The sequence below is a fragment of the Cynocephalus volans genome, chromosome 11, assembly GCF_027409185.1.
Source record: "Cynocephalus volans isolate mCynVol1 chromosome 11, mCynVol1.pri, whole genome shotgun sequence".
Taxonomy (NCBI): domain Eukaryota; kingdom Metazoa; phylum Chordata; class Mammalia; order Dermoptera; family Cynocephalidae; genus Cynocephalus; species Cynocephalus volans.
This window is the reverse complement of record NC_084470.1, coordinates 44,483,086-44,555,174: the sequence shown is the minus strand read 5'-3', so window position 1 is coordinate 44,555,174 and position 72,089 is coordinate 44,483,086. Positions and strand designations below refer to the sequence as shown.

The 72,089-nt window shown below is 37.9% G+C and overlaps 1 protein-coding gene across 1 annotated transcript; it reads left to right on the top strand.

The window, feature by feature from the left end:
- The first annotated feature begins 36,387 nt into the window (after positions 1–36,387).
- DYNC1LI1 (dynein cytoplasmic 1 light intermediate chain 1) lies at positions 36,388–71,660 on the top strand. Its single transcript, XM_063114032.1, has 13 exons — positions 36,388–36,636; positions 36,852–36,925; positions 55,893–56,009; positions 56,696–56,926; positions 59,058–59,227; positions 61,201–61,294; positions 64,326–64,461; positions 65,181–65,292; positions 67,311–67,370; positions 67,492–67,536; positions 68,158–68,278; positions 69,306–69,461; positions 70,754–71,660. Exons 1-13 carry the CDS (start codon positions 36,491–36,493, stop codon positions 70,864–70,866), a joined length of 1,575 nt encoding a protein of 524 aa, XP_062970102.1. The 5' UTR covers positions 36,388–36,490; the 3' UTR covers positions 70,867–71,660.
- The last annotated feature ends 429 nt before the right edge of the window (positions 71,661–72,089 follow it).

Genomic DNA, 72,089 nt, shown 5'->3' with positions numbered 1-72,089 from the left:
ACACCGCCGGCCCCAACCAGCCCGGTTCAAAGGACACTCAGACGCGGCGGGGGTTCTGTCAAGCAGTTCCGTTTATTATCACACAAGCACTTGCTTTTAAAGGCAAATGGGGAAGGGAGGTTTTTTACATAATCCTATCAGCTTAAAAGTCAAGGGCATGCATCCTGTCTCAATGCCTAGCTATCGCAACCACACAGTGTTCATGAGCGCAGAAGCACGTATTTGGCCAATAAGGGCTAAGGCAAGGTTCCCGCAGACACTCCCACCCTACTTCCTCCCGGCGCCGTCTTAGGCTGCCACGTTAATCCACTTGTAATGTCACTTAAGGTGGCGTTAGTTTTTAAAGCCCGACAGGGAACAACACACCAAAGTATTTAGGGGTAAACCTGCATGATATCTGTAACTGAATCTCAAATAGTTTATCAAAACTACGACTATTACTACTAATAATAATCAACATATATTTCATACATATGGGGGAAAAGAGAGAGAAAGCAAATGAACAAAATGTTAATAATTGGTAAACACAGATAAAAGGTGTATAGTAGTTCTCTGTACTATTCTTTCAATTTTTCTGTAAGTGAAATAATTTCAAAATAAAAGTTCTAAATGAAAAATTAAATGACTGTCTTCTAAGAGGGATATTATTGGGGTAATATAAATGTGCTAAAACTGGATTGTGGTTATGATTGAACAACTCAGTAAATTTACTAAAAACCATTGAACTGTGCACTTAAAATTGGGTGAAATTTATGGTGTGTAAATTATACCATAATAAAGTTATTTTTTAAAAAAAGATTGCCTTCCTCTCTCTTTTCCTTCCACTACTCCCTAATTCTGGGACTTCTCCCTAGGATTAGTCTCAGTGAGTAGTCATCCTGTCACATGTCCCACCAGAGAGTAAAATGATCTCTGGTCACTGCGGGCATACCCATAGCTGAACCTTCTCAGGGCAGTGTGCAACCTCAGCCCTTCTCAGGCACATCCGTAGAAGCCTAGGTCCAGGCTGCAGGACACCAACTCAATCCTTGACCAAGACTTCCAAATTTACTTGACCAACTCAGTAAATTTACTACCACTTAAATAGGTTCAGGGTTGATTCTAGACACATTCACTCTGATGCCCTCCAATTCATTTGCAGTCATCTGGTCTTAGCATTCCCCTGCCTCGACACTTTTAATGGCTTTGCATTTTTACCTGTGAGGGCTCATTTGCAGAAAACTTACCATTAAGCAAAAATGGATTTGATACAGAGAATTAGGTGCTTACAAAACTGTTGGGAAGGCTGGGAGACTGGGTTCTAGGTTGGGCCCCCAAGAATGACTCTCAGAACATGATAGAACTAGCCTACCAAGGGAACTGTTATCTACATCACAAAGTGGAGGAAACAGAGAGCTGTCACTGGAATTGTTGGATCCATAGGACAATACCTTAGAAGCAATCCAGGGATAAGGGCATTGCTACTGCTATACTTGTTAGCCCCAGAGTAATTCTGCACCTCCTAGATCTGCAGTGACCAAAAAAACAAAGATAAAATTAAAAGCCCTCACACTGTCTGAGAACATTGGACCTCTGGACATCAGAGCACTTCCTAACCATGCTCATCAATAGAAAATGAGGAACAGTTGTGTGGCTTTGCTTCATCTCCACCTTCCAGATCTCCTGTGAGTGAATCTGATTGGCTGAGCCTAGATTGCATCCAGTACCATAGTTGCAAGGGTGTCTGGGAAATGTAGTTTTTAGCTTTCCAGCTTCTGGAGTCACACTAAAGGGTGGGATGGATATTGAGCACCAGTCTGTCACACTATTGCTCTTAGGATAGACACACTACTCTTGATGTGGTTTTTAAGGCTTTTTATGGTCTAGCCTTTATCTACCTGGCCTTATCTCTCCCCATGCTCCCTTTGCTCTCCTGAATCTCTGCCTTTCAATATTTCATATGTGCCATCCTCCCACCACAGGGCCTTTGCACATGTTGTTTTTCTTCCTGAATTACTCGTCACCCTCACCTGCTCCTCTTGACCTAGTTCATTCTTATCTTTCCTTTGGCTTTCAACTCTTCTGTCACTTCATTATGAAAATCTTTTCAGCTTCCCCACCTCCTTGTCAGGTACCCTGGCTATAAGATCTCGTAGCACTTTATAGCTCTCCTTTGTAGGTGCTTGCCACAATTGCAATGTTATAACTGTTTGATCATTTCATTAATAATTGGCTTTCCACTTAGAGTTTAGGCTCCATGAGGTCAGGGACCTTGTCTGATTCTGCTCCTCATACTCAAGTATAGAGAAGAAACTCAACTCCCCTTGGGTAGAAAGACTGGAGGTTAGCAGGGAGGAAGGCTCTTATGTTTCATTTTATACATTTCTGAACTGTTTTACTTTCTTTTTTTTTTTTTACCATGTACATGTATTTTTATTTTAACCTTAAAATGTATAATAGAATTTTGAGGGGTTGGTTATTTTCCTGGAGTGGTTTGGTTTCAAGGCCTGAATTAGAAGATTTTGAAATCTTAAGAAGTTGAATTTCAACTATTAATTTAGTCTATTAATTTCTAGTTATTTACTGGAATTGCCTAAGAGGAGACTAGGACAGGTATAATTTTCATGGGAATCCTTCTTAATAGAATAGAAACTTTTCTGAGGGTAAGATACTTTAAAAGGGAGGAATCCCAGCTAGAAAAAAATGTTGAAGGATGCTGCCCCCAGCCCCACTCAAGAAAATCAAATTTCAACTTGTGTAACAACAAGAATAACCTTCCACTTTAAATGCTAATGTTATTTTTCTATTTACTATATTTCCTAATTACTCTGTAATTAACCCACTAAAAATAAATGTTAAAGTAAAAAAGAGTTAATCACACCTATTCTAACATTTTTCTCTATTGAATCTTTTGTAAAGCAATCCATATAGATACTAGTAAATGAAGGATGGCTCAGGAAGACAATAATGAAACTGCATAATTTACTTAATAACCTTGCAAGTACAAGCATGTGCTTTACTGTGTTCTGGAGCTACTAGTCATTAAATTACAATTCCAGGGAACAGCAGGGAAGAACTTAGAACCTCCACTCAATAGTAGGATAGAAATTTGGGCACTGCTTTTCAGGAAAAGGAATTATTAATGTCAAATCACCCCTCTAGTCTAAGACCAGTAGATCTGGTGAGAGGCGGCAAAATAAAAGGACCCAAGATCATCCCAGTATACCCAGGGCTGTACTCTGAACTGGAATGCCAAGGGCTGCGGGATTAAAAAAAAAAAAAATCTAAGGCCATTCTAGAACCAAGCCTTTTGTTGAATCTTGAAGTTGGGAGAAAACTTGGGGGTCATCATTTTAGTCCACAGTCTGTCCTAGTTCAGAAATTTCTCCCATAACATCTCAGCCAGACACTCATCTAGTGCCAGAGTAAAAGCTTAAAGCTTAAGGAAAACAAGTTAAATAATTAGGCATTAATAATTAACACTTAAACCCTTTAGCAAGTTAATACTGAAGGATCATAAAAAATTCGAAGTTGGGGGACCACCTGGGAGCATTCAGTTGAGAATAAGGGCCTCCAAGAATCCAGTGAAATTATGTCTTCATTCTCCCTGTTGTGCTGAAACACTGCTTGAGTATGTGATCTCAGGAGGAAAAAGAGATTTTCACTCCTCTTGTTTTTGTTTATATTTTTTCTTCATCAAAGCTCCCCCTCCCTAATTAATTAGCCTATCTCATGATCTATCTTTGTTTCCTAAACGGGAAACAGTTAATATACTAATTAGTGTTAAAAAGCGTTAAGGTTAAAAAAAAGCTAACTTGAATTTAGGAGGTCTCTGAAATACATACCGGGTTGGTGAATACGCACTCATAGCTAGGCAAGTAAACCATTTGAGCGCCGTCTTTGATTTCCCCAATCTCTATTCAGCCTCACTTCATTCGTTCTTTCTTTCTTAACAACTCTATACTCTGCACTTCCCACTTTGGTCTCTTAAGTTAGCAATTGTAGCAATTGCAGTTTAGGAATTATGCTAAATTTTGCTTAATAAAGAGAAAATGGCTGTGTTCAAGATACAGTCTTTTTGTTTTGTTTTTGGCGCCTACCCAGTACAGGGATCCAAATGCTTGACCTTGGTGTTACAAGGCAGTGCTCTAACCAACTGAGCTAACCAGCCAGTCCTATGGTGTTTTTTATAATGTTAAAGTGAACTAGTCCTATAAGAAAGGAGAAATAAATCTGGGGATCTAAGTTAATGAACTAATCATAGATGCTGTTGATACCAATCTTCCTAAGCATCTTGAGAGAGAAAGCTGAGTTTTACCTTCAGAAATCAGGTTGTTGCCATCATCACAGAAAATTGGGCCAGCAGAAGGGTGTCCTCAGGCACAAAACAACTGGTTTTGCTGGTGGCAGTTTCTGTTGAATCATCAGTAAAATTTAAACAGCATATGGGTGTATACCACAAGAGTCAAAACAAGTAGAAACCCAGAGAAAAAAATTGGGTAGTCCTATCTCCTGCTTGTCAGCAGAGCAGTCTGTAGTTATTTCAAAATAATTTGAGAGTTTTAGCAAACAGAATACGTCCTTTAAAGGATTTGCAGGTACTGTAGCTTAAGTCTGAGCAAGCCAGAAGCTTAGGAATAGAGCACATGAGCCTAAAGAAAATGCTTGTTTTGTGTGTGTGGAAGAAGAAAATGGACTTTCACAGTTCACCATAAGAAATGTGAAATGTTTTCATTTTCTACCATTTGAGAAGGATCTGTGTGACAAGAGTGTCATATGAACTTAATAACAGAAAACAAAGTCTATGAAAAACACCTAAATATCTGAGGGTGTGACAGCTAATGGGAAAGAGGACTTCTCTTCATGCCTCCAAAGCATTATCTCATTTTTTCCTAGAGTGGCTCAAGTGTACCCATCAAAGCAGAGAGCCACTGAACATGCAGAGCACACCCACTGACACTGCTGTTTATTAACTCACTCTGAGTGTGGAAGAGCTGAGGACAGCAGGTAATTGCTTCAGTCTCTGGATTCCATGCCTGCAATAGGAGATGATGCGTCATTTACGGAGGCCACTGTGTGTCAGGCACTCTACAAGGCTGTTATCCTCAATGTGGCACAAAACCCCCTGGACAATTCATTGAGGCAGGTAATATCCCTATGTCCTTTTTTTACATAAGGAAACTGAGTCTCAGAGAGGTTAAATGACTTGCCCAAGACCACACAGTGAGTGGAAACCAGATTAGGACACAGCTTCATCTGACCCCAAAGCCCAGGCTTTTCATGACTAGGAGATGCCTGGAAAAATTGAGAACTGTTTGCTGCCTCTCAGAACTGCAGGAAGACGTCCATAGCCTGTCCTTTCCCTTCCCTACTACTTAGTAACATTTCCTAGTCAAGTGTGATGGTTAATTTTATGTGTCAACTTGACTGGGCTAAGGGATGCCCAGATAGCTGGTAAAACATTATTTCTGGGTGTGTCTGTGAGGGTATGTCTGGAAGAGATTAGCATTTGAATCAATAGACTGAGTAAAGAAGATCCACCCTCACCAGTTTGGGCAGGCATCATTCAATCCATTGAGAGCCTGCATAGAACCAATAGGCAGAGGAAGATCGAGTTCTCCCTCTTCTTGAGCTGGGTCATCCATCCTCTCCTGCCCGCAGACATCACAGCGCCTGGTTCTCAGACCTTCAGACTCAGACTGGATTACACCACCAGCTTTCCTGGGCTGCCAGTTTGCAGATGACAGATTGTGGGACTTCTTGGCATCCATAGTTGTGTGAGCTAATTCATATATATATATATATATATATATATATATATATATACACAAGTATGTATATTCATATATATATATATACAAGTATGTATATTCATATATATATATATATATATATATATATATATATAAATGTGTGTATCCTATTGGTTCTGTTTCCCAGGAGAATCCTGACTAATTACTAAATGTGGTTCCCAGATCATCAGCAGCAGCAGCATTTCCTGGAAGCTTCTTAGACATGCAGCAACTCAGGCCCCACCTTAGGCCTACAGAACCAGAATCTGCTCTTTCAAGCTTGAGAAATACTGATCCCCTTCCCTACTGGTACATTTATTATAGGCCTTTAATAATTTGCTAATTATCCTATGGCAGATAGCAACTCTGAGAAATAAATAGTTCCTGTGCCCTTCATCCAACTTTTGACTATCGAAGAAACTCATTTCTATCCACCCCTTGACAGACCAGAAATCCCCATCAAAAAAGCAAGGGCAAGAAGCAAGGAACAGTTTTAAAAGTTTTGCTGATAAGTCTTTGGACAGCTGCCCTTACTGGAACCTGCGAAGTACAAGGTAAATGCTAAATATTAACACCTAAGAAGATTAGCACAGATTGCAGGAGGATTCCCATTGGGTTAAAGGTCACTTACTCACAAATCTCTTCAGTTCAAGGGAGCCTCAAACAGTCCTTGGGGAGGTTCCTCAATAGTGGAAGTGACAGGGCAGGAGGCAGGAGGAAGGGCACTTATTCTAGTGCCCTCCTGTGGGGTGTGGGTTCTGTTTTCCTCCTGCTTTGGGGGTGACTGATTCTGGGGAGTAGGCTTAGGGAGATTTTTCTTCTAGAGGCAAAGAGGGTGAACATGAGAAGAGCTTCTTGAGGCTCCGAGTTTTGGAATAGAAAAAGACATTACTAGGCAGAAGAAATTGTTCTGTTTTCAGAATAACCAAACTAGTTAGTTCTCTTACTCTGTACCCACCTTACACTTGCAGAACATAGGCAATCCAGATGAAAAAACAAAATTAAAAATCTTGGTATCAGTTATCCATTACTGCATAACAAGCCACTTCAAACTATAGTGGCTTAAAACAACTATCATTTAATTATTTTTCACAATGCTATGGGTCGGGAATTTGAACAGAGCTCAGCTCCACCATCTCTACTCCACTCATTATCTGCTGGAGCATAAAGTCCAACATGTCTGATGCCTCAGCTGGGATCACTGGAAAGGCTGGAGACTGATGGGAGCTGTTAAATTGAGATCATGTGTTGTTTCCCTCCTTATCTGTAAAATAATTAGGATGCAATTCCTCCTAGGCAGGATCATCCTGTGTTATTCTTAGGTATGTACGGTTAAGAAAAGACTACTTGGTATTTGTCAGCATCACACTCTCTGAAGTGAGCGAACCAGCCATCCCTATATAGAGATCTGATCCTGTGGCCTTGATGTTAACAGCACCACACTCTCCCAAGTGAGCCACGGGCTGGCCCCTATGTTTGTTTGTTTTTTAAGTATGTTTTCTTCTGTTTCCTGATTTATTTTCATTTCCTCTGGGATCAGTTCTTTCTTTGACATGGTCTTTCTTTTTCATGCTTCAAATTTTCTTAATATTTTTGGTAGTCTTTTGTTAACGGTACATACCTAAGAATAAGAGACTGGATAGATTTTTCAAGGTAGTTGAAATTCATTTCCTCTGCTGCTGTATGTATTGGTCTCATTCTCCTTGGCCTCCCTCTTAATTGGGAGTTCTGTTTGGGTGGGCAGGACTTATTTATTACCAGACTTTGGTTTAGAATGAACAAGAAGGGAGTAGGCCTTGAGGTTATAATATCCAAAGATTCCAGAATGGGGAAGGCTTCATTCCAGGAGCCCTAGTTATCTCCAGGCAGTTTATTCAGTATCCTTAGAAAGGGTCTATGGCAGATTGTTAACATATGGTTCCCAATGAATCACACCTCACTGTGTCCGTGCCCCTTTTACAATGTGGCTTTGCAGCTCTTCCATCCAAAGATAAAGTCTATTTTCCACCTCTTATACGTCTTAAATCTTATCTGGCCTTGTGACTTTTGCTTTGGCTAATTGAATGCAGCAGAAGTGATACTGTGGAAGCTCTGGAGCCTTGTTCTCAAGAGGCCTGTAGCTTCCACCTTCTCTCTCTTGGAATGTTCTCACCACAAGTCAAAGAAGCCTGGGCTAGACTACTGATTTATGAGATACCATGCGGAGAGGGGCCAAACATAAGGCCAAACATAAGGGAAGGCCTGTGGCTCACTCAGGAGGGTGCGGTGCTGATAACACCAAGGCCACAGGTTCGGATCCTATATAGGTATGGCCGGTTGGCTCACTGGCTGAGCGTGGTGCTGACAGCACCAAGCCAAGGGTTGAGATCCCCTTACCAGTCATCTTTAAAAAAAAAAAAAAAAGTAAGGCCCCAGGCCATCTTAGATGCTCCAAACCCAATGGAGCTCCCACCTGACCACAGCTGCTTAAGTGACTCCAGGCAAAACCAGTAGGACCACCCAGATGAGTCCAACCAACTCACAAAATCATGAAAAATCATTTTAAGCCACTATAGTTTGAAGTGGCTTGTTATGCAGTAATAGATAACTGATACCAAGCTTTTTAAATTTTTTTTTTTCGTCTGGATTGCCTACGTTCTGCAAGTGTAAGGTGGGTACAGAGTAAGAGAACTAACTAGTTCAGTTATTCTGAAAACAGAAATTCAACTAACCCATTTTCTGTTCTTCTCATTCCAGCGCTCTGCACCAGATATATGTAAGCCTTGAATCTTTCTTGGTAAGGCAGAGACTACTGGTTACCTGACCCAACAGCCATTCTCTTTTCCCCACATGGCAACACAACTCTGATTTTAAAAACATACCTAACAAAGACAGTATATTTCTTTTTTTTTTTTTTGTGACCGGCCACACCGCACTCAGCCAGTGAGCACACTGGCCATCCCTATATAGGATCCGAAACCGCGGCGAGAACGCTGCTGTGCTCCCAGCGCCTCACTCTCCCGAGTGCGCCACGGGTTCGGCCCAAAGACAGTATATTTCTAAGACTCCTTTGTAGCTAAGGCTGCCACATGAAAAATTTCTAGACCATGGGATCTAACTGGAGGAATTTTGTTAGATTTCTAGAAAGACTGCTTAAATGGAGTTGACCTAATAAGAGGGGTCCCTTTCTGTTCTTCTGCTTTTCCTTCTTCTTGCCTGCAATGTGGATGTAATGGCTGGAGTTCTAGTTGCCACTTTGGACCATAGGATGACTTTGGGGATGAAAGCTATGTACCAAGGATAATAGAACCAAAAGAAGTGACTGAATCCCTGATGGCACAGTGGAGCTGCCCTTTCAACTTTGCATTGCCTATCTCCAAAGATTTCTTTTACATGAGAGAGGAATGAGCTCTTATTTAATGTACTACAAAATTTCCCCCATTTTATGTACCTACACCTAATCATATCTATTATGATTTGACTTCTGTCTGTCAACCTGGGATCTTTCTCCACTGCAGCCATCATCTGTGTTTATCCTGGGTTGCTTTTTTTTCTCTCTTTCATCTGAAGAAGTTCCACTGGGCTTTTAAAATATCTTCCATATCTCTCCTTAACACATTCAATCTTTCTGCTAGTTTTGTGAACATACAAAATACAGGTATAATAATGGTTTTAATGTGCTTGTTTGCTAGTTCTAACATCTGTTTTGATTTGTGTCTACTATCCTAATTGGTTTCTCATATTGGGGTTTCCTGCAATTCATTACTCCTCAAAGAGCTACATCATCATAGGTTGGGTTCCCCCAGAAGTAGACCCTGACACAAGCATTTGAGTTGTGGATGATGCCAGGAAGAACTGGTAGAGGAGTAGGAAAGTGAGACAGGGAAGGAAAATGGACAAATGCAGGGTGTGTTAATGAGCAGGGTACTGCTGTGGGCATCTGGGGCTCACTCCCATGAAGATCTTTGTGAGATGGTGTTGCAGGGAACCCCAAGCATTTTCTAATTGTTAAGCTTTCCCTTTTCCACTTGAGAAACTGTTTTAGAAACTCTATGCTCCACTGTAGACTCTGGCCCCTGCCATTTACCCTTCTTGCTTCCTGGGCCCGCCCTCTAGGAGATAACAGCAGTCTCCCCCCCCCCCCCCCCCCCCCCGCCCCCAGGGGCTAGAGACAAATTAGGCTCCTAAAGTGACCAATGGACTGTGTCCCACAATCAGCCAATCCAAATTAGCAGGACAGCATCCCTCATTTACATAAGAGGGCCTGAATGGGAACCTGTGAGGGAAAAGGGCAGGAATTTAGGCTATATAAGGGGGTCTTTTCCTTTGTTCTGGGAGACGCTGGTTTAGGAGTTCTTGCTCCCAAGTGCTCTCCTTGCTTGCAAGCAAAAAGAGGCTCTGTAACACTGAACAAAGAGCTGCAACACTAAAATAAAGAGCTGTAAAACTATAACACTGATGCCGGTCTTGGATTCCTCTGTGCGTTTGCCTCACAACAATGGTAAAGAACAACAAATCAAAGATGCCCTACCTGAGGGGCAAGGAGCAGGGACATTTAAACACCAAATTTAGTTGGTCATTGGTTGAGGGCTGCTCCAGGGGAATGATGTCTTCCTGTACTTCTGGCCTGCCTACACAGATGGGCCTGAGCAAGACTCCTGCAGCCGGAGTATATTTGGGAATGGTGCATACTGGAGGAATTAAGCAAGGCTCTGACAATGACTGCAAAATATATCTCATACCTGGGAGCTTCAGTCTCCACTCAACAAATAAGGAAAGTGGCCACTCTCACAAAAAGCATGTTGCCTTTCTCAGTGTGGGTTTATCAACTCAGCCTGACCCAATGGACTGTGTTCTTCCTGAATGTTTATTTTTGCTCCTAGGCACTTCACCAAACCTCGTGGTCTTTCCAAATGTAGGAAGAGGTAGTTTATCTTATTATGTATAGTCAGATGATTGGAGGACGCACTCTTTTAGGCTCCTGAGAACCAGAAGAACATAACCTCCCTTCTGCCTGGGTGGCCAGCTGTCTGGTCATTCTATCTTTTGTGTCATGATGTAATTTAATTTCTAAAAACAACACAAGTCTGGAGTCTGATGACCTGGCCAAGTCTGGTCCATCTGTGCTACTCTCTGAGTGGCTTGTCAAGAGCTTACATGTGTGCCCAGGAGAAGTGGTAGATAATTGCCAAAAACTGCAAGTGACTTCACTTCTTTGAGATTCAGTTTCCTTATCTGAAAAACAACAAGAAGGGTGTGGGAAGAGATAATCTCTGGGTTTCTGCAAGGCTGAGGACTCTGATCCTGTATGTTGGCAGGCTGGCCCGCAACTCCACAGCTAAGGAGAGTCATCTCTGTATGTCACAGATTTCCACTGCGGACCACTGGTAGGAGGTGACCCCTTATACCTCAATTTTCAGACTTCTGGCCTCAGTACCTTTTGATTCTGTAATCCTACACCTAAGAGTACATCCTGACAGATGTTTGCCAGTTATTGTAAATGGAAATTCATAGAAGAATGTGCCAAATGGTTTATGGCACATTCAGGTGATAGAATATGATTCAGATGATAAAAATATTTCAAAGAATTTTTAATAACATACAAAATCATAAAGCTGATGATATACTACATGAAAAACAGGATACAAAATCTTTTATGTAGAAGAATTCCAACTGGTTCCAATATATGATAATATTATAAAAGATCTGAAATTTATTTATATATTTTTTAAAAAGCAAAAGCATGCTGCCTTTCCCAGTGTGGGTTTATAGACTCAGTCTGACCAAGTGGACTGTGTTTAAAAAATAAATTTAAATAAATTTAAATTTAATATAACAAATTTATGTATAAATTCATTTATATATTTGCAAAAGGTCATAAAATGAAATTATAGTTTTTCTCCTTTTTTCTTGTATTTTTAAGTTTTCTATAATTACAAGAAATACATATTATTTTTATAAATAAAAAGGAAACAAAAGTGTTTTTTCAGAAGAAGGATTAAAACAGTACATATTTGGGCCCTATTCTCTGTAAGAGCTCTAAGTGGGCACCAGGCACTATACTGGCCTTCTTTTATTCATTGGATTTAATTGTCATGGCTGTCATAGGTAATTAACATTACTACCTGCATTGTCTAGATATAATGATGGAGTCTGAACCCCTGTTCTTTCCTGTGCCTTGCAAATTCTGCTGTCTTAGTTTTCAGCTGAGTGTCAATGATGTCATCTTCTGCCCAGATTTGCGCTGACTCCACAGAGAGAAGGTGACCTCATTTACTCTGAGTACAGTTGGAGTTGGGGGTGGGACTTGCAAAATGGTGAGGGTTTCAATTCCAAAATGCTTTTGCTCTGCAACCAGTGGCTACAGCTGGATTCTGTTACTTTACTTAAAGGCAAACAGACCTTGCAAAGGAAAAATAGTCTTTGAAAAGACTATACCATATATTTTGAATGAGGAATACATGGTTCATGACTACCTTTTACCCTTGTAGCAGGTGCTGCCAGTGCCTCACCCACATGTCCTTTGCCTACCTGGACTTCCTGGGTCTGTTCATCATAGGACATTCTCTGACCTTGGGGTGGGTGTAGTTTAGTCCACTCCAGAGCAGGCCAGAAGTGTCAGGTAGTTAATGGCCCAGGAGCAACCCTCAATCACTGAGGGATGAGAGCTGGGATATTTTTACCTTTCAGTGGAACAGTTTCGAGGCATGTTCCAGCAAACTCAGAGTCCTCAATAGGATTAAGCCGCAGTTGCCCACAAGAGAAGTCTGCTTATTAACATATATTTTATTGGCTTTCCTCCCTTCCATGTCTCCCTTACCCATTCTCTCACAGTGGTCCTAAACTACCTGCACCAAAATTCTTGCCTCAGGGTCTGCTTTTGGGAAAATACAAACTAAGAGAAACTCACTCCTTATGTATATGAGGATGCTGTGGGCCAATATGGAACAAATGGCATCATCTTTTCTCCAAAAAACCAAGGTGAAATTAGGAATAATAAGTTTATCTTAATAAACAAAGGCCATGAAGCAGGAAGGTGCCTTAAATTGCAATGGTTTGGCATCAGTTAAAACTCCTGGTGCAAGTAAGCAGTGAATCATTTCCTGTTACTACAAAGAGAATTCATTCTGGATGCTGGCTGGAAAGAAAGGACAGAACCCACTTCATTTCCCTAAAGGGTTGAAGACATTTTCCTCCAGGCCAGCAAGAGCTTTTAAACTATTGTGCCCTAAAAATAACATTTTCACTCCTGAATGGGTTATAAAAACTGACATGATGTGTTATTTTCACCCTCCTCCAGAGCAGCTGCTCAGGAACTCTGAATGTGAGAGGGGATTATGCAATGACTCAATGTTGTCTGCACCTTGGCAAAACAAATCACTGTTTTCCTGTGAGGGGCGTTCAAGGTAATGCAACAGGACATTTGAGGATCTATGCAAGAAGGGGAGGAAAAGGGTGAAGAGTGCGGAAGATAAGGAGAGGATTAGGAAGCCCGGAAGCCCGGAAGGACGTAGGAGGAACAAGTCTAGAGATCTGATGTACAACGTAAGGACTAGAGTTAACAAAATTGTATTGTACTAGAGATTTTTGTTGAATAAGTAGATTTTAGCTGCTTTTTGTCACAGAAAAGTCACTATGTGAGGTGACAAATATATTAATTTGCTTCACTATACTAAGCATTTTACTTTCTGTATGTATCCCATGACATCATGTTGTAAATCTCAAATATACACAACAAAAATTTTTTTAAAAAGGAGTTCTAATAAAATTGTAAGGAATTTTTTTTAAAAAAAGGAAGTCTGGAACGAAGTAGGACTTTGTGGGGCTCTAAGAATAGGAAAACTCTGGATTGTCCTGGTTTATACCTGTCATCCTGCTGTAACAATAACAGCATCGCCTTTCACTCTCAAAAGTACCTTGGTTTGGAATAAATTATATGGTCACCCAAACTAAGAACAACTTCAAGGAGACAACTGACTTATTAGCACTGTCTGTATGTATACCTCTGGGGTAGCTTTGACCACTCATTGTTGACCCAACCCTGGGCACAACCAGCAATCACTCAACCTTGTATTCCTTGTGCCTTGCAAAGAAATGATGGGTATATGAAGATGTTGGTTGAAGGAATGAAAGAATGGGAGGTGGCACTACTTGCTGACAGTTATGGGAGTCTGGAGCCATAGAGTTAAAATGGGAAGAGACCTTCAAATTCGTAGGTGAGGAAACTCAAGTCTCACCACTGTGAAGTAGCTTGCTCAAGGCCATACCATTAGTGGCAAATCCAGGACCCGACTTGATGTCTCAAAACTATTACTACTCAAAATGTAGTCCACGAAGAAGAGTTGTACTAGAAGAATCTGGTAGTTTGTTAGAAAGGTGGAATGTCAGGTCCCATCCACGACCTCTGTCAGGATCTGTGAAGGAGCTGATATTTTACCCTATTCATAAGCTAATAAGTTAGCCGGTGAGTGTTTCATGGATGCTTACAGTGCACACAAGACTCCAGGATCAGGCACAAAAGATGTTATTACTCACGTCCCAGCAAGCAGCATGAGCATGTGCTGGTTTGCATCAGCTCCCCATGCCTCCCCCAGCCCCACAGTGGAAAGCCCAGGTGACGCTGGGCTGTGTCACAGCTGAGGAACAGTGAGCTTAGGGCATTCACAGCTTTTATAGTGAGTGCTAAGCAAGCCTGCTCTTTGCTTCTTTTGAGTGAAGTGGGGTGGGGGAAAGGAAGGTTACTTCATCCCTCAATGTTGCTCTCTGCAAAAACAACCCTAAGAATTGGGCCTGGTAACAAGTGGTCAGGGTCTTGCATTCTGGTCATAGGAGCAAGAACATGTAGGGACATGCAGGGCCTGTGGCACATTGCTTCTCCCAACGTACTGAATCAAAACCTGCATTTTAACAAGATCCCTTGGTGATTTGCTTGTACATTGAAGTTTGAGAAGTGCTGCTCTAGACCTCTTGTCCAGACCATCTGCTGTTTACAAATTGAGCGATTCATATACGTACAGTCAACATAGTAATCATCACCATTACTAGAATTTGTGGCTCTTCCTTCACACCCTTATTCTTTTTCATCAAACCTGATTTTATAGTATAACAAAGCTGGGGAAGGTGGAGTGGAGGAGATTGGAGAAGAAAAAGAGGAACTCTTACAATAAGTCTCAAATAGGGAAGTATTTTTCTCATAGAAGAAGTTCAGAGGTAGTAGTTCAAGACTATTATGGCAAATCCACATGCCATTAGGAACCAAGATCTCCTTCATTGTTCTGCTCTTCCATTCTTAGTACTTGGCTTTCATCCTCTTGATTGAAAAGCAATCAATGACCCTCCAGGCATGACATCTGTATTCAAAACAGGAAGATAGAAGAGCAAAATCCATATGTCAGATAAGGTCTGTCCCTTTCTATCATTACAATAATAATATTGCTGAAGCCCCACCCAGTGGACTTTTGGCCAAATCCCACTGTCCAGGAATGGGCCACATGGCCCACCCTAAGCTGTAAGAGAGAAGACTGGGAGACTATTTATTTTAACTGGCACACTGCCCCTGAAACAAAATTGCAGTTTTGTTAGTAAGAAAGAAGGGAGGGGTGGGTATCGGACAGATCATTAATAGCTCATGCCATAGAGCCCACCCAAACACACTGGGAATGGGAAGAGAGGGAGGGTGTCTGGTCCCAAGCCTTCCTAAAGCTTATCACAGGGGGCAAAGAAAGCCATTGGCTTTGGCCTCACAGTCACAAAGATCCTCAAATTTAGTCTTTTGATTATGTATATTCAATCATTGCATCTTGTATATGCATCACAATTATAAATTTATTAAAAGTAAATATTTAAAATTCATAGCATATCTTTTTGTAATTCTATTTCGGCTTATCTTCACTAAAAAAAAAAAAGGTTGGCCAGGAGTTTAAAATATAGTACTAACCCAGGTCTCACTACATGGCCCTGTTGTAATGGCTTAACTAGTGAAAATGGGCATTTGTTGGAAATGTGGGCCACCACATAGAACAAAAAGAATTGCCTTCTGTGATCTGGAGATGTCTATCAGGCTAAGTAGGAGCAAGGCAAAGCAAGAGTTTTTTTTTTTTTTTTTTTTCTTTAAAAGATGACCAGTAAGGGGATCTCAACCCTTGGCTTGGTGTTGTCAGCAACACGCTCAGCTAGTGAGCTAACCGGCCATCCCTATATAGGATCCAAACCCGTGGCCTTGGTGTTATCAGCACCACACTCTCCCGAGTGAGCCACGGGCTGGCCCAAAAGCAAGAGATGTTTGATGTTGGCTTCTTCCATGGGTGGTAGAAGATGGGTATCTTTTTGACCAAGAGACTTACATAGGGACTTATCAAGGCAGTGCAAAATTAAATTCCCACCTCAGTGTAGCTGAAGTCTGTTCTCTTAGGCAGGACAACACACTGAATCTGAGTCATGATCATGACACCCAGGTTGGCCACTTCTCCCTCTTTCTCAACTTTATTCTTTAAGGAATTTCAGTCAGTCTGCATATAGGGAGGATGACGTTAAGGGAAAAGTTGCTGTAGTAGGTTCAGTTGGAGCAAACTGTGTACTAAGCTTTAACCAGTTTCTACTGATTCTAAATCCAGGCACCCAAAGCACCCCTAGCCCATGGATCCCTGTGCAATACTCTGGCTGCATCAACTGTTTCCCTCTGACTGCTAAAGAAAATACCAATAATGTTGGGAATGATGCCTTAGGCCCTACTACTCAAAATGTGGCCCACAGACCAGCATTATCTGGGAACTCGTTAGAAATGCAGAATCTGTATCCTGATCTCTTATATTCTGAATTAGTATCTGCATTTTAACAAGATGTCGGGTGATTCACATGCACATTGTATGTTTAAGACCAGCCTTAATGTTAGCCCTTTAAATTACAAATCTAACTCTCTTTGCTCATTCATTCTACCACTTTATGATTATAATTTGGCTGTTGCAGCAGAAATGCCTACCTCAACATCCTTTCTCTTGTCTTCTTAATAACAGAATCCTAATTTTATTTGGGGTGGCAATGTGCCTGGCAAAAAAGACTACTTCCCAGAAATGGCCAGCGGGCAAAAAAAAAAAAAAAAAAAAAAAAAAAAGACTACTTCCCAACTGCCCTTGCAGCTAGATATGACTATGAGACTAGATTCTTACCAATGAAATGGAAATGGAAATATTCGTGGGACTAATAGGAAGTCTCTTGAAACACAGGTAGTATATCCTTCTTTCTTCTTTCCTTCCTACTGCTGCCTGGGACATGGATATCATGATTGGCCTTTAGCCATCATCTTGGCCCTTGAGGTGACCTTAAGAATGGAAGCCACAGGCTGAGGATGGCAGAGCAGAAAGATAAAAACTTATATCCCAAATTAAACATTGAAACTACTGTGTCAGCCTAAAGTTACATGTGTCCAGACTTCTCTTATGGAAAAGAGAAATTTCTATCTAATTTAAGCCACTGTAATTTGTGGTTTTCTGTCATATGTAGCTGTTATTTGTGTAAGTGTTTATAACTAACAAAAATAATGCAGATGTTCAGTCCCTCAGCAGTTAGAACGCTTCTTGTAAACCATTAAAATGGGATTCTGGCTTATAAATCAGTTTCTCTGAACTGTGATAATATGAATCTGTCCCTGAGAGATGTGGCGAAGGCAACAGGGTGCCAGCCGAGGAGGACCATTCTAGGTGGGCAGGTGGTCATTTCCCAGACAGCATACCTCTCTCTTGCTTTTCATTTTCTTCTAACCTTAATATGTACAATTAACAAGAGAAGGAAGGAGAAATAAATAGCCCAAATAATTCCAGGTTGAATTATCTGCTATTAAATCTCTAAGAATCAATTAATTTATAATCTATTTTGTGACTAATGAAGAGTTAATGGGTCTTTGTATGTTGATGTGTAAGACCCGTGCACCATGCACAAATCCCACACACGCCGGGATGGCTCACTTCATGAAGACCATGAGACAGAGACCGTTGCAATCATGCAAAAGGAGTTTTATTCCAGCATGCTGGGGTCACTTAGTCTCATGGACAGAAGCAACCACGAGCTTATAACACAAGCACTCTTTATACAGTTTTTCTGGACAGACCTTTGTGACAGGATGAGTTATTGGTTATCTGTGGCGGCTTTAGATTTATAGGTAGGCTTTAGCAGGCTGGTACCCCAATAGATCTGTGGCGCCTTTAGATTTACAGGAAGGCTTTAGCAGGCTGGCTGGCACCCCGATAAGGAACAGCGCATTTCTCAATCATTTATCTTCCCTGGGGTCTGGCCAGGTGACCTTTAGATAAGGAAATAGTCAGTTCCTAGAACTGGGTGGGGGTCACTGCCTTCCTGGAATGTTTAGTGTGCTCGGGACCACCTGACCTCTATATGGCCCCTTAGAAGCTGCTTCACTTAAAATGTTTTTACAGAAGCAAACTGTGTATATTGAAGCTATATTTTTCTTTACAGATGGTATGTCTTTGAATGTTCTAGACAGAGCACTCATCTCTTTTGAAGGCTATCGCTTTGTTCTTATTATTAAGCATGGAGAATTTCACTGTAATCTGACATCTTAAATCATTTTCCAAGCTACAGTGATGACTGTTAATAGTTAATATCTGTATTGTGCACTCTTCCTTACGAAGTCCTTTTACATACTTAGTTTACTTAATTTTCAACAGCCTTATAAGTAGTTATTCAAATCCATCCATTTATAGATAAAGAAATTAAGGCTCAGAGAGGTTAAATAATGTGCCCAAAGACACACAAGCTAGGAAGTGGTAGAGTTATTTTTCCAGTCTCCTTGCTTCTATGCCACACTGCTCTAATCCTGTGTAGGGACTCACATATGGGACCAGAGGATATGTGGAGGGGATGTATTGGGTAGGTGACACATAGCATCCTCTTCAGTCACACCATGTAGATGTTGCATATTTATATGCACAACTGTCTTTTTATAGCTACAAGTTACACACTGTCTGCAAGCTGGTTCAATTTTTCTTTTCTAAAGAGCTACAAGGAACATGAGATTATCCACTATCACCCTCCCCACCACTACCCTCAGATGAAGACTTTAAAGCCCAGAGAAGTGAAATTATTTATACAAGAGATGTTAGAGTTAGTTAGATACATGTCTAGACTACACCCCTAAAACCTCTTAACACCATGAGAATGAATGTCCCTTCTAAAACATTGCCATGATTTTCAGTAAATTCTGAGTAGATTATAGTTATCATGGCAGTGTTTTCACCAAAATTAAGAAGTGTCCCTGGCTTCATGTATGAAGATACAACTCTGGTGCCTAGTTATATCTGGCCCAGATTTGCAGGGATTAACACCAAAATGAATCATTGGTTGTTCTGGGACCCTCACTGTAGTACAGGAATTAATTCACTTAAAAGCCACAGCTTGCACAGCAGCTATGGTCTTAAATTGGCACATAATTACCTTTAAAATACCTTGAATATATATTTGAAAGAAGCCTGGAGTCAATCACAAAGTAGTTTTAGACTGAATATTACCCTATGGAGCTAAAGACACAAAACCTGCTTTCTACATAAGCCCCAAAGAGCCAAATTTTTTACAAAGTAGCAAGCTGTTTTTTTTTTTCAACTGAGCACCAGATGAAGTAGTTAATTTGCTATTTTGCTTCATATTGAATGAAAAAATCCATACTTTAGGCACTAGCGGCATATTCAGTGTCAAGATGTCCCCACCACAAGAGGCAGATAAGCAGTGATGTGCTGGTAATCCGGCTCCCTGAAATAAAGCATCCTGATTTGCAGCATTTGCTGATATCCATGGTGTATACATTCCCACCACGCCCAATTTCAAGCTACCCACATGATGTCACTGAACATGGAGTTGGGAAGAAATGCATTGGCTCCAGCACTCTACTGAGAGGAAAGAACTGAGACTGACTGACAGGGATCTGGAGGTTCCTATCTCCCGCTTCTGTCTCATTCCAGAGCATATGCTACTTTTCCAGAATATCAGGCAGAATTGACTGCACTATTTAATATTTTTGGTTCTTTTTTGTGTTTTGTTTTTTTTGGCCAAATGCATTCAATTGAGTCAATGCAAATAAATTGTACATCTGATCCTTCTCTCCCTTAGCTGGCCACAGGCAAAATCCTTTACATCTTCATTCTCAAATAAAGTTGATCACTTGGATGATATTCATCCGGATGATATTCACTTGGGAGCCAAAGTTTCTGTGTGACATCCAGGTTGAATTTGTGAAAAAGAAGAATGTGCTCTCTCATTTGCACCTCAGCCTTTGCAATACTCCCTGAATCCTCACGGCCCCAGTCTCCAAGTGAACAGGATGAGGAGCTAAGTTCATGCTGGCAGCAATTTTAATATCCCCTAGTTGCACAAATGTGTGGATGCTAATACTTTATTTTCCCTCATGTTGTATTATGTTGGTGGATATTATTTACATAAAAAAATGAAAATAAATTGTTTTAGCTGTATCATGCTAAAAATAAAAATTAGAATTAGTATAAAAGCATTTTAGTTTCATTTTTGGCAAGAAACATTTTCTTGACCTTTTAATTGAGGTTAATATACATATATTAAAGTGTGTAATGTACTTTAATCTTAAATGTAGAACTTGATTAATTTTCACCAAGGTACACACACATAATTACCTTCCAGATCAAGAACTAGAACATTTCCAGCATCCCAGAAGGTTTCATATCCCTTCCCAGTCAATGTGTGCCTCCCCAGAGGTATTTTAGTTTTGTTTGTTTGTTTGTTTTAAAGATAGGTCTTAATTATAGACTCATAGAATAGTAGAACTGGTTCGAAAATGCTTATTGTACTGGTAAGGCAATGGAACCCAGAAGTCAAGTGATCCATCTGAAGTCACAAATTTGTTGCCTGGGCTAAATGTAGGACTCAGGACCTAACTCTAGTCCAGTGGTTCTTAAAGTGTGGTCCCCAGACCAGCAGCAGCAGTGTTAAAAAAAGCAAATTCTTTCCCACCCACCCACCCACCTCAGACCTACTGAATCAGAAACTCTGGGGTAGGGCTCAACAATCTACGTTTGAACTAGCCCTCCAGCTGATTCTGACACTCTCTCAAGTTTGAGAACCACTGGACTATACCAAAGCCTATAGATAGAATACTAGAGTTAAGAGAGTTAAATTTTATTTAATATCAGACATGGAACAGTTTTAGGGGGTACTTAGGAAGCATGGATGCCTATCTAGGCCATTCAGTCAATAAAAAATACCCACTAGTAGCATGATGTAAGAAAAAGATATGGACTTAGTTCTGCCATTCATTAACTGTGTAGCTTGGGCAACTCTTTGAGCCCCAGTTTTCTTCAACTGAAAAACAATTACTCTTATAATTACTCTTAATGATAACTTATTAAGAATAAATTATTTAAAAATAATTACTCTTAATAATTTCTTCAACTGAAAAATGGTTACTGTAGTATGACAGCCCATGGATTGGGTCTAGACTGCACTTGTATTTTGTTTGATCTTCTCAGAGATTTTGCTGGTTACCGTTTGTTTTGAATTAATTGCTATGGTAGTAGCAGTTAGTGGTCATCAAATAGCCAATTGCTCCCTTCATTTCCTTGCCTTCTTTGGAATCAAGAAACTTCATCTGATCAATGGACTGTGAGTTGAAATGATGTATGTCCTTTCCTGGCCAAGGCACTTAATTAAGATGGTGTGCATCTTCCACCTCTTTCTTCTCCTGCAGTGGTGACCTTGGACACCACATGTTGAGGTTGCAGCATCACAAGATCCTGGTTTCCTAAGTTGTCATTTGGAGGAGAGCCCTGCTGACCTGCATCATACTTCATATGATATGCTAAACCAATGACATTTTGGGTTTTTTTTGTTACTACAGCATAGCCTAGTTAGTCTATCCTGACTAACACAGTTGATGACATTTAAAAATTGGTTAATATTACATGAAAAAGTTTGGATTCCTTATTTGTCTTGAGAAGGAGAAGATCTAGCAATGCTGGGCTTGAATTCGTAACTGGCAATGATTATCTGGAGCTGAGTGATGCATACCACTTTAGGGTGGGCATGCATTCTCTATGTCACTACAGTCCCTGTTGCTCCTGGCATAAGCCCCTGACAGTACAGCTGAGTGTCAGTCACCATTTGTCATCATATTTGTGTAGTTTTCCTATACTCAAGAGGAAGGTGAAATATCTCTGTATGTGTATTCCTAATAAAAGTGGGGAAATTAAATATAGCCTCATGGGCTCTGTGTTTAGAGAAAATTACAAGACAGCAGTGTTCTTTGTGGAAAAGAATATTTCTAAATGTTTAACATGCAAAGCATGTCTATGTCAAAAGAAGACAATGTAACATGCTATTCTGAAGTAGCGCATAGGAAGATCTATGATGGGTTTAGAGAAAAGATGCCTGCTGAAAAACTTATTAACTGAAAAATGGGGCTTAAATTTCAACAGGGTTCCTTTTGAAATAAGTGATACTGCTGTGAAATGCAGTTAGGTATGAAGTAAGAACATTGTATTCCACTCGCCTCGCTCATTTGCCTGCCTAGTTCCTAGAAGCATTTGAGTTTGTGAGGGTTGAAAGAGACAACGCATGAAGAATACCTAACATGGTATAAAGAATATCTAGCATGGTGCCTGGCATGCAGTTGACTCCAAAAATGTTAGTTTCCTTTTACTTTCTTTATTCATCTTGATCCCAGAAAAGGATATTGGAATCTATTTCCAACTTTACTCTGAAGCCCAACAGTTCAGTATGGACATATAAGCAAGAAGGCCAACAGAAGGACCACATCAACAAGGTGAGAAGAACAGAGAGAAAAGCCAGGCAGGACGGAAGCAAAGACAGAGACTGAAATTCTTCAGTCTAAAACAATAAAGGCTGAGAGGAGACATGCTCAAAACTATAAAATCTTAGACAAAAAGTATAGAAAATGATATTTTTGTTCCCTTCCCCGTTCCTATTCCTTCTTCCATGGGAGAATAGTACTTTCCCAACCCATGGATGCTGGGCTTGGCCGTGTGCCTTGCTTTGGCCAATGGAATGTAGGTGGCATGAACTGTCGTGTCAGTTCTGTGCCCAGGCCTCTGGGAGCTTCTACCAGGTAGCCACTGGCCCTCAGCCTGGACCATAGAACAAACCCCATGGTCCACAGTGTGGAACCAATTCCAGCTGACCTGCACACCCACAGCAATAAAAACATGATTAGTGTTGTATGCCACTGAGTTTTGGGGTGCCTTGTTACACAGTATTATTACAGCAAGAGGTATGGAAGCTGCACAAAGAACTTCTGTAATATATGATGTAGAACTTCTCTAATTCCCCAAATGCCAGGACAAGGCATCTAGACATTGTTCTATGGAAAATTTCAAAAGAAAATATTTTTATTCAGCATCTCTTCCTTAAAGCCCCATTCTTACTCTAGATGTCTCTTCCCTCCACAACCTCCATTGTTTGGTTTCAGCCATACACTGTATGTAGACTTTCCCTATCTCATTATTCCCTCAAAATGAGCTGTCCTTTGGGCCATTTCTTCAGGGTTTTGCTTTCTCATTAATGATAATAATAATTAAGGCTAATACTAAGTAACATTTTCTATGTGGCAGGCACTATTCTAAATGCTTGACAAAGTTTAACACATTTATCTTCACAGCCACCCTATATGGTAAGTACCAGTAATGTCTCCATTTTACAGAAAAGAAATTGAGGAACCCAGAGGTAAAGTAATGGTCTCTAATAACACAGATTTAGTAAGTGGCTGAGTGGGGATTCAAGCCAGGTAGTTGGACCCTGGACTCCAAACTCTTCCCCTACTATCTTCTCCTTGATAGCAACAGGTTAAATGGATGAACCAATCTACAGTAACATTAATTTATTCTCCAATATTAGTTTATTATGCCCTCAGGTAACATAAGACCATAATCTATTACGTGTGTGTGTAGATGGCCCACAGAAAATTGTCCTAATAATGGAATTTTGCCCTTATGACAAACCACAGAGGAGATAATTTGAAGTTGATATTTCTTTTCATGTCCCTCATATTACACACACTCTCATTTCAAGGAAGGCTGAAAATTTAGCAGAGTGAAATTTGAAAGAATGAATTTTAGAAAAAGAGTAAGGGAACCTTGTCTTTTGGCAGTATGTACTTCACATGGGGAACATACAAATCAGATGACTGTTGATAAAAACCTGGACATCACTTGGGGGCCTTCCTGCCCTTAAAGTTTAGGAAACTTAGCTTGAACCCCACTTCCCAAGCCTGGGCAGCTCCAGTGCCCCTCCAGGACTTCAGACTCCACTTCCTTATGCTTATTTGGATCCTGGCCCCAGTGGTCACAAGGCTGCTTCAGTTCCATTGTCCCTGCATCATGTACATCGCATACAAAGCTGTACCTCTTTGAGGTTCCTGAAAAAATATCAGTGAGACCAAGCACGTGATTGCTTCCATCTTAAGACATGTTAGGACACTGAGAAGGGGATCACATCACAGATTATGGAGCCATCTGCCATTTCACGAGGCCCCCAACTAGTTCCTCATGTTGCCCCCTTTCAAAAGCCCTTACACTTTCTGTACACAAAGCTTTCGGTGGGCAGTCCCCCAGCTCTGGCTGCTTCCTTGAAGAAGAGCAGTCCCACCAGGCCATCTGTTACTCCAGCTTTCAGCCAACTCTTTCCCTAGAACTCTGATAAATCTAAGTTTCTCTATCTTGTTATAGTAAAAAATATTAAGAAAATGGTGAGCTCAATAAGCTGATTACATTCCCCCCCCCCAAAGAAAATCTACTTATAGATAAGCTATCAGAATGAATAAAATAATTCGGCAAAATTGATGGATGTAATATCAATCTACAAACATCAGCAGCATGCCGATACACCAGCAACCAACAATTACAAAATTGTGATATTTTCAAAGATGCCATTTGGCCTAGTTTCAAAAACTAAAGGGTGCCTAGTGATAAGTCTAAGAAAATTGTTTCATAGAGCAATCTACTGTTTCTGTGAAGTAGAGTAGATTAAATCAACTGTGGTTCATTTATACCGTAGAATTCTAGATAGCAATGATCTGAGATTCACCTATTTTTACATATGGCTCAATCTTGAAAACATAATATTGAGTGAAGAAAACAATTTATAAAATGCACATACAGTATATCATTTATGTAAAAATTAAAATCATACAAAACAATTGAATGTATGAATATACATCTGCATGAGAATGAAATTAAACTATTTTTAAAGGATGGGAGTAGAATGAGCTTTCTTTAAAAAATTTTAAGAGGGAAAGACTTCCGATGGTGATGTTTATTTTATATAATGTGTATACTAAAATACTAATAGGTATATATTATCTTATTTTCAATATTTGAATATTTGAAATATTTTTTAATTAAAAATTGAAATGGAAATTTTATACGGGTTCGAGAAAGATTTCAATGAAAGAACACTGAAAAGCCTTTCATCTTCTTTAATAACTCTTTTTGCTCTAAACATGTATATTTCTAAATGTCCAAGAAGAAAAAGTTTGACCATTAGCAGGAAATTAGAGAGAATAACCAAATGTTGTAAAATAAGAAATGAAACTCCTTCACTGAAATTTTATCCCATAGAAAGGTCAGGTTAGACATGTAATAATTTGCCTGTATTTTGAGAGGTTTTTAGGTAATCACGAGGTAGGGCAAGTCACTTAACACACCAGCCCATCAGTTTTCATACCTAGTTGTTGAACTATGAAGTCCCTTCCAGCTCTATTATTTCATGAGATCCTAGAACCAGCTCTTTGTGAGAGGTCAGAACTGAGGTCAGCCTGCCAGGAGTGGCCTGCTCCTGGCAGAAGTTAAAAGCAGTTTCCCCCTGTCAGTTGGATATAATTAAGAAGGGAAGACTCAGAATGCAGAGGACAATGTGGAGGATGTAACAGACACCTAGAGTTGACAGATGAATTAGGAACTAGTTGTAGCCGTGAGAGGAGGGATGCCCAGAAATGTCTGGGCTGCTGATAAGACAATGATTGTTCTGTCCTCCTTGATAACAACAATGTTTAGGGAACAAGTATATTTACCTATTCTTAAGTATTGGGTTATTCCGATTCTACTTTAACATGTATATTTCATTGCCTGTAGCACAACTGGATAATAATTAAAATACTATATACTATAAATTCAATAATTATATTTTTGTTTGAAATGAATTATTATAATGATATTACGGCTATTTTTTTAAGGAAAAGGTTTCTTATTTTTTAAAGATGTATTGAAATATTTATGTATAAAATACAATATCTTGGATTTGCTTTACAATAATTCAGAGATGGAGGAAGAGGGTGGGAGTCAAACTAAAATAAGATTGGTCATGTGCTGGTAACTACTGAAGCCATTCTCACTGTTCTCTCTACTTTGACGTATGTTTGAAATTTTCCATAATATAAGAGGTGAAAAGAAAAAAATAGTAAAATAAAGTGCAACATGAGCTAGGTTCTTTTCCCAGTTACCCATACTTGCAGAAATCCTACCCACTAACTCCAAACCCCATTGCTTGCCTGGGGCATTTTCCCAATTTGTTTGCACAACATCTTTATGAATTGATTTGCTTGCTATGCAATGACAAAGTTGTAAACTAATGTCGAAGTCGATTTCATCAGGATAGAATTCTAAGAAATTTTCAAAGGAAATTGGAATTTTCAGTTCTTTCAGGAATGAAAAGTCCCCCATACTGGAGAGACCAGTAAAGAATTTCTTATAGAAAAACTGAATTTAGGTTTGTTAAGTAACCTACCATATGCCAGGTATTGTTTGAGCACACTATTTTTTATTTAATAAAAATCTATTTAATTAGAAATACATAAATTATCTCCATCTTAGAGATGAGGAATTTTGACCTTGCCAAGTTTATATAGCTACTTCTGGAACCAGGATTCCAGTTCATAGATGGTTAAATGCAAAGCCTGTGTTCTTTCTATTGACTATCCTTGGTTTGTGGTCCAGAGGAATGGTTATACCATGGAAGCTTGTTAGAGATGAAGAATCTCAGGCCCCACCCCAGTCCTACTGAATCAGAATCTGCATTTTAATGAGGTTCCCAGGGTGTTTGTGTGCACCTTTAAACTATTTAAGTATTGAGAAACTGTACTCTACAAAACAGCCTTATAAATTTATCTTAAATAAGAATAACAATAAACATTTCTGCTAAGATCTATTGTGTCCTCACTATGTGTCAGATTTATTTGTTTGTTTGTTTATTCCTCACAACAACCCTAGTAGAATTGAGGAAATAGGCTTCAGAGTTTAAACAATTCCAAAGTCACACAGCTAGTAAGTGGCCGAGTCTAGATTTGAACTCAAATTGGTCTGATTCTGGAGCCTGGATTGTAACCCATTACCCCATGCACCTCATTCCAAACATTGAATCCAAACATTTTGTTTCATCTAAATGATGCAAATTAGCTTCCCATGTTACTCAATTTATCATTAACACTATTTGATCTGATTCTGAAGTTTGATGTGTGGACAGAGTTTAAAATGTCAGACTCAATATAATGTTGCTGTCATTTGGAGCCAATTTTTAAATAATATTTAAAATATGACCAATATACTTCTTAGACTAGAAGCAATGTATCCAAATAAGTAAATATCAGGGTGAAAATTCTAGTTTATCTGGACATCCCTTAATTACCAATAGGTGAACTGAAACATAAGATGAAAATGACTCTTCAAAACAATCCTGAGATTTACTAAATATATTAGTCCGTTTCTGTTGCTTATAACAAAATACTACGGAACTGGGTGATTTATAAAGGAAATGAAATTTGCTTACAGTTTCTGAGGCTGGGAAGTCCAAAGTCCAAGGAACACAACTTGTGGTGGTGACAGTGACCCGGGGTCTCACATTGCAAGATGGTGGAAGCAGAGAGAGCAGAGAGAGAGAGAGACTCTCCTCTTTCTTCTTTTAAAGCCCTCAGAATAATGCCCCTGACCACCATTTTTTAATCCATTCACTAGGACATGGTCCTACAATCTAATCACCTCTTCAAAGTTTCACCTTTCAATTACATAATAGGATTTCCCACCCTCTTTACAGTCACAGTGGGGACCAAGTTTCTAATACATAAAACTTGGGGTACACAATTCAAGCTTCAGTGAGTTTTGAGGGACATAATTCAATCCACTACATTAAAGAAGGGTCAAAAAAGACATTCTGCTTCTTGATTCTACTTTCACATTACTAAGTAAATAACTTCATGTTTCCAGTAGTAAAAAGTTTAAGATCATTAGAATTTCCTTAAATATCTTCATATAAACAACTTTTTATTGCATGGTGTAAAATAACTGATTCACTTTGCTTATAAAAAATTTCCCACTAGGCAACTCTTTCATCCTCTTTCTCATGTGGGGAAGAAAGAAACATACATAATGTTTTTGTTGGTGGAGACTATAATAGATTATAATTCTAGGCTTACTTTTAGTAAGAGCAACGAGAAACCAAAATTAGCTCTAGACTAAGGTAGACTAAATTGGTACGAATATGAAATTATCTACAACTACAAAAGACAGCATGTTTCTAAAAATATCAGGGCATTTCATATTTTTTCCATTCTGCCTAATGCAGAGCCCCCAAAGCAGAAAAAAACTTAATCACTTTTGTGACCTATTGCTGGCAGATCTCAATCTATAAAATGAGTTATTAGATATTTTATTTATGAAGCAAAGAGGGTGGAAGAGTGTGACACTAGAAATCTAAGAAGTAAGTGGTATTAAAATTACGATCTAAAAAAGAAAGGTAATGGACCTGAACTTCAAAATATTGGATTACAAGAAAATGAGATCCTCTAAAAATGTATGTAATAAATATCCAGATAACAATACATTAACTGGTGAACCTTTTTCTTTCTCTTTTCAGTGGTAGAGAACAGATTAAAACAACAATGACAATTAAGCATCCTAAAAATCCTATCTGTTCTGTACTGAAAAAATGTGTAAGCAGGTAATTAACACCCTTAGATGAAGAATAAATGCTCTTCTGGCCTGAATGTGTCTCTGTTTTCCCTGTGTATTTCACTGATTGTCCACTCAAGCTGCTGTGAACGTGAATTGATTTTATAGGTTGTTACCCTTCCATTCATTGTCCATTTTCCAGAAATGGATATTGCGGTGAGAAGCTCAGGATGAAATGAAAGGCAATAACAATTATTACCTTATCCTGGAATTTATAAAAAGTATTCAGAGGGGATTATTTCTCAATGATACATTTCTAAGCCAATGAAAAATATTTTTCTTCGCAAAATTTAATCCTAAAGTGTACTTGCACACAAACACACACACGTGCTCACACAAATACTTATTAAAACAGGAGGGGGCTTTTCACTTTAGACATAGTAACAGAGGAAATTCTCTTTCTGATATTTTCTATGAAGGGAAAAAACAAAAAAAGCCACCAAGAAAGTCTATTTCTACTTTCTCTTGTCAGATATTTCTCCATCTCTTTGTACTAAAATATGAAGTTCTGTGAAGGCTCATCTGATAAAAATCTCTAGATAACTAAGAGAGGTTAAGTCTGTAATTAAAGGGACTGGTGACTGAAAAATGAATTAGATACCCATCATTTCATTCATTCTAAGGAGGTACATAGAATGAGATAAACATGACTCAAAGTAAAGCAAAAATAAGCAACTCTGAATGTCTTCTTTCTCTCTGATTGGATCCCTGATTGGGGTCTGCTGGCAGAGGTTGCATGCAAAGACTCTGCCAATTCTAGCATGACCATTTTGTCTCAGATGTCACAAATGTTACCAAAAAAAAAGAAGATTCATATAATGCATAGGGGATGGGACTATTTGAACTCTGAACTCCTTTTCAACACTATTTTATTATTTGAGTTGTTCACGGAGTCAAACTTTAAGGGTCCACTCATCTTGCTCACTTTCTTTCTCTTTTGGTTTTGGGTTTTCAGCCAGCATTTATATCAACTGTGACTGCCAGATTTGGCACAGTGGGTGAAGCAAATCTTATTTGAAAACCTGCTGGAGGCAGCCTGTGGGAGCTGCTACAGCAGGAAGCAGCTCGAGTGGTGGTTGCCTTGTCCCAGTTCCCAAACACAGAGGGAGGCAACCCCAACAGAAAGAAGTGGTTCTGTATCCCCTACTTTCAGACCTACAGAAAGTTCCCCTCCCAGTCAAACCAGTTTTCTGCAGAGATCTTGTGCCTGACTAATAATCACTTTTCTTGAGACAGAGAAATACCCAATTGTGGCATTGAGGAAGCTGATGAGTAAGCAGAGGACGCTGGCTGACAGAGAGACTTAGCTCCTGGGAGACAGAAAGCTGGAGAGAAGAGGAGCTGTCTCTCTTCTGGCTAATATTTTACTTCCCACTTCCAGGCCCTGAGGCTCAGCTGAATTAGAAACCAAACAAAAAGCACAGCCATCTGGAGTACACCCGGGGTTTCCTAGCAGGACCTGAGCACTTCCTCAATATAACAAAAAGGTTCTATTATTGATGAGCCTAAGGGAGCCCTGAGTCTTTAAGAAAATGTAAATCAATTCCTATACCTGTTAAAATAGCAAGGGAGTGGTGTGTAATACATTCTAGAAGAATTTGTTTTTTAAATTATTAAAATATCATAAAAGAGCTCCTGCTTTCAGGTATTGGAATGAAGAATTTCTACCCCTTTCTGCTCTTAAAACACACACACACACACACACACACACACACACACATATCATCATCATCCTGAAATTTTGGAAACTTGGTGACATGGAGTAGATTTGCTCATTTATTCATACCTTCTACAAATCTTTACTGAATGCCTGCTATGTTGCAGGAGCTAAGTGCTTGGGGTATATTACTGAAGAATACAGACAAAAATCCTTGCCCTCACAGAGTTTAAGTTCTAATAAATAAGTAAATTCTATACTATGTTAGATGGTAATAAGTGCTATAGAAAACAAAAAGGCAAGCAGGGCAAAGAGAATCTGGAATTCCAGGGGGAAGGGGGCAGGTTGTAATGTTAAATGGAGTGGTCAGGGTAGACCTTATTGAGAAGCTAAGAACCGCACAAACACATTGCAGGAAGAGAGGGAGTCAGCCAACTATCTGTGGGAAGATATTGGCTTGGATAGCTCCTTACCTCCAAGGCAGAGGCAACCTCTAGAGAAAAGGCCTCAAAGCAAAGGAATATGCACGTTTAAGGAAACACAGCAAGGCTGATGTGGCTGAAGGGAGAAATCCAGAGGAGTGGAACAGAGAAGGTCAGAGAGGCAATAGAGGTCAGATCCTGCAAGGCCTTCTGGGTCACTGAAAGGACTTTGGCTTTTACTCTGATTGAAATGAGGAGTCATTGTAGGGTTTTGAGCAGAGGAGTGACATGGCCTGACAGTTTTTAAAGGATTACCCTAGATAGCATGTTGAAGAGCCTTGATGTGGAGTATACATAAAACAAATGTATTTCGCAGGGCCTGGTTTTCCAAAACCTTGCAGTTTCTGGTTTGGCTTAGCTTCTTAAAAGTACATATAAAATGTTGACCTTGCAGGGGACAGGAAAGTTTCCTGTCCCCTGCAACAGACAGGTTACTGATTGATATGTAAAGATACTGGGAAATTGCTGTAAGAAGAGAATGCTTGCTCAGATCAAGCTTTTGTTGGTGGATCAACTTAACTTCTTGAAAATTGCATTATGGAAGGTCACCTTGCTTGTTTTACTGAATGTTACCAGCTTCTACTGTTAAACTTGTTAAACTATACTTAGCAAAAACCCCACCTATGTTCTCTTCCTGTAACTCCCTGGTCTGGAGAATAAATGTGAGAAGAGAACCCCAATTCAGGGTTAATTTTCCAAATGGAAGGAATGCCTCTCTCTTGAGGGTTCCAGGAGATTAACCCCTTTTTGGGGCTTCTCACTGCTCAGAAGAGATGGACTTTAAGTAATCTTTTGTGGCTCCATCACCCAGGGAAAAAGGGGTGGCAAATCTGTGGGAGGCAAAGCAACACCTTTTACAGTAATTCAGGCAAAAGATGATAGTTGAGACCAATGGGGTATTAGTGGGTGAGTAATAAGAAGTTGGATTGTGGGTATATTTTGAAGGTAGAGATACCAGGATTCCTCATGGAGTTGATGTGGGGTGTCAGGTTTTTGGCCTGAGCCACATGGAGTTGCTACCTAATAGAGCAGACTGTAGGTAGAGGAGCTTCTGCAGGGGGAAGGTCAGAAGTTCAGTTTGGGACATGTTAAGTTTGAGATGTCTATTAGATATCCAAGTGGAGATGTGGAATAGGCGGTTGGATGTATAAGAGTACTATAAAAAGTTAGTGGAAAATAGAATTGAAAGATGATATGAATATGTCCATTAACTTTCTGAAGTATCCGTGTATTAATGTGGAGTTCCGGATGGAGCTCTGGGCTGGAAAGATAAATTTAGAAGTCTTTATCATATACGTGGAATTTATATATTTATTTATTGGTGGCTGGCCGGTATGGGGATCTGAATAAACAGAATTTAAAGTAATGAGACTGGATGACATCACCAGTGAGTGTAGATGGAGAAAAGGAGCAAAGACTGAACCCTGGGGTCCTCCAACATTAGCAGTCAAGAAAATGAGGAACGAGCAAAGGAGACTAGGAAGGAGCAGCTAGTGAGGTAGGAAAAAAACCCAAGAGAACATGGTGACCTGGAGGCCATACGAAGAAGGATATCCAGAAGGAGCAATCAACTGTTTCATGTGCTGTTGCTAGCTCAAGAAAGATAAGGATGGAGAATCTACCATTGCGTTGAGCAACAAGGAGGTCACTGACAAGGGGAAGAGAAGTTTCTGTGGAGTGACAGGGGTAAAAGCCTGATCGAAGAGGTTCATAAGGGCAAGGGGAAAGAGGAATTTAATACAGCAAACGAAGACAACTCTTTTAAAGAGTTTTGCTGTTAAAGAGAGTAAAGACATATAGCAGTAGCTGGTGACAGAGTGGGATTCAGAGAAATTTCTTTTGTTTTTAAGACAGGAGAATTGATAATGTTTTTATGCTAATGGGGATGATCCAGTGATCAAAAATGATTATGTAGAGAAAGAAAAGGGAGAACTGTTGGAGCAAGGTCCTTGAGCTGAGGACAGGAGATTGGATCTAGCGTATAAAGTTTACTTTAATATAAGATTATGGATTATTCCTCTGATACTTGGCAGAAAGGAAGAGCATAAAAGTGAAGATACTGGAGGAGTAGATGTGTTAGTGGGAATCTGTGGAAGCTGTAAAGGTTTCCAAGGAAGGAAAAAAAAAAGAAAAGAAAGAAAGAAAAGAAAAGAAAAAGAACATATAACAAAGGATTAGGAATCAGAATGGCTTTGGATTTTTCATGACAACACTAGAACCCAGCAGACAAGGTATCAAGGCCTTTAAAAACCTAAGGGAAGATCATCTGCAACCTAAGAATTCTGCACTCAGTCAAATTATCATTAAGCGACTGTAGACTAAATGCATTTTCAAATGTACGAGGTGTGCTGGATACCTTGTTTGCCCCTCCAAATTCTTCTCTCCCCCACTTTGTGCTCAGGGAGGTGGACCTGCATGGATTGTTTGTTTCACTTGTTTCTCTTACCCTCTGGCTCCTGGCTGGGTTTTGTCAAAGTGAGACACTGGCAAGAGACCAGTGGGTAGAAAGAGAGAAGCCAGTGCTGTGTTCCTTTACTGAAAGCTAGAGATTTTGTTGGGCAAACCTTTGCTATAGCTGCAGCTCTCTTTGGATTCTAGTAAATACTCCTTTCTCCTTTGGACCTAAGGTTTCCTGCTGTTACTAGTCCCATCTCTTAACACTGTTTCCACCTTTGTAAATAGTCCATTAAATTATCATCTGGCACCCCGTTTAGGATGCCGTCTTTTTCCTGGCTGGACCCTGACTGGATACAAAGGTGTACAAAAATTTATCCATGTACCTTTCTCATAAAACTATTGGAGGAAGTTCTCTACTAAAATAAGGAAGTAAGAAAAATGACATGGGATTGAGAGGCAAAGGGAAACCCCCAAACAATGGTGAAAGACCACAGGATGACAGTTGTGTATTAGGTATGCAGAACAATTAATTCAGATTGGAGCAGGCCAGAAAGTTCTTAGAGGTGATGTCAAGAAGATGAAATTGTTAGAATACCTAATAAGGAGTTTTACACAACTGGTACAAGAATTTGAGACTGAATTAGTGTTAAGAACATGGGAATCTAAGCAAATGAAAACAAAAACAGTTGGGCAAGAAAGAAATAGGAAATAGCTGAATGGTAAACAGCATTTATGCTACAAAAATTCCAAGGGACTGTTGAATTCTTTCCTTTTTTAGATTTCCTTATAATACATAGTTTCCCTATTTTTGTAATGTAGAGATTTTCACAGAAGTTATGTATCATTACAGCATCTGAAGTTGCCGGACATTTATTTTAACATGGTTTGACCTAGACCATTTGACAGAGTGGAAAGTCAAAATCTCGGCTTATTTATAAACCTCTGATCTGTGTGACCTGGGGCAGGCTACTTAATTTTGCTGACTCCTTACAAAGTATGAAGATTGCAAATCACAACACATGGAGTGCCTGGCTCATAGTAGTCATTCATAAATGACCACTTTTGTCAGCCATCTTAATGGAAGAATACTGGATAGGGATATTATAAAACCACAAGGAACTACTCAGCTATAAAAATGAATGAAATACTGCCATTTGCAACAACATGGATGGACCTTGAGAGAATTATATTAAGTGAAACAAGTCAGGCACAGAAAGAGAAATACCACATGTTCTCACTTATTGGTGGGAGCTAAAAATTAATATATAAATTCACACACACACACACACACACAAAACTGGGGGGGGGGGAAGAACATATAACAACCACAATTACTTGAAGTTGATACGACAAGCAAACAGAAAGGACATTGTTGGGGGGGAGGGAGGAGAGGGAGGAGGGAGGGAGGTTTTGGTGATGGGCAACAATAATCAACCACAATGTATATCGACAAAATAAAATTTAAAAAATAAAATTAAATTAAGTACTGTCAAAAAAAAAAACCCACAAGGAATACAACATTGACCTCAACTTAAGTGGGTAGTTGGGCATCTGGCAGTCATGGGGTATTAGAAGCCTGACACTATCATAAAAGTGAATACTTCTCAGACTAAGCAAATATGATACAAAACTCACAACTTTGTATATGAACAAAATTGAGGGGGAAATGCTCTGAGGAAAAAAGATGACTGAGGGAATAAGTGCAGAGTGAACTGACTCTCAGAGAGGCCAACAGCAGTATACAGCTCTCTTTTGGAACAGTGACCTAAAGACTGAGACAGTTTCCTGTGGGGTCCCCACCCTGCTTGGCCCCACAGAAAGCCTGAGACCACAAGGGAGGGTTCTAGTTCCTTCCCTAACTGTACATACAATAAAACAAAGAGTTTTAGCTGCAGGAGTTAGTTAGGCCCATCAATTCCAGGGGCTGGTCAGACATTAATGGTTTGAAAGGTAAAGGAAAAAATCAGTCATTAATAATAACATGCATCAAGCGTTTAAGATTTGCAAGGCACTGTTCTAAGCCATTATTATATGAGCCATCCAATTAATCTTCGAACTAACTCCAGGTCCTTTTGTCCCCATCTCACAAATAAGGAAACTGAGACTCAGAGAGGTTAAGTAAATTGCCTAAGGTTACATAGCCAGTAAATTGGTTGAGTTAGACCTGAACTCAGACTTGCCAGCCTCCAAAGCCTTCCAGATTTCTAACTGCAATGTTAATAATATACAGCAAACAGTCTTTAGCTGTGGATTTTCTCTCTAGCATGACAGCATTGATCAGGTCATATATTAAGCAATCAGACTATTTTAAGCAACTGCCCTTACAAGGTGTACTAGTATAGAACCTAAAACCATTGATTCTTTCTGGATGCGGGGCTCAGACATTCACATATACTGTATTGAACCAGCAAAGTTCTAATAGAAAGGGAGTTATTTTAGGGCTAGTTTACATTATTTCTTTTCCATCTGTAGTGCCAACTGCGCCTGCCATAGTAAGTGTGGAATAAACGTGTGGTTACTGGACAGATGACTCGTTTATTGGGTCTTTTCAAATCTCATTCAAAATATCAAGCCCATTAAACCAAGTCCTATCAACACTTTCTTGTCACACAGCTGCTTAGGGGCTGGGAGAACCTGCTTCTGATATGGGTCCAGTTTGAGGAACACTTCGCCACTTGAGAATGCAAAGAAGAAAGCCCAGAAATCCGAGACAACATTAACACTCCAGCCTGGGGCTGCAGAACAGCATCTTCACCAGAGGGGTAGCCCATTTCTATCCTGGCGCCTAAGAAGGGCCGGTGTAGGCGGGAGGCCCGGGAGGCAGTGACAGTGCAGGAATTCCGCGCCAGCTGCGGGGTTCAGAGGCTGGGAAAGAGCACCGTTCACCTGACACACCCAACCGCCCTGCTGCAGCCTACGCCTGCGGGCGCGCCAGCGGTAAGCGATTCTCCACGATGAGCTCAGAGGAACCTGGGTTGCGGCAGAGCAGTCCGCCCGCCTCCCGCGCACGCGCAGCCCCTCTGTGCCCGCCCGCCCGCAGCGCACGCGTAGTCTGTCCTCGCGCGTCCGTCAGTCCCAGCAGGACCTGGGGCCCCGCCCCCGCAGGCCCCGCCCCGGTCCCGTGCGCTGAACGCCCCATATCCGGGTTCCCGCCGCCGCCGCCGCCTTAGCCGCTTCGCTCATTCAGGCTTGCCGGGAGTGGTGTGATTCTCGACCAAGATGGCGGTCGTGGGGCGAGTCGGCTCTTTTGGTTCCTCTCCGCCGGGATTAGCCTCGACTTACACGGGCGGTCCCTTGGCCAGCGAGCTAGCGTCGGGCAACGGTGGCGTCGCAGCAGGAGACGACGAGGACGGGCAGAACCTTTGGTAACGACCCCACCCCTCCCTGGGCCCCCGCGGGCTTTCCCGGCCTTGCGGACACCTCGGGAGCCTGTGCCCGCCGGAGTTCAGCGCTGGGCCCGGACACTGTGTTCTCGGCAGCCCCCGCCCGGGCGCGCCGGGGCCGGGGCCGGGTCCGTCTCTCCCGCGCTGCGGCTCCTCCCCCAGCCCCCGTCCTCAGCGTGCGCCTTGCTCTCCGTTAGGTCCTGCATCCTCAGCGAGGTCTCCACCCGCTCGCGCTCCAAGCTCCCTGCGGGAAAGAACGTGCTGCTGCTGGGTAAGTGTCCCCCGCTCGCTCCGCCCCGCCCGCCCCCAGCCCTGCCGGGGTCCTGGTCCGCCCGCCGGCCCGCTCGCTCTCTTTGTGCGGACAGCCCCGCCCCGCCCTCCCGACCTGTCCCTGACAGCTCGGGGAAAAGGGGAACCCAGGACCCCTGCCCCGGGTCCTGCGGGGACCCTCCCTTCCTCAGGTTCCTTCTCCTCCTCCTCCCCGGGATGTGGGGGTAGCCCTGTCAGCCTCCCCTGGGAAGGACAGAACGCGATAACCCATTTGAGGGATTCTCGTGGCCTGGGGTTTCCCTAAAAATAAGTAGTTTTTCTTTCATAACAAAAATTGGTAGTGGGAGGTTCTTCGCAAGAGCTTCAGAGCAAATGGCATGGCATTAATATTTAATAGCTGACTCTTTGTGTAATTGACAGAAAAGCTAGAACTGAGACGTGGTAGTCGTGAGAAATGTTCTTATTTGATTCAGCCTTCTCTGGAACACTGAGCCCGTGTTGCAGCTGCCTTTGTAACTGTCACTTATATTTTCAAATTTGTAAAGGGCAGTAGAACATCTTTCTAGTTCAGTCCCATCAGCCAAATGGATATAGTAAGGAGGAATGGTCTGTAATATCTCAGTTCTGTGGATTGTTCTATTCGGTTCTCTGGAAGTTCTCTATTTTGTTTCTTTACTAACTGGGTTTGCGGGGGAGAGGACTGAGGAAGAACAATTCGTAGGTTCACATTTTTTCAGGCTTAGTCCCTGAATCGTTGACAGGAGAGATTTTCCTCCATAGCCTTCAAATGTGAAGTATTGAAGTTTGGCTTATAAGACGATGGTTAAATTTTGAAACTTTGGTATTAGTGTCTCAAGACTTCTTTTTGTGTACATCTAAAAACAGGAAAAGAAACACAAGACTCAGATGCTACTTGACAGGGTCCGCGGTTTAAAATGAATGTTTACATAGAAAGAAATTACTTATTTTAATGAACTACCGATCAAGAATAAGTGATTCTTGACGTTCTTTAAAGTTACATGGAGATTGTTGAAAAATGTTTTAATGTAATTGAAAGCACCTGTTGCAGATTAGCCTGGATTGAGTCCTGGCCCTATTACATCCACGTCCTATGATCTTAAAGCATAATAAACTTGACATCTATAAACCTCAGTTTCTTCCTCTTTAAAATGGATGTTATAGAAATAATGCCTACCTCCTAGGGTTGAGGAATGGATTGAATGAGATAATGTTTGTAAAGTTATAACAGCGCAGTGACTTTTTGAGATAGATTTATCTTAACTGAATTAGAAAATATTTGTTATCTAGAACTCTCTTTAAAAATTGAATTAGTGCCTATGTAAGCAGTATTTATAGGGCAGAGAAAAGTTAGGATCCGAAAGCAAAAAAATTCCAGAAAATGTTTTTAATTTACTAATTTAAACAAATTACTACTAATTACTAAATTAAAATGGCCTTAAGACCATATAACCTCATTGAAATGGGTTATATTTTAATTACTGTAAGTTAAATAAGGCTTATTTTCAAATACTGCCATTGTGGAGATAAGATTCCTGAATTTTGTTTCATTTTATAAATTCCCTCCAGTTATTTCTGTGCATTAGATATTAGGTAGATGATTTTGTTTGTGGTGAAACAAGAGTGGCAGTTTTGTTCATTTCTTGGTGTACCTAATTTGCAGCGAGGTCGCACCGTGTTTTTTTTAAACACCCCCGCCCTTGACACTGGGTCAATGCATGAAACTAAGTGTACTTAGAGTTCCCAGACTCCTCCACTCCTCCATACTTAGAATAGATTAAATTTCCTTTTTTATGAGCTTAACTGTTCATAAAACTCCATTTAGTATTATGTTATATGAGCTTGAAATTTAATATTTTTCTTTCAGTACTATTGGGATTTTCATTAAAGTCCTTTTTAGCTTTGGAGGAAACTAATAACTGATTTTTATACTGATTACATAAATGGGGTTAATTTTCTAAAATACCTTTAAAGATTCCTTAGAGACATTTTTACCATCACATGTTATGGCAGCATTCAGTCTGTGCTGGTGGAGGGAAGAAATATACAAATTAGAAATATACAAATTGTGGTTTTCTTTGTTTTGAGTTTGAGGGTGCCAAGCAGGAGGATGCTGGGCCCTAATATGTCTTTCATAAATGATGGCGGTTTCTGGACTCCCATTTTTATTTTATTTTATTTTTTTTAAAATTTTATTTTGTCGATATACATTGTGGCTGATTATTGCTCCCCATCACCAAAACCTCCCTCCCTTCTCCCTCCCCCCCAACAATGTCCTTTCTGTTTGCTTGTCGTATCAACTTCAAGTAATTGTGGTTGTTATATCTTCTCCCCCCCCCCCGTTGTGTGTGTGTGTGTGAATTTATATATTAATTTTTAGCTCCCACCAATAAGTGAGAACATGTGGTATTTCTCTTTCTGTGCCTGACTTGTTTCACTTAGTATAATGGACTCCCATTTTTAAAAAACCAAATCTGAGACTATGACAAGGCTTTACATTTCCTAAAACAAACTAGAATAGGAATGATGATGTAGGCATATATGTACCACCCTCTCAAACCCTGCCCACCCTTCAAATTGCAATTTAAACTAAGCTTACTGCATGACCTTTCCTCCCACTGCCTGATAGGAGAAAGGGGTCAGGAATAGTAATGTGTGCCATTCTCAAAGCATTTTTATACAAATCTTATTTTACGCCCCCTCCTCCCCTGATCTGGGATGTGAATGTTAGCACCAGTTTGTAGATGAGGTAATGAATTTTAGAGACCTGTTTAAATGGGTTTTCCAAGCTCACACAGTTATAATGTTTTGTGACTCTGGTATGGCTTTCCAAATTGATAGAAGTCCCTGCAAAAGAGTGAGTGCCAGGTACAAAACTTTCTGCTGAAAGGCTATTTTTGAGCGAAAGTACTAATAATTATTTTAAAGGAAAATCCAAATGTTTATTGGACTCTGGGATGTAGCTGTGGCCATGGCACTTGTGTTTAAGCAGTCATTTAATCCACGTAGTCCTGATTCCTGGTGAAATCCAGAAAGATTATGACATTAGGATTTAACCATCTTTCTTGAAGGATTTTGAGAATGGGTTTAAGTAAAGTTTGTTTTTAGTTTTAAAGGTAGGACTTATTGTGCATATGTTTTAAGTAGGATCTAACATACACACACACATATATATATATATATATATTTTTTTTTTTTTTAAAGATGACTGGTAAGGGGATCTTAACCCTTGACTTGGTGTTGTCAGCTCCACACTCAGCCAATGAGCTAACTGGCCATCGCTATATAGGGATCCGAACCCATGGCCTTGGTGTTATCTGCACTGCACGGGCCGTCCCTTAGGATCTAACTTATAAATTGTCCTTTTAAGAACTCTTTTTTCCTTTTTACCCTTTATATTTAATCAGTATTAACTCTAATTGATTATACTTATATTTTAATAGCTGCCTTTAAGGGCAGGGTTTCCATATCTTAATTACTTTATCATGTTTTGATAAGAAAACTCCCTAAGGAAAATAATAATACCTAACATAGAACTCTTACATGTACTAGTGATGTAAAGATTGTTCATATACTTTGATTATCACCATAAAGATCAGGAAAGAGACACAGAGCTGTTAGGTAAATTGTCCTAGGGTTACATAGCCGGAAAGAGACAAAATCAGGATTCAAAATTGTGTAGCCTATCCCTGTACCGGTCAGCTGCAAAAAAAAAAAAAAAGTGCAGCCTGGCTCCAGAGCCAGTACTCTTAATGTATATACTGGACTATCTCCCTAAAGGAAAAGAGCTTTCTTTGTAGGAAAAGTAAGAGGATGCTTAGCAGTTATTAAGCAATGTTATCTGATTCTCCTGACTATATCTGTTTCAGTGCAAAAAATCTCATTGATTTAGATTGATTGAATTCATTGTCAACTAAGATATACTAGGGTACTTCAAAAAGTTCATGCAAAATTAGAATTAAAAGAAATACAAATCTTTCTATGAACTTTTTGAAATACCTCGTGTATGTAATTCTGGTTCCCAGCACAGTATCTGGCAGTCAGTGTGACTTAAAAAAACTAGCTGGCCCTTTGTCAAGTCATTTAAGCCTCATCTTTCTTAGCTGGAAATTAATCTATGAGGATTTAGTGATCCCCAAAGCTTTGTCTGATCTGACATTCAATAATTTTTAAAATTCTAAATCATGTGAGTTATTAAACATGTTTAAAGAAATATTTTAAGGCATTTTGCAATTAGCTAAGTTATTGCAGTTTTAAACCCAATTGCTATAATTTGCCTAATTTGAAAATTTCCTTATAGATGTGGACTGTAATTCTACCCAGGGAAGAATTCTAGTCCCTATATTGTTTGTTCCCTGAAGGCATTAGTCCAGGGTAGTGTGCAGCCAGAGAAGTCCCACGAAATGCTGGGTATCATTAAGTATATGTGAAATGGTCTTTTTTTTTTTTTTTTTTAATTGAAGAACAAAACTAGCTTTTATTATGTTTGTGTTATTACAAGTAGGAAACCTCAAGATATACACACTGAAACTAGTGATCTGTTCAAAGTAACTTCTGTCAAGGGAATGCATGGTTTTCTATGTGATGGCTGATTTTAAAAATAATGAGAATGTTCAGCCTGAAAGTATTAATCTTTCAGATTAAAGATCATCAAGGTTTCATGACTTGTGGGGGAAACAGATTTTTATTAGTTGAGGTATGTTAATGCTGTTTTCTGGCATGATTCGTTATGGGAATATGATGCAATAGAATGTTTCTACATAGATGATATTGAATTGTTGCTTTTCAAAGGATTAACATAAAATTATTTATTGCATGTTTATTATATGTCACTACTACTATACTTAACATATACCAAATATAAAATGTTTTGAGAGTCCAGTGGCATATTGATATAATGGTCAGGGGCAGCAAACTTTTCTGAACAGGGTCAGATAGTAAATAGTTTAGACTTTGTGAGTCTTATGGTCTCTGTTGCAGCTACTTAACTCTGCTCTTATAGTACCAAAACAGCCGTGGACAATACATAAATGAATGGGCACAGCAGTGTTTTAGTAAAACTTTATTTACAGAAACAGGCAGCAGATCAATTTTAGTTTGTGGCCTGAAGTTTATGAATGAACACTTTAGATTGTTAGGAGCATCAGTTTTATCAGTAAACACAAATGCCTGTTAATAGAGCTTTCTGCTTAATGGAATATGGTGTTTGTCACATAATAGGTGCCTAGTGAATATGTTTTGGATGACTGATGAACAGCTTTTACTTAAAGTATTGTTATTCCAGGTAGAGGTATAGTTTGAACATAGGTTTAAGAATTGTTTAAAGGAGTTTATGTGTCTCCCATTGCTACTGTAAAAAACAGAAAAAGCTGGAAGAGTCACAGACATAGGCCAGTAGAGCAGTAATTCAGCTGGTGTGAAGTCCATGTGAGAGAGCTTGTCAGCAAATGCACTTAGAAAATGCAAGACAGAAAGGAGCTTTGAATTCGGAAAAGAAAAAGACCAAAATTTAGCACGGGATTCACTTTTTTGGGCCTTATTCTCTTTGTAAAATCAGGGCAGTAGCTGTTAGACCTTACAGAATACCTCTTTATTCATTTGCTTATCAAACATTTATTAGAAATGTGCTGTGCATAAAATGCTTGGCTAAGTCATCCCCGGGAAAGAGGGCTAAGACTCAGTTCCTGCCCTCCAGGAGTTTATAAATTCCTGTGGGGAAAAGACTCAAAGTAGTAAAAATCAAATATGTCAGTATGATATAATTGCTGAATAGGTCATGATAGATTTTGTGGAAAAGGTGATATCTGAGTAAAATTTTGCTAGATAGGGTAGGGAGGAGAACAATATATGAAAAGGACCCAAAACCTGGTAAAAAGGGCCAAGGCAGCTCCGGTGGGGGTGTGGTGAAAGTCCTGACCTCGAGGCAGTAGATCTGAGAGTCAGCCCTTCCTGTCATTTGAAGCTGTGGGGCTGTGGGCAAATTATAACCTCCTGTCCTATGAACTGAGATTGTTTCATAGTTCATAGGATTAAAAGAACCACGAGAAATTATGTCTAAAACACCTTCCTCTCAAAATTGGAAATCACTATTGTAAATTACAAAAGTAATGCATTTTTCTGGCCAGAGAAAGAAAAAAATGTAAGAAGATATGAAAATGAAAATAATTCATGATCCTGCCATCTAGAGATAATCAGTTTGTTTTTTCTACATGTTTATTTGTTTCTTAAGCAAAAATAGACTATATACTGTTTTGAAATCTTTTTTTTCTTCATGTATGATGGTTCACTTCATGTAACGGGTTTTTTTCATGTTAAAAATTTATCTCCTATTAAATTAATAGTGTATTTAGCTATACTATAATTATAATTGATTGGTAGACAAATTATTATTGCCAAATACCTCATTTTCCACTTGCCCAGTATTATTTTTGATAATTTAAGATAATTTATTATCTTAATAATAATTTAATAATAATAATAACTTATTATCTTAAATAATAAATTTATCATATTAAATTCTTAGAAGTTGAATTGCTAGGTCAAAAGTATATATCTTTTAAATCTTTCCACGTATACCAAACAGTCGTCTAGGAAAGTTGTACCATTTTACATTTCTATCAGTATGTGAGAGTACTTGTCTAGCAGCATTGCCAACACTGAGTTATTACTCGTTTAATCTTTGGTTATCTGATAGGTTAAAAATTGGCATTTTAATGTAAAGACAATTTAATTTTAAAATACTTCAAAAAGTTCTTAGAAAAATGGAATTAAAAGATAAAACGAATCTTTCCATGAACTTTTTGAAGACCCCTTATATATCATATTTGTTGATTAAGAATCATTTGCCTTAGAGTGACTTTGACCTCCTGAAGATTAGTATTTATTGGCCTTGGTAAGTGTTTATTGGATTAAACCTAAATGATTTTTAATTCATATCTATACAGACTACAAGAATAAAGGAAGTGATTAAGGATAGGTTCTATTTTTTAATGTAATGTGGATTGCTGAATGATGAAATCCAGAGGTAGGGCTTTGGCCATCTGCAGGGATGAGAACTATCATACATTATGTCTGTTACTTGTGTTGGGTGTTATGCTAATTGCTTTGTTATATAGCATGTTTACTGTTTTACAGAAGGGGGGTTTGAGCCTCAGGTTACACGCTGAGCTAGGATTCAAAATTGGGTTTGTCTTTCTACTGTACAAGTAGTCCTTGACCTATTGGAGGGATGTAGTCTTGAACAGGTATATGTGAATGTTTACTTAAAATCATCAGGCCCTGCAGTTAGTTCACAGCCTCTCCAGACTGCTCTAACCCACTGAGATGAAGAAGATGTCCTTTGGGAGATGGGGAGCAGACCAAAAGCCCTCATCCTACCTGGGTCCTCCAGATAACCTATGGAAGGCCCTGCAGTAGACCTAAGCCGAAATGAGTTCAATAAAGACCTATCATGGCTCTTGTCACCAGAGCTTTCAGACAAAATAGTATGGTTTATTTTACATCATGCCAGGCCAAATCAAAAATGTCAACTTTACAATGTTGATATCTCTCTTGGATGAGGGAGGAATATGAATGACAGGTTGGAATTCCCTCTCTCTTGATTATCTTGATGCTGTGGACCATAATGTATTCAGAAGTGTGAAAATGTGAATCAAATCTCTGCATAGAAAGCAGGTATCAGGCACACAAACCTGTGCAAAGAAGGAAGAGTACATTTTTTCAGCCTACAACAGGAAAGGAAACTCGGAGAAAGAAGAGGCAGACTACTGCTTAATTTTACCTGTTGTCATCCCTATTCATTTTGAGCTGGGTGAAGAATGACTAGAAGCTTCTCCAGGAACAAGAAGGTGGAAATGTCATGTAGTGTTCAGTAGCACTGGCTGTATTCAAATGCTGACCATTTAGCAAGTTGTTTGATCTTTCAGTAATACTGTTTACCTTTTAGGATTATTGTGAGGATAATACGAGATGATGTTTGTAAAACACTTCAAACAGTGGCTTTTTTGGGAAGTGTTCAAGATAGCTGTTATCATTAATGTATTTTGTGTACTTAAGTGCTCTGCTTTGACGACTCATTTTCACATGATTCATGTTTTTATGTTATCTTTTCTTTTTTTTTTTTTTTTAAATATGACCGGTAAGGGGATCTTAACCCTTGACTTGGTGTTGTCAGCACCACGCTCTCCCAAGTGAGCTAACCGACCATCCCTACATAGGGATCCAAACCTGTGGCCTTGGTGTTATCAGCACCATACTCTCCCAAGTGAGCCACGGGACGGCCCTTTATGTTATCTTTTTAAAACACTGCTGATGTCTTATAAAGGAGTTTTATTTCTAGTGTATCACTGATCAAGAAATAATGAATTATAATAGTCACAGAACTTTAAATCCATCACCACAGAGATGGTCTGATCTTACTCCCCTTCATTTAAAAGCCGGGGAGCAAATGGAATTACTTGACTTGCCCAGGTTCATACAGCTAATGATGACAGTGTTGCAGTTAGAAATCACATCTTTTAAATCTTCACATTTTTAATGTTAATTAAATTGTTAGTATAAAGTTGATGAACATTATATCCTATTGTTGCATTAGATATCTGTCAGAGATAAAACCGTATGAGGAGCACAACTTTATCCCTATACTGTTTTGGTGACTTTGGAGTTTGAAGAGATTTTCTTTTGTAATCAATTTGATTTCAATTTGCTTTTCAGATTTGAGCTGAGAAGTGAGAATTGATGGCCCTTGATGCTTTATAGTAAAACTGAAGTTCTGTTAAATGTTTGGATCTTATACTTGGCTCACAGAGAGTGACTTATTTGGACAGGGTCTAGACAAATAATTTGGAATGCAGACTTATTTGCGGTGGAGAATTAATAGCCTGATCTACAAACCTTCCTTCCTTTGGTCCATCCACTAGGACAGGGCTTGGCCCATAGGCTGTTTTTGAATAGCCAGCATGCTAAGAATGGCCTTTTTTTTTTTTTTGGTTTGGTTTTTTCATTTTTAGAGAGTTGGGGGTGGGGGGCGACAAAGATGAATATGTGACAGAAACCTGTGTGACTGCAAAGCTTAAAATATTTGCTATCTAGTCCTTTACAGAAAAAGTTTTCTGGCACTTGCATGTGGACATGAAAATAGCTTTATTATAGTAGTATTGATGTAATGAAATATTTTAGTTTGTTTTTAAAGCACCTTTAGAATATGCCATCTTTAAGAAAAATCTAGTATATAAAAATACAGATTTAGATAAAATATTTAGAGAATACTTTTAACATCTTCACGTTAAGGGTTCTTTACTATACAGAAGAGTTTCATCTTAGTCTGTTTAAACAGACTACTTGTGTAAGTGTATGTTTACAGATCATTAACTATTTGGCTGGCAGACTTTAAGCTGGTATATCTGTTTCACTGCCAGCTGAGGGCCAAGGAACTAAAGATAGCGAGATGAATTATTTCAGCATTGTTTGAAGCACACAGGCCCACCACTGTTGTATTTGCCACTTTAAAGGAATAGTTAACTCAGTTGGTTAGTGTGTGGTGCTGATAAAACCAAGGCAGGTTTGATCCCTGTATGGACCAGCTACCAAAGAAAAAAAAAGTGTATTAATTGTGTAGAATAACGTACGTATATAATTATTTTTATTTTGTTTTATTTTACTCCTCAAACTATTACGCTCTGTTTTGTTTTCCAAAAACAACTTGTAATTTATTGACTTTGTTTCTTGGATAGTTTGCCATTAAAGATGAGGTGATTTTTAAATGTCTGTCTATGCCAAAGGACAGGCATCTGAGTTTTAACATTTTTTAAATCTTCTAATTGCATAGTAGAGTAGAGGGTTCATGGTGGACTTTTTTGCTATCTTCAAACATAGTCCAGCTTGGTTGTAGCAGTGCAGCTTAGGACTGGCAACTCAGTTCAATGACTGGAAAAAGGTTTTCTAAGTTTAGTAAAGGAGGGATGTATTATGAGCTTACACTATTAATTGATCTGTTATTGATGAGAGGTGGCCATTTGAGTTTTGTAGATATGAATGAGTAATGAATGATTTTAATAAATTGTGGTAAAGGTCCAGGACAAGCAGTTGTGATGAGTTATATTATGAAAATGGAGACTGTGGTTGTGATTAAGAGATACGAACATTGATAAAGGATCTTTTATGCATAGGACTTGGTTTCTGTTTTGGGTAAGGAAGCAGGAACAGTGCCTGTTACAGAAGAATAGGATAATTTCTTGTCTGTAATCTACTTAAAAGCAAAGACTTTATTTTTTGCTTGCTGTTTAGAAAACCTGCTCAAATAGTATTTGTTGATTGAAGGGTAAAGACTTGACATACTTAGAGTAGTCTGCTGGAGGAAACACAAATAAGATGACCCTCTGTGATGCAGTGTCCTAAGTGTGCACTGTGCTGTTGGGAGTACAAAGGACGGCACTTAACCAAACTTGTGGAGTCAAAGAAAGCTTCCTAAAGACCAGAAAGATAAGCTCTCGTTCTCCCAGGAGAGGGGAAGGGAAAAATATTCCAGAGAACAGTGACAGCATATGGGAAGATTTAGAATTGGAAGAGAAAGAAGCCTCTTTGCTGCTCTGGAAGAAGTTGCTGTAAGAAATTGTGGATGTCCAGAGCCTAGCATGTAGGGGATGGTGCATGGTAAGAAATGGGCAGGAATGGTAAGGGGGCCTTTGTAAGAAATATTGGTCTTTACATTTTGCCCTTTACCTACAAGAACAGCAGGAAGACCCTGAATGGTTTTTTTCCCACATCTTATGAAAATTCCAAACATACAAAAAAGTTGAAAGAATTTTACTGTTAATATTCACGTGTCCCAACCTAGATTCTACCGCTAACATTTAACTACATTTGCTTCATCACGTGTGTTCTACTCTGTGATTTTTTTTTAATGCATTTCAAAGTAACTTGCAGATATTATTAGTACATTTCCCTCTAAATACTTCAGCATGCATATCATTAACTAGAATGCCCTGAAGGGTCTTAAGAGAAAGAGTGCCATGATGAAATTGTTTCAGTAAGATCACTCAGCTGCAGGATGGGGGATGGATTGGCGTGTGGTATACTCTTGGAGTATGGTATACCACTTTTGAGTGGTATGTATATAGAGTAAGGAGGATTGGAGTGTGGTATATACTTTTGGAGTGTGGTATACCACTTTTGAGTAAGGAGAAGAGAACTGGGAGGAGGCCATGGGTTAACAAGCTTTTTGCCTAAAGGCATAAAAAGGGGAAAATAGTCTAATAATATGATTGGAAAATGTCTATAACCCTTGAATAAGACTACATCTTTGCAAATACCTCATATAAGATTCCTGTAAATAGTAGGTAAAAAAGATTTTGTTTACAGAATCTTTGTTTTCATTGGTCTTTTAGACCTTTTGTGAAATAGGTCTGTTTTCAAACATACACATTTGCCATCAAGACAAATCATGTCAGAGTGGGTTTTGGTTTTTTTTGTGTGTGACCGGCAGCACCACGCTCAGCCAGTGAGTGCACTGGCCATCCCTATATAGGATCCGAACCCGCGGCGGGAGCGCTGCTGCGCTCCCAGCGCTGCATTCTCCCGTGTGCGCCATGGGGTCGGCCCATGTCAGAGTGTATTTAAGTGGAGAGAAAGTGAAAGCTGCAGAAAAGTCATTATAATTGAGGCTTAAGACTTATGAAAAGAAGAAATGGGCTTAAAATGTATGTGTATGAAATATGAATGTTCAATTTTCAACCAGCTGTAACTTTCCTTATTGAAGTTGACAAATGATAGGGAAAAAGAGTAGTTTGTAGAAATTTTGCTCCCGGAAAGATTTTGTTTCATGGAGCAAAGTACTTTTTCAGACATTTTGAAAACCTTCCTGTGCCAAGCACTATGTTAGGTGGTTAGAATACTCTTGGGAGTAAGTTATTCTGTTTTTTCTTCATTCCATTTGCCCAGAGAACTAAGGGGAATTGCACTTGCACTCTTGAGGAGGTTGACTGGGATTCTCTTGGATGGCTTGGATTATTGCCATGCCACCATCAGTCTTTGTGACTGTGGCCTTGGCCTCAGTTTCCTCATCTGTGAGAAGAGAGGATTTCATTGGAGTTCCTTATAACCCCCAAATGCTGTGTTTATGAAATGTTCTTTCTTCTCAGTGTGACCACTTTTAATTTGTTACCGGAAGTGAGAAGTTTTGAAATCAGAGTGTGGGGAAAAACAATCTCAAACTAACATGTTTAATATATTACATTTCTTTGATCATATGCTCTTTTCTTTTTCAAATTTTATGTTGTAAAGTTTGTCTTAAAATGGGTCTACAAGGTTCTGAATTAAGAGGCGCAGCTATCATCGTTTAAAATGCCAACAGCAGGCCAGCACTTGGTTAGAGCATGGTGTTATAACACCAAGGTCAAGGGTTCAGATCCCCATACTGGCCAGCCACAAAAAAAATAAATTTGAATTCCAGCAGAGAGGAAATATCAGAATAGTAAAACAAACTTTATTCCCAGTAGTTCGAGGTAGAATCAGGAGAATAGGAACATATCTAACTATAACTCAGGAGAAACCCACAGAAAGGAATATGTTAAATCATTTTTCTTTTTCTTCTGAAAAATAGCAGTGATCCCTGGAAGCAAAAATACCTGTTTTTCTTCAGTGAGTCATAATGCAAAAATGATAAATGGTATTGTTTTAATAGCCTCTAAAGACAGTAGCACGGTTGTATATTAAGAAGAGTATGCTTCGGAGTGAAATTCAGGTCCTGGCTCTGTCCTTTCCTACTTGTGTGACTTTGGATAAGGTACTTAAGTGTAACAGTTATAATCCCCATATCCTCATCTGCCAAATAGAAGATAATCATCCCCCTTTACAGTTGTGGTTGTGTTAGAGTTACTGTTGGTTAGGATGCACTTGGTAGGCATTCTGTAAGTGTTCACTGGTACATGCTACTTCTGTAAAGATGGAAGTAAAAGCCTCTAATGGTTCCATTTGACTACGGTATGGGCAAAGGGAGGTGGATTATAGTCACTTAATTTTTATTATATGGAACCATGTTGACATACTTGAAATTTCATCCTTTTTCTGTCCTAGCTTTTTAGGCCTTTGCATTTCAAACCCATTAATACACAATAAAGTTTTAAAATACTCCCAAAGTAGGTAAGGTGACAAAATTTGTATCCTTTATTCAGGGATTTGTGAAACTCAGATTAATTTTTGGCTACAACTGAATTGATAGCACTTTTTGTCGTTTGAGACAAGATCTATCAGTGGCTGCTCTGCAGGAGACTTAGGAATATACATTTTGCTGTGAAAGGAGCAGAATTAATAGGCAATTTTGTCTCAGGAACTGTCTAGGCACCAGGGATGCAGCAGTGAACAAAACAGACAAAAATGCCTGTCCTTCTGGAGCATGTTTTTTGGGGTAGAGGGAGATTAAGTAAAGTACAAGGGATCTTCAAAATGTTTGTGGAAAGATTGGTATTTCAATTCTATTTTTCCACAAACTTTTTGAAGTACTATCGTACACATGTTAGTAAATTCAATGGAGAAAAAACAAGAAGGAATAAGGGATGTTGGGAGGTTATAATTTTAAATGAGGGGGGTCAGGGATGGCCTACCTGAGGAGGGGATATTTGAGAGAAGGCAAGCAAGTTAGGTAACATGCAGGTTTCTGAAGAGTGTGTTCTAGGTAGAGAGAATAATGCATATGAAGGTCTTGAGGTTGGATTTTTATATTAATAATTTTGTAAGTGAATGTTTTGGGGGGAAGTAGCAAGATAATGATATTGCTTTTGTGCATATTGAAATGTGAGGTATTTATGGAAAATCTAAGTAGTGATGACCAGTAGTAAGCAATTCAGGAGAGGCTGAGGTTGAAAGGAAACCTATGGGCACCAGTTTATAGGTGGAATTGAAGTCATGGATATGGAGAATCTCTGGGAATTACATCTAGAGAGAAAGGAACAAAGGACTGAGAAAGGAACCCTGGGTAATGCAAATGTGGGGTAGGAATAGAAGACAGCAGCCTGGAAAGAAGACTTAGGACCAGCCACCTCTGAGGTAGGTGGTAGGAGAGGGGGTGTTAACTGAAACTTCGGCAAAGCCGAGTCTTTCTCCTATCTTCCTCTTCTCTCTGCCAACTCCCAAGTCAGTCTTCCAGTACAGCTGTCCCCGCCACCCCCCGCTGCTAATACCTTAGTTCAAACCTACCTCATTTCTTGCTAGGACTCCAATAATAGTCTATTGTCTAGTCTCCTAAACTTTTTCTTGTCAGTCATTCTTGCACATTCTTGCCATGACAGTCTTTCTAAAATACCTAAATTCTGCCTGTTATTCCCCTCCAGGATAAAATCTAACCTTCTTAGCCTTGAATAAGATGCCCTTCATAATCTGGCCTCCTCTATTTGTGCTCACCTTCTGCCTCCTTTTCCCCTCACATCCTAAATTTTATGCATTCAAATTATTTGTCCTTTTTAGAAGGACATTTCTTTGTTTCCAGGTCCCTGTACACATGCTTTCCTTATTTCCTAGAATGACTAACTCTCCATGGTTCATTAATCCTACACCATTTGGCTAAAGGGTTACCTTCTCTGCAAAGCCCTTTCTGACTTCCAAGAAAAAACAGGCTCTTCCGTCTGGGGTGGCTTCCTGATTTGCATATTTCTGGTGTAGTCCTAATGACAATACCTTGAAATTGTCTCCTGTTTTCCCTCTCCAATTTATAAGGTCCGAGAGGACAGCAACTTTGACGTATGGATCTTTGTATTCCTAGTGTTTGACTTATTGTGTAAATATCTAATGCAGTGGTTCTCGAAGTGTGGTCCCTGGACCAGCAGCATCACCATCACTGGGAACTTGCTAGAAAAGCAGATTCTCGGGCCCTACTGCATACTTTATTGAATCAGACATTTAGGAGGCAGCCCAGTAATCTGTATTTTAACAAGCCTCCCCAGGTGATTCTGATACCTGTTTGCAAACTGTTAATTATTAGTCCAGTGAAATGAATGACTGACAACATTCACTGAGAGGAATAAGCTATGGTCTCATGATAAATAGGGGAGAACCCTTCCACTTGTATTCAGTTCTTAGAAAAAGGAAATAGCCGTGCTCTAATGATGGCTGCAAGAACTTCAAATAGTGAGCATGTGTAGTTAAGATCGATAGTATACATATATACCACTATACGTATATATGTATATATGACACTATATATATTATACATATGTACACACTGTACGTATATATGTGTATATGACACTATATATATATAGTATACATATATACACATATGTATAGTGTCGATCTTAACTACACATGCTCACTATTTGAATTTCTTGCAGCCATTATTAGAGCACGGCTGTTTCCTTTTTTTTTTTTTTCCTTTAAACTAATCAAGTGTAGTAGTGAGAAGATAGGAAAGAGAAGACAGGAACGAGTAGAACAAGGAGCTCTATCTGTAATGGACTATGAACCATGAGATAACTCACTGCCTTTGGACCAGTCGACAATGTTTTTGACATCATGAGTTAAGGCTCAAAATCTGTTCTGCATCTACTGACTGCAACATTTAAAGTTAGAAATTAGAGGGGGCCGGCCCGTGGCTCACTTGGGAGAGCGTGGTGCTGACAACATCAAGTCAAGGGTTAAGATCCCTTTACCAGTCATCTTTTTTAAAAAAATAAAGTTAGAAATTAGATAAGTTAAAAGGAAGACACAAACTTGTTATTTAAAAAATCACGCATAATATCAGAGATAACCAAATTATCAATGATTATTTCTAGGTGATATTATGGTTTTTATTCCTTTGCTTATGCTTGAGATTTTCCATATTTTTTTTATTCAGAAACTCTTAAGTAATTTGAAACATTAAATAAGACAAAATATATTCATCCAAATTCTTGGCCCTTCTGAAAGTATCTTTCCACTTTCTTTTTTTAATTGGCAAATAAAAATTGTATATGTCGTGTACAACATGTTTCAAGATATATATATACATTGTGGAATGACTCAGTTGAACCTAGTATCTTTTCACTTTCTAACATTTAAAGTGGGAATAAAAGAAATAAGATAAACCGTGGGTCGTATTAAACATAGTTTTACATGGATAATTGCTGCCTATTTTTATGGATCTATATATGCTTTATAAAATACTTATTGAATATTGTGTTGTTGATTTAAGTTTCTGTTATAAGGCTGGGCACTAGGTTTTATAACACATACCTTCGTTTCTGCGAATTAGAATTCAGTTCATTTTAACTTAGAGGAGTTCTTTTGGGAAAGTAGTCTGTTATAAGAGGAAAGACTACAAGAAATCTTGATTTTTTTCATTTTAGTTCTAGAACACATTGAGATTCCTTTTAAAAGAAAGTTTTCATAGATTTACTCACATGCTGATTTAAAATATTTTTATTATAATGTCTAATGCTTGTCGTGCCTGCTGAGGTGACTAGATACAAAATTTTTTTTTTGCTTGTAGGTCTCAAACGACTACAAAGCCAAAAATTGTAAATTAAATGCCATAAAAAACTATAGGACTGATAAAGTTTAAATTAGCAACTTCAGTATAACAGATAATATTTTGCTGAAATTGAATGCCAGTGTTGGGTTTAATAGTAAATGGAAATAGTTATGTATTTTATTTTTCTCTGGTTATTATTTCCATTTTAAGCATAATGGATCATCATGGGAATCTTTGTCATTATCATAGATATTACTGTTTTTAACTCAGTTTGTTACTTTGATAGGCCACTTTACTAGTACATTGTAAAAATAATAAAGAAAAATAAATACTCGTTTAATGTCAAGTTTTTTTATTAGATAAAATTGTATGTATTTGTCTTATACAACATGGTGTTTTGATGTCAGGTTTTTTTATTAGATAAAATTGTATGTATTTGTCTTATACAACATGGTGTTTTGATGTCAAGTTTTTTTATTAGATAAAATTGTATGTATTTGTCTTAATCAACATGGTGTTTTGAAATATATATACATTGTAGAATGGCTAAATTAAGCTAATCAACGTATGTATTACCTCACATAGTTGTCATTTTTGTGGTAACACTTAAAATCTTCTCTTCTAGCATTTTTTAAGAACATAATATATTGTTATTAACTCTAGTCACCATGTTGTACAATAGATTTCTTGAACTTATTCCCTTTATCTAGCTGAAATTTTGTAACCTTTTGCCAACATCTCTCCAGTCTCCTCCCCCACCACTGCCCCAGACCCTGGTTACCACCAATCTACTCTCTATTTCTATGAGATCAACTTTTTTAGATTCCACATATATGAGATTTATGCTGTATTTGTCTTTCTGTGCCTGGCTTATTTCATTTAACATAATGTCCTCCAGGTTCATCCATGTTGTTGCAAATGACAAGATTTTCTTTCTTTTCAAGGCTGAATAGTATTCCATTGTATGTATATATCACAGATTAGAAATCCATTGTGTTCATTCATTGTTGGATACTAGGTAGATTCCTTATTTTGGCTGTTGTGAATAATGTTGCAATGAACATGGAAGTACAGGTATCTCTTTGATATACTGATTTCATTTTCTTTGGATATATTAATGTCAAGTTCTTTATTGCCTATTTAAAGTTACACCTATTGCTATTGGGAAGTGCTTCATAAAAGGAACCATGCTGCCCAGTACAATTGAATATAATATTGACTGCTCTGGGACACTTTCTTTTGAGGTTGGCATGCTCGTGTGTCCACTCTCTTCTCTGTTCTGCATACATCATTTGCCCTCAACTTGGCACTCGTAGGATTATAAGCACCACTGCAGAGGTGGGCACTGTAATCCTGTGGCAGCATTCAGATAGAAAGATGGTCATTCAATGGGCCTAAGGCAAATGTATTTTTAGCTTAACGTGAAAATGAAAACAATTTTTAAATTACAGAAAACTCATGGATCTCCAGGAATAAGTCCTTAGATCCAAGTTTTATATCTATAAATACTGTTAAGGGCCGACCCCGTGGCTGACTTGGGAGAGTGTGGCGGTGGGGGCGCTGCGGCGCTCCCGCCGCGGGTTCGGATCCTATATAGGACTGGCTGGTGCGCTCACTGGCTGAGCGCGGTGCAGGCGGCACCAAGTCAAGGGTTTCGTTCCCCTTACTGGTCGCAAAAAGGACAAAAAAAAAAAAAAAATTGTTAATACAATACAACTAACTAACTAATAAGTCAACTAACTAAATAATAAGTGCATGTAAAAGTAACACGTAACATTTAAATATCCACAGTGTAGAAAAGCCCTCACCAGAACATCAAACAGCTAGACTGATTTTAAGCTTTTTATACTTGTGCCAAGTTTAAATCACATAATTTCGTGCAATTAATATGTTTTTTAAGTTTTTAAAAATTTTTTGTCTGTTCTACATTCCCACTACCTTTTTTCTTGCCCAACTTACTATCCCCAAGTTCTCCCTCTCTCCCTTGCTATATATTTCTTATGGCTTCGTGGTTCTGGTGAGGGTCACAATTGCCTATCTTGGTCAGTCTTGGTACAGCATCCATCCTCCATGATTTGCCCTTGGGTCAATACATGGTTCAAACTAGGCCGATTAAGAGTCTTTGCCTGAGATTCTTCAGACTGAAAGCTAAGAGGGAGAGTTTTTTGTTTCTTGTAGATTAAACTGGGATGACATAAGAGTAGAGCTTTTGGAGCTTTCTGAAGCTGTGGTGTCCTAATTTACCTCTCTGTTCCCTGAAAATTACTCACAAAGGAAGCTGTTTCTAGTAGAATAGAACAAGACTTAACAAGAAGAGCAGTGATACTGGGAGAGAGAATCCTGGTGGTGATGGGATCTGCATCTTTGATTCTATATCTACCCAGTTATCTTCCATCAAATTACCTTTTTGGTTGAAGCTAGTTCCAGTCAGATTTTTCACTTGGCCCAGGAAACATCTTTAAATAATCTATATTATAATTTAAAAGATTTATCATTTTTTATATGTATCTAGGTGAAGATGGTGCTGGAAAAACAAGCTTAATAAGAAAAATTCAGGGAATAGAGGAGTACAAGAAAGGAAGAGGATTGGAATATTTGTACTTAAATGTGCACGATGAAGACAGGGATGGTGAGTGTCATTTATTCATAACATAAGTTTCTTAAAATCTGTTCTGAGGTATAGTACTGTTCACATTAGTCTTTGACTTTTCTTAGCATGTCATTTTTACTAGGAGTTCTGCAATGCCATGCTGGTCAGTAAATAAATATGTTTAGACATACTTTTATTGATTTGGAACTGGAATTTATGTAGTGATACGTGTAAGCATCTGAGAGTATTCTAGTGCGCAAATGTTAGCCTTCTTGCCATCCTTGAAGAATCTCAATTTTTTAGTTCATCCTCCCTCAGATAGTGATTGTTTTGCTGACTCCTTTTCACCTTCTTATTTTCTGATAAAAGTATCTACTCACAGCTTTTTTCATCTGATCAGCCATTTTTTCTTCTAGGGATCACTTGCTATCTCATTTTTGTATATAATATATATGCTTGGGTCTATCTACTGATGGAAAAAATATAAACATGTGATGCAGTCTCTGGTTTCAATTTAAGAAATATGAATTAGAGGATGCTGGTGCTCTGGTTAAATTTTAGGCCTTTACTAAATTGGTAGATGTGACCTATATAGTTGAACTTTGTCAAAACCAGTAGACATCTCCTGTGGAGATGTCCTAAAATAGGACAAGAAGTGTTGTTAGTTGGATGATGAAATGACTTAATCGTGTTGCCTTGGTAACTTCTTTTTTTGTCTATTGTAGATCAGACAAGATGTAATATATGGATCTTAGATGGAGACCTGTATCACAAAGGCCTCCTTAAATTTTCACTGGATGCCATTTCTCTGAGGGACACTCTAGTTATGCTGGTTGTTGATATGTCAAAGCCTTGGACTGCTTTGGATTCTTTACAGAAATGGGCAAGTGTTATTAGAGAACATGTTGACAAATTAAAAATTCCTCCTGAAGAAATGAAAGAAATGGAACAAAAGCGTGAGTAGTCTAGAAATAATAATATAAATTTCAAAGACAAAATATCTTAGCTGAATATAATAATCATTAGAATTTTTGACTATGAATAAGATTTAATGAAGGAAATATAATGTGAGTACTCTTCGAAGTTTAATTTGAGTGACATGCTAGATCACTATTGGAAACATATACGTAATGGCAGACTCTTTAATTAGAGGTGCCTTTTCTCCTTGCCAAAAGGCTGTGTGTATTCATTTTGGAAAGTAGTTTTTCAAGTTGAAAAAAATTCATATCTTTCTTCAGTTGCTCATTTTTAGCAGTTTCATTTCTTGATTAGTAAAGTAAACTTATAAACCTTTTCAAAATGAAGTATGCCTGAAAAGATGTGAAGAACATAAATATAAAGATGTCAAGCTGGTTTTATGATTTACAAAGTACATAATATATTTTGTACTTGCCCACATGAATTTTGGAAATTTTCGTGAGAATTATAAAGCCACTGACATTTCTTTACTTCACTGAGAACTCTTCATTTGACAAGGTTGTACTTTGCCTAAGAAAATACATAGATGAAATGCTTTGTTATTGTTAGCTGATGATAACTTTTAGGGGAAATTGATAGCTTACTAGAATTTATATGTAAGGAAACAGTAAAAACTTAAGAGAATATATCTCCTAAATCATTGACAAAGATACTTTAATACTTTTAATTTATACTTTACTTTTCCTTTGACCATTGCCTGTGGAGTTTTTTTCCCCCTCTCTAAATCTAGGTTTATACTAGAGCAGTGGTTCTTGATGTGTGGTCCGTGGACCAGCAGCATCAGTATTCGTACAGCTGGGAATTTATCAGAAATACACATTCTCACTCCCCATCCCAGAGTACTGAATCAGAAACTCTCGAGGGTAGAGCCAGTAATCTGTGATGTAACAAGCCCTTTGGGTGATTATGGTACATGATAAAATTTGAGAGCTACTGTTAGATTTCAGCCTCTGATCTTACAGGTAGTAGCCACCAGAGCTGCTAAGAGTACATATATGCTCCTGTGTTCCTGGAGGAACTGCGCTCAGCAGTTCAGAATTCCCTCATCCTTGACCCCATGTGAATTTAGAACAGTTTTTCTCTATATGAGTCAGTCTTCACAATCCAAAGAGGAACTGGCTCATAATTACTTTTTTAAAAAAATAAATAACTTTTATTTCCTAATTATTTGAGTAATATACATTCTTTGTTTTTAAAAATTGAAAATATGTTTTATTATATTTTTTCCCAGTATTTTTCTTTTAATTTCTAAGCTGGAGTCATACTTTGGTTTTCCTCTTTTCCTCTCTTAATATTGTTATTTTCCTAAAGCATTAAACATTCTTTGAAAACTTGACATTTTATGTCTCTGTGTAATATTCCCTCATATACCATTTTAATCCAGTGCTGTGAATAATTTGTTTCCAGATTTGTTGTTTTGCTTTTAAACATGAAAAACAGTGTTATGTGAAAATCCCTGTGTGTGCTCATCAGTGATGTTGTCCTTGAGAATTCCTAGAAGGGTAATTACTGAGTCAAAGTATGTGTTATTAAGGCTCTTGATATATTCATGTTTACTTTTTTTTAATAATGGTTTTGACGATTTTGCAAATGACTTCTGAAAATTTATCAGCATCGGTAGTATCTCATTAAATTTTATCAGGGTGACAGAATTAATATGGCCCAAAATTGAGACTAGGTAAAAAGAACTGAGTAAAGGGTTTAGAGAAAGGAAGTTAGTATTAGAAAATCATCTAGGACTGTCTCTGAAATTGTGGGATTTTTTTCTCATATTTATTTTTCTTCTATCCTTTTAGTGCCCTTTATGAATTAGAGAAGGTAGACAGTGCTAGATTGTGACTTACCCAAAGTATTTTGCACCAACTGAACCAGACCTAGATAGAATTCCACTTTTTGGAGCCATCTAGTACAGAAATCTGCCGCACAATTATTAATGTGGGTCCAGTGTTTGTATACTCTCTTTGAAATAGATTTCTCCAACTTTTTTTTTTTTTCTTTATTACACAAGACTAAGTATAAACTCTAGTAAAATATATACTTATATTATGGCAGAAAAAACTACCTGCTGAAATAAAGCAATTTCTAAACTGTGTTTATTTTGATTTTCAGTGATTAGGGACTTCCAAGAATATGTAGAGCCAGGAGAAGACTTCCCAGCTTCTCCTCAGAGAAGAAATACTGCGTCACAGGAAGACAAAGACGACAGTGTAGTTTTACCTCTGGGTGCAGATACACTTACACATAACTTGGGCATTCCAGTACTAGTAGTTTGCACAAAGGTTAGTTTGCTTCCTAAAGATTCTGCTGCTGATGTTCACCCAGAATGAACGGGTTTTTTTGTTTTGTTTTGTTTTACAGGTTTTTTTGAAGTTAACACATTAGTTTTCCTAGATAATTTTTATTAAATAGAAATAATAGTCTAAAATATTGAATGATATTCACATGTTGCTTTTGTGATCCTAATCAGTTTCTTTGAAAGAAAATGTTATTTCAGTATTCTGTTCGTGATTAAATTTTATTTTTGTAATTCCAGTTAAACTTCATTGTATAGTCAATCAGTTTAGTAGAAATAATTACAGGCAATATTTTCATTAATTTTTAGAAAATATCTTTCAACATTAAGTTTTAATATATTAATCCTCTAGTAAATGACAGGACATAAACCCTTTTGAGATCCAAAATGATTAATGATTTTTGTAATATGTAAAATTTGCACGTACAATTAAAAATTAAAGGTATAGAATTTATTTATCTTTGGAATAAAATTGATGAAAAGTTTAAAACTTGGCTTAGGTTTTACTTTAAATGCTACAAAAATTATCAATAAGAAAGGAATGGGGTGGCAGCATTTAAAATAATGAAGTTAAAGTCTGCTATCTGCTTTTCAAATGGTGATTCTAGTGTACTTGTTACTTACACTTTTTTTGTAAAACAATATTTTAAAAGCTCACATTGGAATTCTTGAGTGTGGTTTGTTTTTGTTTTGTTTAGCAAAGAGCTTTTTATTGGCAGATGTTTCTCTGTTTTATACCACAAGTTGCCTCATAAAAAGCAGTCTTATTTTTCAAAAGAAAAATGTTGATCTTCGAGTGTTATAAATCAGTATCAAATGAATCACGGATTTATAACATTTTCAAGCCAGAAGAGATCACGTGCTGTATTTCATAAAAATCTAAGACACCATCAGATGTACTTTTGTTTATGAGCTTTTAAAATGTGTAAGAGGATAGGAGAATGTTTGTCTCCGAATGGATGGAAGTATGATGGTTCAACTCTATCAGTTTAAAGACTCTGGAAATGGAGATTCAGGGAGAATTAAATTTCTTTCCTTAGGTCCAGATCCTCTGATTTCAGTTAAAGTCTCTTTACTAAATTACCATGCTTCACCAAAAGTGTCATTAAATCAACTGTATAATTATAAGTATTTTTAATCATTTGAAATATCACTCTCAGTCGTCAATAAGTGCTTATCATGATTATACGAGGAGACTGTGTAACAAAAAAATTACATATCAAATTTGATCCCAAACTAATATTAGGTATAATGAACATTATTAAATGTTTATTTTTATATTTCACACCTTCAGTTCAGAAGGGTTTTGGTGAAATTATTTGGATGTCATGATGTTTAAACATGCCTTCTTTGTATTTTCCTTAACATTTTTCTTTTGCAAGCAAAATACAGAATTATTTCATTGATTGTACAGGTGGCATTTCAAAAATAGCTTGTAACTTTCTTATTTTGTTATTGGTGAGATTGCAGTAAGAGTGAATAAAAGCACCAGAAGAGAAATAAAGGTCAATTGAAAATTATCAGGTAAATAGAAAAAAGAAGAAACTGTAAGAGGTAGAGACTCCCTGGATATACAGAAGTGTTTTATAAAACTAGAATAGATTTTAGATCTTAAAAATGTCTTTCTAGAATACAAGTGGTTGAGTTAGCAAGTATGACCACGTAATATAAGCTGGGCTTGTTCTTTATTCCTTTATGTACTGAAACTTTCTCTTTGGTGTTCTGACCAGATTCAATATAACATAGAAGTCAATGCTTTTTAAAGAAATAAAATTGTTAGCCTTAAGACTCCATCTCAAAGTCTATAGAGTAGTTGATACTCTAAGTGCTACTGTTCAGTCATCAAATCAGAGTGATAGTTTTATGATGTTCCCCCATCTAAAATTGAACTGTTTATTATATTTAATTTTGATTATTTTAAGTTAATGTATTTTTTAAAAAATTATTTTAACTCAACAGTGTGATGCCATTAGTGTATTGGAGAAAGAACATGACTACAGAGATGAACATTTTGATTTTATTCAATCACATATCCGGAAGTTTTGTTTACAGTGTATCCTTTTAATACCTTTATTAGTACATTGTACCTTACCTGTTTTTATTTGTTTTTTTAAAGTAAAGGAATTAAATTGATGGGCTTTAGAAATTCTGTAAACATTTTTTCCTCCTGCCTCTGGTTGGAAATTTTATTTTAGTTCTTAAATTGTTTATATTTCTGGAATATTTTAAGATATAAAAGCAAGTATTGAAATTTATAACTTTGGTTGTTTTTGTTTTGGCGCCTGGCCAGTACAGAGATCAAAGAAATACGTAACTTTGATTTGCTGTGTTTAAAGTATTATGCTTAAGAAGAATGATTATCGGGCTGAGCCCGTGGCGCACTCGGTAGCGTGCTGCGCTAGCAGCGCGGCGACGCTCCCCGCCGCGGGTTCAGATCCTATATAAGGATGAGCGGTGCACTCCCTGGCTGAGCGCCGGTCACGGAAAAAAAAAAAAAAAACAAAAAAACAAACAAAAAAAAAAACAAAAAAAAAAAAAAAGAAGAATGATTATCAGTTGTAATGGAAAATTCTAATGAGTTGGTGTTGTGAACATATATCATTAAAAAACTGTATTCATTTTGGGGGTGGTAGGGAAAGATCAATCTTTAGGTTTATGTGTTTTCATTTTTAATTTGTTTAGTATATTATCATCTTGTCCACATACAACCTAACACAGTGGTTTCAAAATCTGGCTGTGCCTACCTAAGACCAATTGGATTACCACATTCCAAGGTGAGTCTGGAGAATCTGTACTTTAAAAAGCTTCCCGGGTTATTTCGATGATCACAAGGTTAGAGAAAGCCTGTCATAGTCTTGTTTAATTTAGGTTGCAAGGGTTAGGTGAGCAAATGAGTAACATATTACAACTAAAAGAGGGAGATAGGAGGGCTGTAAGTTAATGCTTTTAAGAGAATTTGTGGTTGGAAATTTAGTCAACCATGAGTTCACTGAAGAGAGCTATTCTCACCTATCCTTTTAAATCAGGTACTTTGCAACTGCACTCCCCAGACAGAGCTTTTGAGTCTGAAAAGTGATGAAAGGATATTAGGAGCAGATAGTAAAAAGTAACACATACATGTTTATAGTGTCTGCAGTTTACAAATCATTTTTATTAATGGGCATTTAATCTAAGGACCATGGGCCAACAGGTTAGCTCGGTTGGAGTACAGCCTTATAACACCAAGGTCATGGGTTCGGATCCCCATACTGGCTGGCTGCCAATAATAATAATAATAATAATTTAAGGACCACTTATAGAAAGCCTAGCTAAATTAAGACCACTTGATACTGGTAGTTTCCCTTTCTCCTTTTTCCTTCAGTTCTTTCTCTTTATCGGTCTTTCTCTTATGTCACCTACTGGTGGAATTGAGTTGAGTTAAAGGGCAATTGTTTACATAGTGTCTTTAAAAAGAAAACAAAAAGTGAAAGTACTTGAAGTGGAAATCTATTGCCTTGCTATCTTTGAAGATTAGAAATTTTGAAAACAGTCTCTAAATATTTATTTAATGCTTTACTTGAAAACATAAATATAAAAATTTAATCAGGAAGGAAGCTGTCCTCTTAAAATAGGGATCTTTATTTATTTATTTATTTTTAAAGGTGGCCAGTAAGGGGATCTTAACCCTTGGCTTGGTGTTGTCAGCACCACGCTCAGCCAGTGAGCGAACCAGCCATCCTTATATAGGATCCAAACCCATGGCCTTGGTGTTATCAGAACCGCACTCTCCTGAGAGAGCCATGGGCCAGCCCAAAAATAGAGACCTTTAGAGACAGTTAATTTTAGAAGAATATAAAATATGGGAAGTCACTTCAAGATAGTGAAATGTGTGTTTATCAATGAGTGAGGAATGACATTTCAAAATCATCTTTGTTTAAATTTTTAATTATTGTGGGGGGGGAGGGAGGAGGGAGAGAGGTTTTGGTGATGGGCAACAATAATCAGCCACAATGTATATCGACAAAATAAAATTTTAAAAAAAAATTTTTTTTTTAAATTACAGTGCATATTTTTTTGTTATCGAAATCTTCCAGATTATCACAAGCTGGTTCTGTTATGGGGAAGATCATTAATGCAGAGTTTATACAGTTAAGCTTTTGCTCGAGATTATGATGTTAGTTTCTACCAAGTTACGTTTTGTACCATATTAAGTTGTATTTAGCAATACTACTTTTAGGTTCATAAGTCTCAAGCTATGTCTAGAAAATATGAGTATGCCAGTTAAGAAATTAGAACACTCCCATCATTTCCTCTTGGCCTAAGTCACAATCTCTCTCAAGGACACCGTGGCCATTGACAGAGCGTAGTCCTAAAGGGTGGTCATAGAATTTTTCATAGCCACTCTGAACACATCATCTGTCAGTGGTCACATTGCCTGTTTTTCCACAGGCCTCTTGATCTTTTGATCCACCATGTCTTTTGGATAAAAGGTCAAAGTTAGGATCTGCTTTAATTAATACATCCTCATGTGAGGTGGTATTATTTCAACTTTTGGTCATGAAATCTACTTTTGCTTGGGGTCATTCCTGAAAGATTCCTGATAGTACCTATTGGCTCACACTTCTCTTAGCAATGGGTTTCTTAGCCCTCTTCAGTGGGTCTTCTGAGCTTTGTGCCCGAAGTCTTAATTCCTGAGTTTTGTAAAATCTTGAAGTGCAAACCATTTTTGAAAGGGCAAACAAAACAGTTGTTGATAAAGAATATTTCCTTTTTCATGAAGTTTAGGCAAGTTAAAAACAAAGAAGTGGTCTCTTTAAATATTTGTACTTTAAATATGGAGGTGGTAGTGGTATAAATATCACTAAATTTACTTTTACTTCTTGGCTTGAGACTTTTACCCTCTTAAGTTAAATTGATTATGTAAAGATTTTATTTGCATTTTAGCCCATATGCAATTTATACTTCTGAAATTCTTGATTACCATATCTTTGAAAGTCATTTTTAAAGCTAACATGCATGTAGTTGTAAATGTTAAGCTGAAAACAGAATTTTATGGTACCTCATCATGGAATTTGTCCGAAATTTTCTTTAACAATGTTATTCAGTTGGTGCAGCACTTATTTACACTTCAGTAAAAGAAAACAAAAATATAGACTTAGTATATAAATACATTGTTCAGAAACTATATGGATTTCCCTATAAGATTCCTGCTGTTGTTGTGGAAAAGGATGCAGTATTTATGTAAGTATATTCTTAAATATATTGTTTTATCATGTATTGTTGCTACTATTTAATGATGAATCATCATTTTCAGTTTTGAGATGGGACCAGTAGACCCTTCCATGATGAGTAGGTGTAGATGTTTTCCTAGATTGTTTTATTTATAACCTGCCTTGATCTATTTATCATTGCTCTTTAGATTTATTGCTGGCCTGAGCCCTTTTTTGAAAGGCCTTTACTGTTACAGCCAAACTCTCTGCTGGGTTGCCTATATTAGTGTGTTGTATCTAGTTACTCTTTAATTGATTATGATACATAAATAACCCAGTGTGTAATCTAGACATGCTGTTAAAAAGTTACCTGAATTTGGGAGGTAATAATTACTGTTCCTACCCACTCCACCTCTCAAGAAAAAACTGTCATGACATTTTTAATATCAGGAATATTGATAGTCATTTTAAGTAGAAATTAGTAAAACATAACTTGGGCATTTTAATAAAAAGTTAATTAGTTTTTGATAATTGGTCAAATGGATTTCATAAAATTGTTCCCTTTACGTGATCATAGAAAGCTGGCTGATTGGCTTAGTTGGTTAGAGCAAGGTGCTGATAACACCAAGATCAGGGGTTCAATCCCTGTACTGGCCAGCAAAAAAAAAAAAGATTAATATGTGATCATGGATTGAATGAAAGAATGACTATATAAATGCCTGAGAATTTATCATATGCATTTCTTTCCAGTCCAGCAGGGTGGGATAATGATAAGAAAATAGGAATATTACATGAAAATTTTCAAACACTAAAAGCAGAAGATAATTTTGAAGACATCATAACTAAACCACCTGTCCGAAAGGTAACAGTTTTAGTAAATAGTTTCAGTATTTAGGCTTTTAAACTGAGGGGGATGTCCATAACTTTAAGGTTATAGGTAGAAAGGCAAGCATTTTTTTTCTGTTGGTGGGGGAGTTTAAATGTAATTTTGGTGTTTCTAATGTACAATTCACGTAAGGATTTGTTTAAACAAAATATAAAACAACTATTCATCTACTGAATCGTAGCCTTTGGCATATTTATTACACAAATTAGTGTAGAAATCTATATTCTAATATAGCACCTTAAAAACTGGATTGGCATGAGTGAATATGTGGATCTTGAACAGTTTGAAAAGGTTGAAGCAGAGAACTTTCCAACTTAGAGCTTAGTCAAAAATCAAAATATTTCTAGAATAATTTTCTTAGTTCTAGCTATTGGGGCAATTCCACCTTTTCCACAGTTAATAGTTACTCACTTTAGGCCACAGCTATTCAAGAGTTTTTCAGTTTTCTATATCCAATTTTAGTCTTGACTGTAATATGTCTTTCTATGACTATTAAATCAGGTTCCAGAAGGTGCTCTTCTTTCATATATCTTGATTTCATGTTAAGCAGTATATGATGCTCTATAGCTAGATATAGATGTTTCTGAAAAGTTTTATAAAAATCTCACTGACTTTTAATTTGGACATGTATTTGAAGAAAAACGGTTTTGATTTAACAAGTATTAAGATTCTTAAGAATCCAAACATTTATAACATAGAGCCTCTGTCTTAATGTTTGTGGGTTATTAGTAATAAAAAAAAGTGAGGTCAAGTGAAAAATCATTTGGTATGGTGTTTGGTTTGAATGTCTTAAAATAAATACACACGTGAAAAAGTAGAAAAAATATTCTCCATTCTTTTACCAACAAAAGTATGCTTTATTTAAATTGCCTTTTGGGTTGGCCAGTTAGCTCAGTTAGTTAGAGCATGGTGCTGATAACACCAAGTTCCAGGGTTGGATCCCTGTACTGGCCAGTTGCCAAAAAATAAAAAATAGTCTTTTAAAAAAAATTTGTTTCACAAATATTTATTGAGCACTTGCGCTAGGTACTAACTAAGAAGGAGGGTGATTCAAATAATAGACCAATATGTAGACCATATGTCCAGTGGTGGTAAGTGCTATGGAAATAAGCAGGGTGTGGGGAGAATAAGAGGACTGGGCCAGGAGGGATGTTGTTTTAGGAATGGTTAGGGAATGTCTGTGATAGGAGAGTGTTGAAGACAGAGGGAACTGAAAGTGTACATGCCACAAGGCAGGAATGTATGAGGAAGAAAGAGAGGCTGGAAAGAGGTATGGGGAGGGCCAAAGTGGTAGATGGGAGGCCGAGTTAAGATCTTGTGGGAGCCTTGTCATTAGGCTGCAGTAAGGACTTTGGATTTCATTTTGAGTGAGGTGGAAAGCAATTGAAGAGTGTGAGAAGAGGAGTAATGTAATCCAACTTAAACTTTTAAAAGACTCATTCTGACTGCTGGGAAGAATATAGACTGGACTGGATGTGTATTATACAGCAAGAGTAGAAGCAGGAGTCTTTTGCAGTTCCTTTTCCTAATTATTGAGCTGATAGAAGAGTCATTTTTATTTCAGGGAAACCAGGGACAAATTATATAAGCATGATTAATATGCCTGTGGTTCTGGGATTGTGCTGTTCACAACCACTAGTTGTGAACACCACAGTAGCCACTAGTCACACAGGGCTTTTAAATGTAAAGTCAAGTTAAATAAAATTAAAATTCATTTCCTCAGTCACGCTAGCTACATGTCAAGTGCCCAATAGCTATTGGTGGCTAGTGGCTACTGTATTGAACAGCACAGATATAGAATATTTTACATCACTGCAGATTGTTATTGGACAGCTCTGCTGTAAGGGCGTGGGTAGGACAGCCCACTCATGTAAATATAAATATAGGTAATATTCATAATCTTGAAATGTTTAATTAGTCTAATCTAGAAAGTAAGTCATTAATGGTGTTAGCATAATATACTAAACTGTTCACTTATGCATTGCTCATTTCAGTTTGTGCATGAGAAGGAAATTATGGCAGAAGATGACCAAGTATTTCTTATGAAGCTACAGGTAATGAAATTATATCAGACTCAGTATGCTAACGAATAAACTGTTCTTGTATATATTTTGTTAAAATACAGCAGTACATGCTATGAATGTCCAAACTAAGATTCTTTTTTTCTTTTCTCAGTCTCTTTTAGCAAAGCAACCACCAACTGCAGCTGGAAGGCCTGTGGTCAGTATTGCAGGTTGACAAAATTATTAGAATACAGTATATATTGTTCTAGTTTTTTTCTTAATTATATACATATCTCATATGGGTGTGCTTTGATACAAACTAGAATTCAGAATTCCTCTGAAACTTGTGAGATTTTAAAAGAAACTTTATTCTCTTTTAGAGTATTTAAATCATGTAAAGGTCTATTTTGTTGTGTGTTAGTTACTGTACTGAGCCATTTAAATGAGTCAAGTACTGTTATTAGCCCCGTTTTGCAGATGAGAAAACAGGGACTTTAGAGGACATGTGGCTTGCCTGAGATTATACAGGTGGTAGGATACAAGTTCAGATTGGAACCCAGATCTGGCTCCCAAGCTTACACTTATAATCTTATCTTATTACTCAATATGTTCCTCCTCTTCCATTGAAGGAAAAATTAGTATTCTAAAATGTGATGGGCCTCTGATATTCTCTAATAATGAGGACAGGATTGTTAACAATTTTGTCAGTGGCTTGCAGTGTAAACGTACCAGTAGAACAAATGGGAGATAGTTGTAAAGGAATTTCTTTTTATGTAATAATTTTGTAAAGTTGAAAGTTTCAAGTTTTCATAATTGTGATTTTCCTATTTTTACGTAGGATGCCTCACCAAGAGTCCCAGGAGGCTCCCCTCGAACACCAAACAGATCTGTGTCATCCAATGTTGCCAGCGTGTCACCCATCCCTGCTGGGTCAAAAAAAATTGATCCAAACATGAAAGGTACATGCCTCTTTCTTGGAGAAAAGAACATGATATCTTTTGTAATGGAAAGAAATCTACCTAGAATTTCACCTTCTACTGTAACTTTTTTTGGGAGGAGTGGCGACTAGCTGGTATGGGGATCTAAACCCTTGACCTTTGTGTTATAACACCATGTTCTAACCAGTTGAGCTAACTGGCCAGCTCTGTAGCTATTTTCATTTTTGTGCAGTACCTTCTAAGCTTTGTTTCAGTAGATAAAATCTCACAGTTAAACAGATTGTAAACCATTGTATGGTATATTCTTAATTCCTTGATGAAAGTTTTGTTCTATATAATAATTCTCTTATGGTAGATCATTTAAGATATTTATACAATAGTAGGTAATCTGCAGCTAACTGTATGCATAGTTATTTCTGTAGGAATAATTGCCATTAGTGGGATTAGTACGTGGAAGAGTTTGTACATCTTTATGCCTTTTGATAATGTTTTTCAAATAGATTTTTAACTTCACATGTCATCAATATTGAGTGTTGCAATTTTGCCACAACCTAATTAGCATTCTTTAAATACTAACTAATAAGAGCTTTTCCCCTAGTATTTTCATTCTGTTTGTGTTCTCTTTGAATCGTTTATTGCTATCTCTTGCCCATTTATCTTTTGGAACTTGTACTGGTTTTCATATAAAATTAGGTAATTTTTTGTAATACTTAAGGCGAGTATTTCTCCACAGTTCTGTAAAAGAATCCCTTCCAAAAGAAAGATACATATTAAGATCTAACATCTGTTTGTTTAAAATGCCTTTGGCCTTTTAAAAATACCATTCTAATTTAATAAGTATCTTACACTCTTAAAGTTTACTCATTTTGTTTTATATATGTGAGTAGACTAGAGAAGAAGTTACTCAGCCTCAAAAAATCAAACTAGACTTGAATTTGGAATACACAGCTCTTAAATTTTAGGACTATTTCTTGTTTTCTATGTGTGATTACTATAATAATTTATGGAAAAATCTAACGTTTTGAGTAAATTTTTTTTTTTTAAATAGCTGGAGCTACAAGTGAAGGCGTCCTCGCAAATTTCTTCAATAGTTTGTTGAGTAAAAAGACCGGCTCCCCAGGAGGCTCTGGTGTTGGTGGCGGTAGCCCAGGAGGTGGGACTGGCGGTGGAAGCAGTGGTTTACCACCATCCGCCAAAAAATCAGGTATAGTTAACTGAAGCAAGTCACTTTTTAAAAAAACAGCTTTGTTGAGATATAATTTACATACCATGAAGTTCACTCATTTAAAGTGTACAATTAGGGCCGGCCCGTGGCTCACTCGGGAGAGTGTGGTGCTGAGAACACCAAGGCCCCGGGTTCGGATCCCATATAGGGATGGCCGGTTCGCTCACTGGCTGAGCGTGGTGCTCACAACACCAAGTCAAGGGTTAAGATCCCCTTACCGGTCATCTTTAAAAAAAAAAAAAAAAAAAAGTGTACAATTCAATGGTTTTGTTATCTTTACAGAGTTGTGCAAACCATTACCATAATCTAATTTTAGAACTTTTTCATCTCCTTAAAAAGAAGCCTTGAGCCTTCCCTCTCTCCTAGCCCCCCAGAACTAGGCAACCACTAATCTGTTTTCTGTCTCTATGGATTTGCCTATCTGGACATTTCATATAAATGGAATCATGCAATATATACGTTCTTTAACATAATGTTTTTGAGGTTCATCCATGTTACAGTGTGTATTAATACTTCATTTCTTTTGCTTTTTAAATGAGGTAAAAGCGAAGAATAATATTTTGTGTGGCTATGCCACATTTTATTTAGGCATTCATCAGTTGGTGGACATTTGGGTTGTTTCTATTTTTTGGCTATTGTGAATAATGCTGTGAACGTTCATTTTTGTATGTACAGACGTTTTTAATTCTCTTGGTTAAATAACTAGGAGTGGAATTGCTGGATCATGTGGCAAGTGTGTTTTAAGTTGTCGAAGAACTGCCAAAATGTTCTCCAAAGCATGCACCATTTTAAATTCCCATCAGTTATGAGAGTTCCAATTTCTCCATATCCTTGTCAACATTTGTTATTGTCTATCTGTTGTTACCACTCATTCATCTTCTTTCCAGGTTCTAAAGTTTTGTTGCTGTTTTATATTTTACTTATTCTAACTGTCCTATGCCCTTAAAAAAAAAATACCTTTATGAGATTAAATGATAAGTGCCAGTTTTACCTCCATTTGCTAACAGACCACATAATTTATTTCCTTTTGATGGCTGACCAGTAAGGGGATCCAAACCTTTGACCTTGGCGTTAAAAGGCCATGCTCTAATCAACTGAGCTAATCAGCCAGACCCCACAACTTAAAATGAGGAAACTTACTTATAAATTAAGTGTTTATATAACTTAGTATGCTAGTTAAAGTTAGTGAAAGCTTTGGCAATTTTTAAATGAAGACAGATAGGTAAAAAGAATACTTTGACTTATATCTTTTTTCTTTTCTGTCAATGTAGGCCAGAAGCCTGTCCCAGCAGATGTTCATGCAGAACTAGACAGAATTACACGAAAACCAGTTACAGTTTCTCCTACAACACCTACGTCTCCTACAGAAGGAGAAGCTTCTTGAAGATACCAAATAAAGCCATTTATTCAGTTTTCTGGGATAATATAAACTTGCCTCTGCCTTTTCCTTCAAAAGTGGAATTAGGGAGCTGACTGCTTTTTCAGATGGACTAAATTTATGTCTTTGTGTGTGTGCGGTTGCCCATTTTTATAAAAGGAGCAATACAGAAGAAAAATTCTACATTATGTAGAATAAGTATATGCATTGCCATTTTGCATAAGGAAGCAATTTTGGATTTGAAAGTCTCAGAATTTATAGAAATACAACCATGTGATCATATTCTAAAGTCTGTTTAAAACATTTAGGAGGCTTTAGGGAAGGGCAGAAAATATGCAGTTTTGGCATTTGACTGACTTGGAAGTCCAAACTTATTTTAGTTAAGAATGTTAAAATCACCAAAAAATTGGTTTTGATGAAAAAAAGAAAATGATCAATTGTCAGATTTTGCACACCCATGTAAATGTACCACCACGTGTAGAATATGCTGAGAAAACTATCAGATCGCATTTGATACATTAGCCATTGTCTCAATCATTGATCCTACAAGTTGCCATCAAAACATGGTTTAGAAATATTGGCCAAGAAGTTTCTTTAACTGAGAAGAAAAGAAAACACACTGCCTAAGTGTGTAAAAGAAAAAAGCAGAGGTTATTAAAATGTAAAGAGGTAACAGTCTTTGAATTTGTCTATACATATATATATATATGGCTCTGCCTTAATATACCCCTTTTTTGTTTGTGACTTTTGGCTGTAATCAGTTAATAAAGTATTTATTCTCTGCATTCAGGTTCAAATAACTTGTTGCATTCTCTTATATTTAAATTTGTATTTGTCAGCTAATGAGTAAGATTTGTTAGTACTGTAATTTGAAATGTTTGACAATAGGATTATTAAGCGTTCTGATCTTCTAAAAGACAAATGAGTACATGAGATTCACTGTCCTGTAGTTTCCTTAATTTGAGAGTTTGCCTTGATCAACGTGTCTTCCCCACAGGCATGTCTCAAACTGTAGAATCTTACGTAGCATTCCTGGTAGGTAATATTATAGTCTTTTATCATTATTTAATGGGAAGAAGCTGTTTTAAAAGCTTGGCAAATGCACTAACATATAGCACTCTCTTACAGGTGAGAACACATGTTACTAGTTCCACCTTCCAGTAGTCAGTTTTCAATGCTTGATTTAGAACCTCATAAGAAAAAATTGATCTTTTATTGAAGTTCAGCTA

What these genes read in the sequence shown, in the direction of transcription:
- DYNC1LI1 (XM_063114032.1), top strand. Translation starts at nt 36,491, where the DNA reads ATGGCGGTCGTGGGGCGAGTCGGCTCTTTTGGTTCCTCTCCGCCGGGA. An exon ending in CCGGAAGTTTTGTTTACAGT is followed by an intron (nt 61,295 to 64,325) that starts GTATCCTTTTAA and finishes AATGTTATTCAG; the next exon opens with TTGGTGCAGCACTTATTTAC. An exon ending in CTAAACCACCTGTCCGAAAG is followed by an intron (nt 65,293 to 67,310) that starts GTAACAGTTTTA and finishes TGCTCATTTCAG; the next exon opens with TTTGTGCATGAGAAGGAAAT.